Raw genomic sequence first — 72,089 nt, forward strand, 5'->3', positions numbered from 1 at the left:
TGAAAGGCTCAGACGCTCAGATTGTTAGGAAACAGATGCAGATTCCATTAAAAGAGGGCTACTGTACTACTGCTTCTACTGGAGGCGTGTGTCTCCTCTCACTTTCCAAATTCCTACCTGCCCTGCCCTCTTGCCCTGGGTTCTGCCTCCCAGGCCACATACATGCTTATCTCTACACCCTCTGATTGGTGGAGGTTGTTGGAGCTTGAGAGACAAAACCCAGGGCGAAAAAAATATAGATAAAATACTTTTTTGTGAAACCTGCAGATGTTACAGTGGTTACGGCTAAAATAAAAATATACTATGAGCTCCTCAGACAAAAAAAAGTTTTACCTCTCAGGCTACATACATGCTAAGTCTATATCTCTATATATGTTTTCCAGGTAAAATTAAACAAAACATTTTCGAAAAAGGCAATAAAAGACTATAATTGTATCTATAAGAAAGTACATGGGAAGTACTGTTTGTGTATTAATGAAACATCATAGCACGTCCAATGTTTCTGTAATACAACCCTTAATCTGAAAAGCATGACGGCCACTTTTATAACAATTGTTAGTTGCTAGGATATGGCATTCTTTCTTGTTTTCTATTTTTATTTCTTCTTCTTCTTGTTGTTGATGAAAGTTGGACGTATTATTATTGGACATTTTGGACGTCATACTGTGTTGGAAGAATGGGGATATACAAATCTAATTTTGTGCATCAAAAGGGAGAACATAAGAACGGTACACAAAGCTACTTAACAACAACCCACTGATCCTCTGTTTATTAAACTGAAGGCTGTAAAATCCCACGACGAAATGCAGAGACTCGAGGGTTTTAGTGACAGAGGGTACAAATCATGTTTGTAGTGAAAAATAAATATCTGAAAGTGTCCGTATGTTGTTGAAAATTAAGATAATACGACTGAAGAGTCACATGGGAATTTCAAGATGAACGTCACATAAAATAACAGCAGGTGAATAACCACACATACTGTGTGGTTATACATGAATCAGGATCCAGACTCCTTTATCACATCATAAAGTTTTAGCACCCCCCCCCCCCCCAACTGTGAATAAGCTGGAAATTATCTTCTGTAGCACTGAACTGAACTCCGGCACGAAAAATAAAAACAGACCTCTACCATTCACTCGCCACCATTAGCTCTGACATCCACGGCGAAGAACAATGTTAAGAGCCTTAGTTAATACTCAAATAAATAAAACAGGCCTTTTTAAGCACTCCACACTGACCCATTAAAGAAAGCAACTCGTGGTGGAATGGAAACGATTAGTACTTAACGAGAATTATTAGTAATTTTGTGGCTTTCAGTGGCGGTTTCAGCGTCATTACTCAATTAAAAAAGGACATTAACAAATCCCTATAGCACTGAAAGAATTAAACTTTGGGGATTCTTATTTTGTCAATTGTGAAAAGATTATCTCGGAAATAAAAAGCATTTGTTATCACTCGATTAAATTTAATGTTGCAATGAATAAGTAAACAAGTATAAGTAAATGTCCAGATTTATTTTTCCGATTCAATTGTGCAGTTTTGCACCAGTACAAGAGCGCGACACATTTCCTGATGATAAAATCTGGGAAAGATTAAAATCCTCTTCTCCATCCTTTTCTCTTTAAAAAGTCTCAGTAATTTAGTTTTAGTTAGGAGGAAATAGTGCAATGGTCGGGGGACTATTTTCAGTGGCAGATTAATCCACATTCGGTGCTCAAACGTGTTAGTAGTATTGCTGGTGTTGTTCTTTCCGTGGATCACCAGATGTGCCCTTCATTTAGATTTGAAAATAATGGTTCCTTGTCAATATGATGTTTTCCATGTGAAGTGCACCTCGCCACAGCACATGGTTCCACTGATGCTGATTCAGGTTTAGTCCGTCATTTCAAACCACTTTGTTCATGTAAGGGAGTATAAACCAAACCTCCTTATCTTATCTGTCCGAGCAGGTGAGGAGACCTCCTATCCTCCACATGTAGATAGAAAACAAGGGAAACTCATCTGACAGCAGAAAGACGCGCTGCTCCAAGTGACTCAGGAAGCCCGTCTGCTCCGACTCCACCTCCACCCTGCACGGTACCTTTGATTTCTGCAGGAGCTCCTCCACGATCCAGAACAGGTAGCACGAGTTCTGATACTGGTCCACAGGAAACGTGTCGAGCCCGGAGTCCTCCTGGCCCTGGAGAGTAAGACCTACATTAGAGAATGACTCACTGACGACCACCTTCAAGACACAACACTGTCATACGATGTGAATCATCGTTTAATCATAACATTTCAGTGTGATATATCTAAGCCTGTTTACACAAAGACTTCTCTAGACTTATAAAAACTCTGAGCCGAGATGTATCCAAACTTAAAAGGTCTCCTTCTTCAACTTGACAGCTTCCTTCATCTCTCGTGTCGACTAGCAAGATCTTGGCCTAATATCAGAGCAGCCACCTCTGCGCTGGCAGCTCTGAACTCTCAAATGTTGGAAATGTCAGAGCTTCCTACCACGTCCTGGACGCCAACCAGCTCAATTACTTCTCTACTTGTGAGAAACACAAGCCAAGATGTAGCCAAGTAAGTCCTTCAACTACATGACCTCCTTGCTCCTGCTGATTCAACAGAAAGTGCAGAGAGATGTAATTCAAGAGAGCGACAGTGGTAAGAAAGCAGCTGAAAAGGTGAATCATTATTCCAATCACCTCACACCAGAATAATGGATCGATAGATGATGCTGCAAGTAAACACTTACTACACAAACTACGACGAAACGTGAGGTACAAGTGTGATTGTTTTCAGTGCAACACACCAAGTCAAACTCAAGGCAAAGAAAATACACAGAACACTGCAAACCTCATTTTAATTATTCAAATACAGGGAAGCTGCTGGATTTCTTCCAGGCTGTATCTCAGTATGCCTCTGCAAGTGTGTGTGTGTGTGTGTGTGTGTGTGTGTGTGTGTGTGTGTGAGATGTCACGAAGGAAAACAACAGCCAGATGGCTGTCAGGTATTCCTCCAGGCTAAAACCCTCACAGAGCTGACAGAAACCTTAACCCCCCCACAAACACACAAACACACACACACACACACACACACACACACACACACACACACACACACACACACACACACACACACACACACACACACACAGACCCCATCAGAACTGGGTCGCTCAGCACTTGAACACTGCTGAAGCATCTCTTAGCTAATGGCTAAAAGCAATGTGTCCCCCCCAATGGGACCCCCTGCCCACTCACACAACCAAAGAAAAAAAACATTAAAAAACCTAAAATTTTGAAAAACAAAAAACTTGATTCATGTTATTGACCTAATCTATGTGCATTTGTTCAGTGAGACAGTCTCCTGCTTTTTGCTGTCATTCACTGTGGCGTTTCTCTCCTGTCTTCTGCTTCCTGTTTCACTGTGTTGTCTTGCCCCCCCAACACACGGACCGGAGGAGAGACAGTCTGACAACTCATTAAGTTAAGTGCAATAAAAGCTCTGAATGTTCAAAATCCCCCTAAAACCCAACATGGACAGACATTGACCCCTGAAATTTTCACACCTGTGCAATCTGGCGACAACGCTGAGGACGCCTGCAGCTCTCCTGCTGCTACAGCTAACAAACAGAAATCTCATCGTAACAAAGCTGCTGTCCACTTCCTGTTCAGCAGCGGACAGCAGACACACGCAGTCAGAGAGCAGCTGGTGAACATAATGGAGCATTTAGCAGCTAAAGAGACAGATTTCCCTCAGGAGCTGGTGGAGACCAAACATGGAGCTAAAAGAAAGCGAGGGAACACTGGACTGAGATTCATTAAGACGACGCTAACATGACTCCAGTGGGATGATGGGATGTGTCTGTGCAAGTAAGCCAAACACATTTGCCATATTAACTTAATTAGGTCATAATATGTAATTCTGTGTTGACAGCTTGTTGCACAGGTGTCAGTTCATACGAGAATGAAATGCAGAAATGAAACTTTATCTTTTACTCCCAGCATGAGCTGTGTGCCAAAACTCATATATACATACTTGGCAATCTTAATTTAGTATCTTTATGAAAATGTCTGCACAGTTTATGGCACTGCTGAGCAGAAACTTGGCTTAGGATCAAATCTCTGCTTTGCAATTCAACTTTGCGCCTCAGAATATTGATTCAAAGACCCAATCTGTGCTTCTCAGGACGTAACTCTCAGGTCAAACTGACATAATGTACATACATAGTGAGTTACAGATGGAAAATTACCATATTAGGTTTCTCAAATGATTATGATTCAAAACTTGGGCCTTAGTTACTGTTGATAACTTATACAAATATGTATTTAGCAGACTTGTGTAACTGTCTAGCGTTAGCACATGTATTTAAAGACCCGTCCATCAATGTGAGGGTGATAACAGCCTCCAATCGTTTGTTTTTGAGCTGTGAGTTGAGTGGCTATACATGCTGCATATACATATACTTGGTGAAACGCTGCCATTAGGAAACCGTGCCAGGCAGCTTGACACAGAGGTCTCGGATATTCACACTGTCTGCTGCAGCAACTGTCAACAAGATGGAAAGGACATATTTGATTTGGATGAACACGGGGAGAGGAGACTGCAGTGTGATGTGGCTCTGCAAATCATCGTCTCTCATCTCATCATCTCTGTCCATGCACAGATTCTGGATCCACCAGATTATTCGGATGCATAGTCTAAGTGATTTCTTGGCATCCTTCAGTGCTCCACCAGTGTTATTTGAATGATCCGTTTAAAACCTAACAAAGTGATGAAAGCATGAAATGAAACGAGGCTGCGAGGGAGGGACTGAAAGCTCAGTGAAACTATTTAATCAAGGATTCACTGTGTCAAGCATGTCATGATTTATTTTAAACATGGTTTCAGCTTCACTGACTAAACACTGCATATTCCTATTTACAGCTCAGGCATTAATTAATGTTCTCTGTGTTACAGCAGAAAAACAACTCAAGCAGACACACACACACACACACACACACACACACACACACACACACACACACACACACACACACACACACACACACACACACACACACACACACACACACACACACACACACACACACACACACACACAGGTTTTCAGCTTGCAAGGCTCGACAGTAATAAGATTTGAGCCAACATAAAACATTTCCTGCAGTCTGTTTGCTGCTAATAGCAATGATGTAAGGTGTACGGAAGATTTTTAATGACTTCATAAACTGTTCTCTCTATAAATCAACTAACTTACTTTATGAATTTAATAAAGAAAAATGCTCGTCACACTTTCCCACGACTTAAAAAGTCAAACGTCTTGTTTTGTCTGACCCTCAGACCAGAACACAAAGATCCAGTTCACAATGAAACAAAACAAAGAAAACCAGCAAAAGGTCACATTTTTGTCTGATTAAATCATTTATTCATTAATTTTATTAATCAAATTAATAATAATATTTAATAATAATCTATCAAAACTGTTTATTTTCTATCAAGCTAATTAACATTTCAACACTAATAATGACACAAAAAACTAAATGATAAACAAGTTTGGATACTGAGAAAAAACAAAATCCAGACAAAAGAAGCAAAATACATTTGTTCTAATGACCTTTAGATTTTGAATTCTTAGTTTCTAGCCTAATAAACATTTCTTTAATTTGTTTATTAAAAGGTTGTAACCAAGATATTCCTGTTTCTTAACAGCCGCCTTATATACCAACACCAATATAAACTGTCATAATCTAATATCAGCTGACATATCAGAGACAGGAAACATCGACGTGAATGACATGAAGCTCGGCTCCAACATCAACACACAGTTAGTCTGTCACCAGGACGTCAAAAAGTTGAGACTCTGTCAAAACTTCGATGGTAAAGTATCCTGTCATTTTTGAAAACATCAGCATTAAACTTCAAACCCTGAACACTAAAGGCAGCAATCAGGAGGAAACAAGTTTGTTCTCTCATCACTAAGAGCCACTGAGCCGGATAAACACTGTAATTCAAAGAGGAAAGCATGAGAGCATCTTTAAAAAAAAACAAAACGTATGAGCAGTCCTTGAAAAAGTTTTCACCACCTTTTACTGCAGTACAAATAAAGATCTCATTGTATCTTAAAATTGCTTCCTGCTTCTACAGCTCAAACTAGTCTGGTCCAACTAGCTTTGAAACAACATACATCTTAAGCATTTTTCATTGTGCTTATTTGTTTCGTATATAATAATAATACCTGGTGCAATGACGCAGAAATCTGCACAGAGTGTGGGACGATTATTTACATTTACCTGCGAGTTCTACAGATCTCTCTGATCCCTCAACAAAGCTCTACCATCAGTTTTATTTCACAATACAAACACTGAGAAGCAGAGGTGGTTTATGTCAGTTAGGGCGGTTAGAGGGAGCTCAAGATGTTCTACTTTAATCTGAAACCTGTCGAGAGCTCACACGGCCAAAGGATTTATGAGGCCATGACGCAGGATTCGATGGACAGCAAAAATCGATAACTGGAATTAAAATCTAGCGGGAGACGTTATGGAGCATCTCTGAATAACATACACAAACGCCACAACTTCCCGTGACAGAAATGGCGGTCTCTTGAAACCACAGAGGACCTGCGGGGTCTTACTGCCTCACTAATGGCTGAAGATGGTTTTATCAATACCCAGTTTTTTTTCCCCAAATTCAAAACCTGCAAACTTCACTGCATAGAGCTGATTCGAATCATTTTCACCAAAGGTCAGGCTGACTTCAACCTGTGCCTTCCTCTAATTCATAAAGAATAAATCAGTTTTAATGCATATATGTGAGAGTTGTATCAATCTTCTCATTTAACTCTCAGCAAAAAAAGCCGATTCGGTTATACGCCGATTTGAGATCAACTGTTACAGCTTGGCTAAAAAAAATGGGGTTCGAGGAAAGCTCTGACAAGTCATTTAATACGTGCTGTATTCTTATTGTATCTCCGTCTATTCTGTTCCATTTCCGTGCCGCTGGAAATCGATGTTCCTGGCATGAAGGAAATAAGGGAACACAATGCTGACTGACAGATTCATCAAGCAAGAGCAAAAGAACAAAAATCACCAGATCTCAGACTGATTCCTGAGGAAAAGAGATGTCAGAGAGACAGCCAACTAATCAGTGGGTGGCTTTTCTCTCGACTGTGGGTTCAAGATAAAAATCCCCGCAGGCCATATTCCTCGTTACAGTCCCCCGGGAAATTTAATGAGCAGAGCGAACCCATGTTTCAGTAAAAACTGCAATAAGTATGTTGAGTAGACAAAGTAGAAACAAAACTCTAATCACAGTTTATTCAGTACAATGAAATATTAAATTATTATTATTATTATTATTATTATTATTATTATTAAATAAATGAAATACTGTTGTATTTGTGAGTGACATTTGATTATAACCTTGTGGCTGGATTCCTCCACCAACCAGTCAAGTTGTGGTTTACATCCATGTCTGTCCACACTGATATATGTAGTGGAGACTTTGATGAAGTTTAATAAAAAAAGGTATTAAGTGTATGTTATCATTATTGGCATATGAATTTTTGGAGTAATGGCCAAAAAAATGTGTAGTCACAATGACCTTGACCTTTGACCTTTGAACACCAAACTCTAATTCAGTTCATTGCCAGAATTCCCTCAAGGTTTTTCTGAGATATCACGTTCACAAGAATGGCATGAACGGACGAAATGAAAGACTGGGCAACAATAATTAATAAAGTCAGAAATAAAAAGGACAAAGGTTTGAAGAACATTAGATGAGGTGACAGAACGCCCATCTGCATGTATCCCAACCAGAGTCCTGCTCTAAGTGAGAGGATGAAAACAGCAGGACGGGCTGATTGAGTTGTTTGTTGGCTCGTTAGCACTCCTCAGGGATCCACCGGGCCGCAGCCTGACAGTGGCCGCCTTTTAATAATCCAGATAAACTACCCTCTCACTCCGTGTCAGTTACAGGACGGCTTTTCACTTCCAGGCGAAACAGCAAAGTCAAAATGGCTTTATCTTTCATTTTAATCTTTAATATCTTTGATCCCGCGCGGTGAACTGAGCTCAAGGTCGGACGTGAGGGCCCAGAGGAAGCTGGGGTTAAGTGGAAGGTCGTTTCATGATCGACTTTCCAGGTAAACATGATGATGGCTTCTGGCTTTGAAGCCTGGCAACAGGATACTGCAGAGTGTCTTTGAATATCTGCAGGAGGCTGCGCTGTAACACCGAGGCTCTGGAAAGGTGATAATTACCTACCCTGAGAATCAGCTCATCAAAACAGGAGATAGGAGAGTGAGTATTGAACTTATTCAACTCCAATTGGATGCTAATGCTAGGGTCGCACAAGTGTTGTATATTTTGGTCTTTGATTGTTCCTGATGATGTCCTCTCCTGATTGTGGTGGTACTGACTTTTCTTCTGGATCCAAAATAAGGTTGACATTTGTGATTTGGAGTGAAATGTCTTCACTATTGGAAGGGATTGAAAGTCTGAAAACAGAAATCAGGTTCAGACATTCATGTTCCCCCTCAGGATGAACTGCACTACCTTCGGTGATCCTCTTGACTTTTATCCAGCAACGTCACGGTCATCATCTTCAAAATTATGAATGACTTCTAAATTGTCCAGGTTCAAGATTCGCTTCCTAGATTATTCCAGATCTCCAGCAGCACACACTCTTCATCCATCATAATTGTATGTTTTTATTTTAACACAGAGCATGAATGTAGAACCTCAAAAATTAGTTGATTTATCAAGTGACAGAAAATTAATCAGCAGCTGTTGCAGTAATTAATCGTTTTGTGATGTTGTTTGCAAAAATGTAAAACATCTGTTGTTTCTAGCTTCAAATGAAAGTGATTTCCTGCTTTTCTTTGTCATACGTGATAGTGAACTGCAAACTTCTCATCTGAAGAAGTCACCTTGGTGTGTAGGAAAATTATATTCATTTCATAGACAAAACAGTTAATCGCAAAAATGATCTGAAGATTAATCATTAGCTGCAGCCCTACATGAAAGTTCAATCTTGGCAAAAGGAGTCTGACAAAACCTTAAAGTGCTACTAGGCCGTGGATGTAAACAGATCCATCCATGTCAACTGAGCAATCTGATGAAAACCATGAGATGTACATGAAAGAAAAACTAGTATTTTGATGAATTCAGTTTAACACTCGTAACCGTTTGCTCTGAATCCTGAAAAACAAGCCAGAGCTTGTTGTACACACATTAATTATTAAAGACGATACATTAACATGAGGCTAAATGAGGTTGAATTACAGTGACAGAGTGAATGGCTGACTCACAGTTTGATGCTCTAACATCTGACAGAATTTGGTATGAAACAATGAGCAGGGTCAGACGGGTCATGTGAAATTCTGTCATCACTTTCTACAGCACTACAAAGTCAATCATATTTAACTCTCATCACTCCAGCTCTTATTACTGTGGGCTGAAGGCAGAATAAGAAATAATATGCAGCTGAATATTTCATAGTTTGGGGGCTCCAAGAGATATTTGAAAACGGTGAGTCCAGAGGAATTCACTGAGGTGGATGAGGTCGTCGATTGTGGAAGCGAGAAAACTTTTGGATCTGTATGCAGCGAGGGAGCCTGAAGCACCATGACCCAGATAACATCAGCTGCCCTGAGATTATAAAGCCGTGCCCTCAATGGGATTTAATTGTCCATTTGATTAGACCTGGAGCTCGTTACTGTTCTGAGTGAGCCGCAGGCGAGTCGACAGCCTTCAACCGTTGGCTTGGAAGTGAGATTGAAAGTTTCTCAAGTGGAAGAAAACACAAGAGTGAAGACAGATAAGAGGATAGATACAAGGGGCTGACAAAAACACTTCATGAAAAGAATTTAAACTGTGAATCAACTATACTGAAAATGACTGCAACCAAAGATTATTGTCATTATCAGCTATTGTGCTGATTATTGTCCAATTAATTCCTTAATTGTTTAGTCTGTAAGATGTAAGAAAATAGATCTCCACCACTATTCCAAGAGACAAAGGTGATGTCTTCAAATGTGACTAATGGCCAATAATCCAAAGACATTCAATTTGCAATGATATAAAAGAGAGAAAAGTAAGAAATCCTCACAATCCTTGTGTCCATCTGCTGAATCGAAGTCTAATATTCCCTCTCTTCTAGCTCTGGTTTTGGTCTCCACCAGCTCCTGAGGGGAATATCTGACTCTTCAGCTGCTAAATGCTCCGCTGTGTCTGTAAATGAATCTGTCTACTGGTTGGTGCTGGGCGGATAGTGGAGAGGGAGTTTATCACAGCTTGTTGTGATGAAGGCACTGACACTGAACCAAAACACGTACATGTGCAGTCAAAACAAAACTATGAGATAAAAGCTTCAGGTTCTCTCTCTGTGACATTAAATATTCATAACTAACAATCAAAATGTTTAATTATCATTCATGAAGAGACTAAAAGCAACTACACAATAGGCCTGCAATGATTATCAATTAATCTGCTGATTATTTTCATAATTGTTCTTTAAAAAGGTCAGAAAAATTCACAATAATGTTTTTACTAAATCTCATCCTGACACTTTAAAATTGGTTGTTCCAAGAAATTTAAAGTATTGTTGCAGTTTATAGTGTTGTTGCTAAAGCTTGTGTTTCTGTCAATTGGTCAATAATTTTTGGACGTTTTGTTTTTGGGATTCACACCTGCAGTCTGGCCACAGATGATTTGACCTCTTCAGCTCTGAGAGATGCTTCATGTTGCTTTAAACATTCACATATAAAAGTGATCATTTTCAGAACTCTGTTGTAGCTCATAAATGCTGCTAATTAGCTTTCAACCGTCCATGGCCCAGCGCTTTTACACCTGTTTGTAATTCTGATGAAATTACTGGAGCGTTTACATCAACACCTTTTTCTATGAGGTGTCACTTTGTTTTATTTACACTGTTTACCTGCATAGTTATAGGGAATAAGACAGAGATAGAAAGTATAGAGAAAAAGGTAAAACAAGGTAGAGAGGAAGGAAAAAGATTACGAAAGAACAAAGAGGTAGAAAATGAAAGAGAAAAAGATCAGAAAAGATAGACAGGAGGAGTGATAGAAAAGACTGAAAGAGTGAGGCAGTGAAAGTGGAGAGAGTGAGGGAGAAGCTGACAAAGAGTACATAATGAAGCTCTACTCGGCTGGGAGTGTGAAGGGCAGTAATTTACTGATCAAGGACAGAGATTGATTTGTCACCAGAGTGGAAAAGAAAGCCCACAGCGTGAGCGAGAAGCTTCAGCCTCCTTTTTCCACAACAATACTGTCGAGTTCGCCACTACCGTGTTACTATGTGAATGCACAGAAGCTTGGCCTGCACTGACACCGACTTCACCCAGGTATGTCCACAACAACGGCTTGGTCCAGTTCGATCAACAAAGGAGAGAAAGTCAACAACAAACATCAGGGTTCAGAGGAGAAAATAAAATCATTCAGCACCTCTATGCTGTGACCTGACCCGATTCAAGCTGCTCAGAGTGTCATTTTTTCTGATGTATTTCAAGTTTCTAAATGTCCAGGCTTGTCCGCTGGAAAACCATTCTCACCTTTCCTTATTTTCTCTTGCTGACGAAAACAGTGATTGTTTCTCTTCATAATAAAGCCAATACTGACTACATGAAGATTTCACAGCATCTATTACAAGCTACAAACCTAAAACTCAATTACAACTGAGGCATATAAATAAGAGAAATCACTGATAAACCGTCTTTACTTCCTGTTTCACTTACAAGTCAGAATGGTTGATATGAAAATAAGGGGTGGGTGACCTGGAAAAAGATCATATGACAATCTTTTTGGGTGGAATCGCAATCCACGATCTGGTTTCTGTTTCCGCTCTGATTTGATTGTGAAAGTCCTGACCGGAACTTGTGATTCGTATCTTTCTGAGGCTTTGATGCTTTTTTCAGATGTTTGTCTGCTTGCCAAGATTCTTCACTCACAATGATGCCTTCTGTTTACAAATTGTGTCACAACCAATATCACTTTTTGCTCTGTTCATATGGAGTATTTGTTTGTACAGTGCTGTTAATTAATTAATGACGTACTGTATGTAAGTGTTTTGCTGCTACGCCAAACTCGCCGAGGGCGGCAGAGCAGAACAAGGACTACCAGATCACCAGCTGCAGTTAGCTATGGGCTGGTTAGCAGTGATTGAACTTTTAAAATTTGATATCTAAATACAGCAACATTTTATAACGCAATCTATATGATTCATTCAGTCAGACTGTCTACGATATAGGTTCGTCAGATGGTCCGCCCCTATATGATAATATCAACAAGTAATGACTTTGATCTGGTGATCCCAACTTTTCTTCCAGCGCCAACTATTCTCAAGAGAAATATCTCCAACAATTGGATGCATTCCCACATTCATAACCTCCTCAAGATGAATTGTAATAACATGTAAATGTGATAATACAAACATCTACCAGTAAATAAAAGCGAACTCACTTAAGCAATGCAATCAGAAATCAATCAATTTTCATTTTCTGTTGTTAGGTTATTACGATTTGTTGTGTTTTGATAATTGCTTTGTGGCTGTAGTAAATGACACTGAGGTAAATGCACCCACAGTCTTCAGGCTTACATGCAACATGATCACACACGGCCCTCTCCTCCCGTCAGCCCACAGCAACTCCAAGGAATTGATTTTTTCCTCTCTTATTTTCTTTTTGCCTCTGTCTTGCAGACGCATCCTCTTGCAGTGTTTTATTTTCTCCCCTGACCATCTCCTTCAAGGCAGTCCACTAGCAATCCAGTGATTCAACCGACAGAAAATCGATCCAATCTCATCCAAGTTGGCGTTCTATGAGCTCATATCTTGACATCTCGACTGCCCGGGGAGGTGGATGAACACCGGTTTGTCTGGTTCACACACACACACACACACAAAGAACTACTGTATCGCCTTGTTTTCTTATCTCACCATCAGCAGCCCAGGAAAGGTCCACCACGTTGGATGATTATTTTTCTTTTTTGTTAAATGGTCTCATGAGGTTGTGACAGTTGCAAACAGGAGATCTGCTCTGTCACATCTGTCGGCTGGAGACAGCTGATATGACAGCGGCAGTTTCCCCAAAGACCAAACCACCATATTTACGGTGTTCAGCCACTTGGAGAGACTTGATGGAACAGAAATGCCAAAGCTCAAAGTCCTTATCTCTCAACAAGCTGTCCTTACTTCCTGCCTACCTAAAATCAGCTCCTCTATCGTCACTGAAGGTGGGTGGATCAGTTACACTTAGGATTCCTCCAACTGACATTCCTTCTTTTGCTGTTTTACTCACTAAATTTCATACAACTTGGGTCTTATTCTGGTAGTTTTGGTTGTCATACTTATCACTAACAACACTGTTATCACACAAGTTAATATCTGAGATCTGGGAACAAAGTGAAACCACTGAAAAGAAGTCGAACAAGTCAAGAAATGAGCAGCTGAGCATCAGAGATGACCTTAAGAATTTACAATTAAGATTAAAGTGGTAGATCTGCCACTATTATCACTGTAAACTGTATGAGTGCTGTGCAAGAACAGAAAGCTTGGCAGGCATAGCAACAGCAACCTTAGTGTCAATTAAATCTGCAGATATATTTATAAGGGATGTCATGAATCAAGGTTTTTTTTATCCCCAATCTGACTCCTGTAATAGCTGATATCTGCATTAGAGAATGTAAAGGTATGTCCTGCCATGTGGCACGGGGGACGAATGTTGGGATGAGGGCGCCATATTGTGAGGAACACACTGTTTACCTGTGCCTGCAACTGTGGCTACCTGCAAACCTTTTCGTTTTGTTTGGCTGTTAAATTTGTTCAAGTCTGATGGGCAAGGGAAGACAGACGGAGATGTGGAATGGGAAAGAAAAAGGGACTCAACTGGGAGAAATTAAATAGCAATGCCAGGCAACGGTATTTGGACCAATAACAATGAATAAACAAAGATCCATATGACTTGGCAGCCCAAGACTGGATTACCGACCCTGATGGACATTGTGAATTATCTTGTTCTTGGACTGAATGCATAGACTTTGCGTGAGTTTAGAAGTTTTAAATCCTTAGAAGTTTGTGACTAGTTTTGCTGTGGTTGCATGCAACATCTGTTAATTCACAAGCTATCATTCAGCTATGTGATTATTTTATTGAGTCACAGACGGTGGATTTCAGCAGTCGCATAATTAAATTAATAGACCTCATTAAAACACAGGTTTTTCTCGTTGCACTTGGCAGATATGTTTAATATTTGGTTGTCAGTGTTGGGTAGAAATGGGCAGAGACATGATTTTACAGAGTGTGTCCTTTAGATTTGTTTGCAGAAAAGCAGCAGGATGTCAGTTACCCCAAATTCAACAAGGCACAATGTCAACTTCACATTCCCTCTACGGCGTCCTATCAGACGACTTTTTACATAGCAACAGAGAACATGCAGTGTTGATTAAATATGTATCTGGCACATTGAACTCAACTCAACTGAATTCAACTGGAGAATGAGACTCCTGAAACTGATGTGACGCGATCCACTGGAGAGAGGAGGTATCACTCTGCTGGAGTCGCTGCTACAACAGAAACACTCTCTCCACTCATAGTTGTACAGTGGTGTCACTGAGTGGAGGCTCTTCCCTCACAAACAATCTTTGCTTAAGTACAGGAAGCAGCTGCAGAGAGCACTTTAACCAACAACAACAACAACAACAACAACAACAACAACAACAACAACAACAACAACAACAACAGGAAAAGACATGTTTAACGTAGAATTTAGAGATACTAAGTCATAGATTCAGGTAGTGAAGTCATTCACCTAAATGAATAGAGAGAATGATAAAAACCTGTTTTGTATGTCTATGGTGTGTTTGTGAATTATACACGACTGATTGAAGCATGTGAGTTTGATAGTAACTCTACAGAGGCTTCCAGGTTTAGTTTTATTAAAGTGACTTTGATCAACCAGTCTCATTTTCCTTCCTGGTCCGACTGCTAATGAGAGCGGTACACTTTGAGGATAGACGGCGGCTTTGATCCTCAGCTAATTTGTCCATCTTTTTCTTTCCCTTTTCCCTTTAATTTGATCGTTCGTCAAATCTGTCACACGGGCGGCGGTAGACGGGGACGGGCTCACCGCACAGAGAGCGGGTCGCCTCACTGAGAACACGTCTGTCATCAAGCCATTTGTTCAGGAGGGTAACCGACTGTGACCGTGCAGCTACAAACATGGGATTTGAAAACCACAAATTTGTAATGGTCAGTGGGTTTTGCAAAATAGTCCTCTATTAAACACTTACCTAAGTGTGTCAAGAAGCATAGAAAGTATTTCGGTGCATTTTCTTTTTTTACTTTTTAAGCTTTGCTGAATTAACACAGGATCAAGATTCAACCATAATAATGAACCCACAGAGAATTATAACCAACTCTGCCACTTTATGGAGCTTTTTAGCCTCTTTTAGCTCATGTTGTGGTACATTCACTGCATGCTTCAGTCTAGCGTTTAAAGCAATTAATCGACTAATTGATTAATTAAGTGATTGTTTAAGTCGTTTATCAAGAAATATGTAATGTATTCTCTAGTTTTGGGACTGTTGGTCGGACAAAACAACATTTAACTACTATCATACAGCTGTGTGTAAGATTTAGTGCATTCTAGTGGTGTGGGAGAACCTACGGTGGCCTTCAGGTAACATAAAAACATGAAAAGCACTGTAGAGCCAGTGTGGGCTCATTCTAAGCTAACGAAAATACAATTCTTAGATTCAGATGGTTATATACTAATGAAAAAATAATTATGAATATCATATCCCCCTTAATCCTACATCTGTCCTTTCAAAACCGCACTTTGGGCTTTTCCTCATTTTCTGACATTTTATAGACTAAACAATTAATGAAAAAAAAAATCTACACATTGATCAATAATAATTATAATTTAATTGTTAGTTGCCACCTGGGTGCAGTCACTGTTACATTTAGCAGCTAAAGAGCGAGATACGTCCCTCAGGTGCTGGTGGAGACCAGAAACAGAGCTAAAGGGAGAGTGAATATTGGACTAAGTTTCTTCAGGGGGACATAAACACCACTCAATATAAATGATCATGTTGCAAAAAAAGGTAATAATAATGTATGTCAGTGGTGGAGTTTTTCAGATCGCTCCCCAGTGACGCAGAACTTTTCAGTGTGAAATATATATTTTTTGAAATAACATTGACTGAGAGAAAAATTGGAACTGGACTTCAATGTTTTACATTAAAGTAACACTATAAATATGGCAATCCAAAAGTGCAGCATCTACAGATGTTGCTTTACAATTTGGCTAAATGGCTACACATGTTGTATAATTAATCTTACTGAGCTGAGACCAAACACACATTGATGTCTTTAATTCTCCTTCACTAAAGTTGAGAAAGTCAGACACATCGGTGGATTTAGGACTTAACTGATGGACATTCCCCATCGCTTATTAGTCACAGTTTTGGATTCCAGTGCAGGAGGCTTTGGCAATTCTACCTAAATTAATTTTGTTCTGGGCTGAATTCCTGCTCTTTTAATGTACTTGGCAATGATGCCGATTGGTCCAAATATTGGCTAAATTAAATTTACATTTTGTCCAGCAATGACAGCCAAAGTTTAGCCACTTTGCAAACTTAATATAGCTGACAAACCACAGCGTGTACACGTCTCTACAGAGAGCTCAGAATGATAGAAGTTCGTTCTTAACTGATTTGTAGGTCAAACAGATTGTAGCTCAACCTAAAATGCCAAAGCCATTAGGACTATGGCTGCGAAGTGCCAGTAGCCATTACTCAAATTGCCTGGGAACGCTATAGCTTGCATTCATGTGGGGCACAATCATTGGATAGAGAATGACATTAAATAATGATTCTGTCCATTAAAAATGCCAGTGAGGAGAGAGAAGAAAAGATTATATTCCTACCGCCTGACGTCTTGTCTGCAGAAACAAATTCATCACGTAACAAGAGAGCCGTGATGAGGAAACCATATATTTCCGACCTGTAGGTGCATTGTAATTGAGTTCAACCAGCACTGCTCTGCCACGTATTTATCTATTTATCTACAGAAATCCAGCGGACATGTGACACCACATATTAAGCAGAGGAGTAGAGTAATGGATGCAGTGGGTTATTCTAACGAACGCTGAGACAGACGAGCTCTGTGGGAGGAAGATGACAGATAGAGACAAAGACAACGGGCAACTGGAGAGCCAAAGAATGCTAATTAATTAAGCCATCACCACAGATGCCACCAGAGCTTCCACACAAAAGATGCAAAACACACCATCCTCCTTAAGTCCCTGAAAAATATGAACGTGAGAAGCGCGACGAGATAATAGCAAAGCAGTCTTTCTTTAGGTTTTACATGCTTCACTTTTCTGCTACATAGATTTTAAAGCCAATAATACACCTGCTGCGAGCTGACGAGAAACAACAGTCATCATTTCAAAGGGCATCTTGATTTGCGAGCCTCAACGATGAGTATAAGTATAAGCACAGTTCGTCTTCCATGTCCCGCTGCAGAGGTCACCACATCAAGTGAAATGCCACCGCTACAATAGAAAATGAGATACAGACACACACTCCAGGTGTGAAGTCAGTTTTGCAATGATTAAAAACGCACAGAATGAGAGGGTGATGTGCTTCTCTGTGGTTTTTCTATCCATCTGCATTTGCCCCGTGACGGGCAGATGACATTACCAGTTACCTCATTTCCCCAATGATGTCCGACAGGCAGAAAGCAAGTGTGGAGAATGAATGAACCACAACGGTTTTCCTAACGTTTGCTTTGGTCCTGAATATAGGCTGGATATACAGTTCTGTTTACACTACATCAAAGGCAAAGGCGTGTTATGTGGCATGTGTTAACCAATGTGCAGTCGTGCATACAGTCCGTGCTGTAGTAAAGTCTGGGCTGTCCAACCTTTGCAGGCTCTTGTCACATTGATCTTTGCAACTATGTGGCTGCAGAAGATGATGGTTACAGGTTTGGGTTTGATGGTCTACATGTAGCCCACATGTCACACACCCTCCACCTCCTCCTGCAACCCCGCCTCCTAGAGGTTATGGTCATGAACGACTAAACTGTTTTCCACTGTAATCGCCGGCTGTATTGCGTCTAAAGGCAACTGTTTTTTTAAAATCAGAATCAGGTTTATTGCCAAGTGGGTTTTCAACCTACAAGGAATTGGCCTTTTTTATTATTTGGTGCACATCAATAGACAGAAAGAAGATAAGAAACAAAAAAGAAAAAGAAACAAGCAAGTACTGCAGGTCAGACATCTTAGATACAAATAGAAACATTTAACAATAAGATAAAATATATTAAACAAAATGTGAAGAAATGAAGCCCTGTATTTATTAATGGCTGCAGAGTTGGCAGGAGACGGTTTGGGTGGATGGTGGACACATAAAGCACATGACTGTCGGACGAGAGACTGGAGGTTTCTAATCTAGTGTCTTCCGTGTTTTACCTAAGACTTTGGTTACGGTCAGGGAACGATGGTGGTTTTGGTTCACTGTAAATAAACACCTTATGTCTAAACTCACTGTGAACTTTGTATTAAACCAGACCAGGATCTATCTCTCACCTTAACCAAGTGCTGTGAGAGTCCAAAGAGACCCATTAAACAGTTTAATAATGCTGAAGCCACTACAAGTAAATCTGTGACTTAACAACATATCCTCATTATGTTATTAGAAAATGTAATCAAGTCGGAATTAAGTTTCCTCCAAAACCCATTTGCAGTCGTCGTTTAGTTGCATAGAAACATAATTTTTAGGCAACACGGATGCATTGTTATATCTGCTCACTGCTTCTTCTACTGGAGGCCACAGTATATTAGATATTTGAGGCCGAGACAAACAGAAACATGTAAGTTATAAAAATCTGATGATGAAATATGGCTTAAGTACTTTAAATTAGTTTTTTTTAAGGCAGTATGAAAAGCCTATGTGCTGGGCAGGACATTTTATCATCAGTGCCTTATGGTATCACTGAGCAGAGAGAACCTCCTCACATGGTATCTTTCTGAGCACCTGGACGAGGCTCTGACTGTTACCAGAAAATGGTTTTATTCTTCCTGCATCAGGACAAACGATCACTTCTCACTTTACTGCTGACTCAACTCGACATGCCAGCGCCCTCCCCACCATCCGGCCATGAGCTTCATACAAAAGCTGTACAGCCGAAAGAAAACGGTTACACTGTGGTCATCATTTGTTTTCCTGCAAAAGGTGTGTTATTGGTTTTCTTTCCCCCTGAGGAACGGAGCAGAGGTGATGAGCAAGGATAAAAAGAAGCAGACGTACTGACAAAGCTCTTTGTGGCAACTCGAGCCAAGAGAGGGGCTGTTTGTAATTCTCATGGCAAGTCTGTGTGAACATTATAGAGCACTATTTCCTGAACCGGAACTGCACACAAGTTAAACGTTGGTAGTAAAAAGTACAATTTGCTTTGTGTATCAACTCAAAATATTTATTTTGCCTCACGTGGTTCTGGCCACTTTGAGTTGTTGAGTTCTTGGTAAGACGAGTAAGTAAAACTATTTCATTCAATTATCAAAATATTTTCTGTCGACCCACTGAGGGATTAATCGAATAGTTGCTGCAGCTCCATTCAAATTTTACAAGCTCAAAAGTATTTATTGATGTAGTTCTTTGACCAACAAGGTCTTCATCAGGCAGTAAAATTGCAGAGGTTATAGTGAGAGACATTTCCTGTTTTATCATTTATCAAAGACTCTCATCCCAAAATGTTCGTCTGTTCTCTCAGTCCCTTCACTTCAGTGTTCCTGCACCACAAACAGCAACGACTGAAAGTCTGTGGAAGATGTGGCTGATATGTCATAGTGTGACATCACACCTTATTCCCCTCGACTCTTATGTAATTATGGTCTTTAAAGACAGACTCACATTTTCAGCAAGTCCCACGACTAAAGGTTTTTGGATTTCTCTCAGATTTCTTTCTCTCTGCGCCGACTGATGCCGAAACCTTTACACCGTCACGAGAAGAGGAACAAATGAGCTTCAAGCCACATGAAGCCAGTTTCTTGGAAATGTCATCCATGTGCACACGAGCACATCTCTCGTGTCCTTAAGGCTTTCTCCTTCCAAACACTACTGCTACTCACAAAGACAAAAGCAGTTCCATTAAACTCAGATTTTGAGAATGAATTCAAGAAGAATGTGGGAGTAGGAATATATGAAACTCAGGAATCAGCCCCCATGCTGATATTTAAATATGAAATGGGATGCACTGAGCAAAAAATATTCCCCGAGCATCCACTGAGAGCTGCGGAGCCAAAGAGTGCAAATTGAGCTGGCACTGGACTTTAGAGGCATCAGCTGCGATGCTCATTTCCTCTGGCTTCGCCACCGTCACTGAACCCTGCACGTCTGAAGAGTAATTCATCACCCCAAAGCCAAATTTAATATCCCAGAGCCAAACTTAATATCATTAAGGGCAATCATCCCAGACGCTGGCTGGCTCTGAAACCCACTGGATCATTCTAATGAGACAATAACAAACACAAGTTTCATGGGATCTCACGCCAAATGAAGCTCAAGTGGAAAGTTATCCACAGAGGCCACGTCAGACAGAACCTCCACACGGACAGTGTGGGGTTATTTGTTCATTATTTCTTCAATTAAGCAGATGTTTAATTTATGATATCATTATAAAATAAGCACTGACGCAGATCCAAGTTCCCAGAGCTCAAACTGTAATCTCTGAACAGCAGTGATTGAGATAAGAGGTAGAGCTGAAACGATCTGCAGATTAATTGATAATTAATTGGTAAGTATTCTGATCATAAATAAAACTGATCCGGTCCCTTTTGTTCCATACTCCTTCACACAGTTGATTCCAAATCAGTCAGTTCTTTTTGTCAGTTTAAAACCTACATAGTTAATTTGAGTTAATGCCAAGTTTACATCAAATTATGCTGTAAATATGTAATTTAACTGTATGTGTATATGTAAATTAAAAATTAATAATCTGTTTTGTGTTTTCTATGATCGATCCACCGAAAATCTTTTACAGTAAATTAGTGATAAAAGTGGAGATGAGACAGCTAACCATGTTGGGACAGGGACAACTGAAGGTGTGTAGTCATCAGATCAGAGAGGCATTTCTTCTGCCCAGAGGTTTAGTGCTCTTGCTGGGTTTCATGGTGGCTTCGTCCTGAGGGGCTGAGGCCGTTTGGTGTGTGCCACTGACTGTCACGCCCTCTGACAGAACAACACGGCGCCCAGATGGCACAGCTGATCTGTATGCTGCGCCGCTGCTCCAAGGACAGAGGCAGCGGGCTGAAGCATCTCTGAGGATGCATGTCAGACAGGAAACACTGGCCTCCTCCACCGCCCGGCTCCTGACAGGATACTCATGAATACTACTCACTACTACCGACGCCCTTGAAACCGTGAACCCTAAACCACTCATTCTTCAGCTGATGCCTGCAACAGCGCTGAAACTCAACAGCCTAAAGTAATACTTGACTTCTGAGGCAGAGTGTGTTACATCATATAAACATTTACATAATATATATCGACCGCACTGCTTTACTTTGCTGGAGTCATTGTTCTACATAGAGACAAAACAATTACTTTATTAATCAGGCAAACACTGAGTCATTGTTGAAATCAATGGTTCACTAACGTCTACCAGACGGTCTCGTCATCTTCCTGTTTACATTTTCATTTAGACACAGAGGTTTATGTGTCCTTTTGTTTTTTGTGCTTTGGATTTCAAACTCACATATTGTCCATTTATCATCTTTGTTTTATTAAAATATATATATCTTTGACAAACATTAGTATCTTCTAGAGCTGCAATGATTAATCGTGACATAAAATTAATTAATCAATCTTTTTTGTGTCATTTTTCTGGTTGTAACTTCTCAAATGTCAGGATTTGATGCATTTCTTTGTTGTGTTCCCTGTATGTAGAGGACTGAATATATTTGGGACTGTTGGGTTGTGGGTAATTTTATCATTTTTCTGACATTTTTTGGGCAAAATGATTCATTGAGAAAATAACGGGCAGATTAATCGATATGACTTTTTAGTTACAGTCCTACAAACGTCCCAATTAAAGTGTTGACTGTTGAATAACTGGAATGAGAAGTAATTGTTATATACACATTCTTTCTTTTCGTTCTTTCCATGCCTCAAAATGTTTATTGTGTACGTACAACCTAATCCTGTTTATCCCGAGTTTCTAGGTGAGGTCTTTGTTTATTTTAAATTCATATATATCTGAGAATATGTAGGTCTAATCATTATGTACTTATATATGTATGTGGATGTCTTTCTAATAGTTTTAATTATTAATGTGCAAAGACATAAATACAATAAGAAAAATACACATCATGTGTATTTTGATCCTCTTCAGTATTACTCTACGTGAGACAGTCCTCCATATGTGGCATCATGACGTGATGAATTCAGGTTCCTACATTAGCTCGTTGTCTTCACCGTGTGCTTCCAGACGAACGGCCACAGGGCCTGAGGAGGTCTCTCCCTCTATGATGTGAATGATAAGAAGGAAATTATGTTGATGGTGTGTGAGCATGACACGACGCCCTTCAGCCATCATCGCCTGTCCTCTGAACCTCTGGAGGATATACGGAGGCCTGAGTCAGCGAAGAGTCGTCAGACAGATGGGAACGATCTGCTCTGTTAAGCACCAGCTGGAAAAGGCCTGTCTGCTGTTCACTGGTGTGACAGGTGGTCGGCCGATGACCTGAGCTTTACATTTTTTAACTACGAGTTGGGAGTTAAATACTAACAACGGAGACAGCTCCTGGTCTGGAACAAAATCAGGATTGTTTTATCATTATTGATTAATCTGACAATCATCTGCTCTGAATACGACCATCACAAGGTGACCTCATCAAACGTCTTACTTATTCCAAACAAAAGTCCAAATATGATCAATTTACTATAACACAAGAAACAAAAGCAGCTCGTTCTCACATCGGAGAACAATGAACCATCAGATGTTTGGTATTCTTGCTTGAAAAATTAACAAAATTGATTTTGTTTTGATCAACTAATCTATTAATTACAAATAATCTTTGCAGTTATATATTGTTCAGGATATTCTAACAAACTGTAAAGACATGATTATTTATTCCCTCTTAGATATAAAATCTGCTTTCTTAGAGTAGTTAGCATGACAGCATGCGTACTTCAGGGAATTCACCATAACATTGGTGGATGTAATGTACTGTATTACTGTAGCAAAGCACCAAAAACAAAGAAATGAAAAGAGAAAATGCAAACTAAATTGCCCTTTAATGTATTTTTTAACTCTAAGAGATACAGGAACACTTTGGTGATAAAAAAGAATTGAAGGTAAAACAAAGAAATGACAGATTTCTGTTTTCTGGTAGAACTGTTGCAGTGCTTCCTTAAGGTCACTCCAATGTTAAAAAGAGATGTGTTAGCAGCACAGGGTGTAGATCTAAACAATCACAAGTGCAACATGCTGACCTTCAGCCTCAGCCCCCCCCCCCTGGTGTATTCTCTTTGGATCAGAGAGGTTATAAGGCAATATCTCAAGCTAGAGGATAAGATGCTCTCGTCAAGGGGCTGCTCTGAACTTCTATGTCATTTGGCAGCTATTCTTGACATTTGTAGAGAGAGATGGAGGCAGAGAATGTAATATTTACGTTTCTCCTCTCTGGCAGTCGTCGGGGGTGACTACCTCTTATTCTTTTGTTCTGTTTGTATTTGTATTTTTTTACACTGAAAATACTTTTAAATAGATTTTGATCAAAAAACAAAAACATGATGTGTTAAAATAAAAACTCAAAGGCTTCGGCAGGTTTGGTAAATAGACATGTTATCTACAAGCTGTAACAAACACCTGTGATTGGTTACACACTTTACCTGAGGATTTGTATTCCATCAGTTGCTGTAAGTGTCCAAACCTCTTCGAAGTTTCACTTTAGCAAATAACACTAAACTACATGGTCTCGGTTAGAAAGAGGCAGGAAAACAAGGCAGGGGTATTTTCACAGAAATATCCTCAATCTGCTGCCAGAGAAGTCTGTGACTCTTTATCCTGTGGGGGGGGGGGGGGGGCAAACCCCCTGCAGTGATGGGTGTACAAGAGGCCAGAGAGTCGAAGCATATGATTCTGTGTTCAGCAGGAGGGAAGGGTTAACCGAGTCTCAACACCCACACAAATCACTGACTGGCAGACACTAAAAATATACAGCGCAGCACCTGCCTGATGGAGCTGACGTTGGTGCAGGCAGACTGACACAAATCAAACACTCAGAGTTTACTTTAGGTGAAACTGAAGATGTAAGTCAGGCACTGATCTCCAGATTTAATCTTTATAAGAACCAATATTTAACCGTTCAGATAAAAATGGCGGTTAATGTGTTTGCTTTCACCTCAGAGTAGCAGGAAGTCGGTGCAGAGCTGAAGGATTCATAGATTTTATATCTAAATGCTTGAATTCCAAATGTCAGGAGCTGTGACTTAAATTATACCTCACATTATGAACACTGTCTGTTGAGGTGAGACCTTCTCCAGATAAACTGTCTACAGAAGCAATCATTTTCTGACAGGTAATGCTAGCTAGTGGCTAGGTGAGTAGCTGCAGACAACAGCCGGCAGGAAGTGAATCTGTAAAGATTCAGGTGATAAACCTCTGTAGGTTCATCACTGTTGTGATCTACCTACAAGAAATTAAATTATAGCCGATTCAAATAAGAAGATGTTTTAGGGCTTAATAGTTAATATATCTCTGTAACCCACACCCCCACCGTCTCGGGTTAAAATATTTTGTTACGCATCACCTCCGGCCTCTGTAAATACCGACCTCTGACAAACCTAACAGTCTGCCAGCGACGGCGGGGATTCAACAGTTGCGCTCATCATGATTCACTCTGTGTAACAGCATGAGCTAAGTGCATAAATTGTTAATGGAAATATAGATGTAGGCTCTTCTACAGCTTTTACATAATGGGAGGGCGCAGAGCCTCACAGATGTCACGCTGATGTCTGTCTGCGTGCTCCGAAATGTCAAACCACCGCATTAACGACGGTCTTCGTTTAACACGCTGGTTAATTTAAGTTTCCAATTACAGGCCTCCTGAATGCACAGAGGAAGACGTCGGTGCTCCACTTGTATGTGACAGGGGAGGACTGACACCTCAGATACAGATTAGCGCCGGTTTGCCGGAGACGACGGCTCCGCGGCGGCACGAGGCTGTTGTGTTTTGTCGATATCTCCAGTGAAGGGTGAGTTCAGCTTTTTCTTTCTTTAACTCTAAAAATGCAGTGTTGATAAAAAATTCTTGCTTTGGCATCGCCCCGAGTCGAGAGGGTCTCTCGAGGAGAAGGAGAAAAACCAGGCGCAAGTGAGCATGACCGACCCTGCTGAGTGGGAGGGAAGCTCAGCGGGAGGGGTGAAGGGTGGAAATCATCTGCATCCTTTCCCTTTTTTCTTTTTTTTTTTTCATATTTCCACTTCGAGGGCCCCCGCGGCTCGACACTTCACAGGGAGCAGGCCGGACGAATGCAGCTCTCGCCCGGCCTGTGACTCAGGCGGTGACCGAGGTCTGCCCAGAGACGTTTGAATGCACGGCAGGCAGGAAGCTGGTGGGACGCAGTATTGATTATGGCGGTTCAGCAGCGACCGTGGCACCGAGTCAATAGAGAAAAAATGTCGCGCACCTGAAGCCTCGAACAAAGGCCGACACACAAAGAGCAAAATGTTCAATAAAGTAAGAGTATGAGACAGAGAGCGAGAATCTGCGGAGGAAGAAATAAACAAAGAGATTCATGATCTCAGCGTGGTTTGAATATATAAAACTCCTCTTTATATCAAGTGTATACAAGACACAACTGCAGCTCGACATGAGGCAGTGGAGGGAAAAGAGAAACAGCAAAGCATCGATGCTGTCACCGAGCAAAAAGAGAAAGAAGAAACAAGAAGAAGAAGAAGAAGAAGGATGGGGAACGCAGGAGCAGGTGTGCTGAAGAGGCGGGGGTGTTTACCTGGAAGGCCTGCCAGAGCTGATCGGCCAGAGCGCTGATCTGAGCGAGGATGTGACGAATGAGAAAGGACTTTGACATGCTGCTGCTTCCCAGTGTGATCAGGTACTCCATCAGCTTCTCTGCAGCCTGGAGCTGAGGGTTGCAAAAACAAGATTTTTACTGACGTCGTTTCCTTAAAGCTTTTTTGTTGTTGTTTTAACTGAATACCATTAAGAATATAAAATCTGAAGATCGACTGATTCCAATTCTACCATCCATGAACTGGCTACTATAAATATGTGTTGACACTTTCTACTGACAAAGCTTTGTCTTTATTTAAAATCTGAATTCGTGGCTATTCTAAATGCCCTGATTAAACTTGATTCTTTAAGACTAACTGCATTCTTTTCTCCGGATCAAAAAATCAATTGAGTTTTATTATTAGTAAAATATTTGGAGCACCAATTTAGAAAAGTCACATGTTACAGGTTCCTGAGTGTCCTGGTTCGATGAAAAATTATCTTTTAATTTCACAGCATTTTCATCGGCACTTGACTATGCAGCTGTAATTTACACTCACGCTGCTGCCCACACTCCCGAGCCCCTTGATGCTGTGTATCACGGCTCTTAGATATATCACAGGTGACAGTTTAGAGGCCATCATTGTGTCCTCTATGAGAAAGCGGACATCACTTACCACGCAAAGGGGAACAACACTTGTCTTCTTTTAATTTAAAAAGCCATCCTAAATAAGCTACCACTTTATTTCTCATCACTTTTTAAGACTCAGCGATACGGTACTTGCTGACAGGAACGTATCACCCTGGACGTCCTGTTTATGAATACAAATCTGGGAATAACTTCCCCTCACCTATTACTGTATGTTCCTCAAGGTGGAGTACGCTTCAGGACTCTGGCAAATGTTTATCCCGAGAGGAGATTAAATATCTGCTTTATCTGCTGCTGTTATTCCTAATCCGTCTGTTTTATCACTGTGTACTGAATTTATATTACTGTCTTTGTTTCCTTCTTTATTCCTGTAACTCATTTGTCTTGTGTCTGCACTTTATTTCATGTTTACACTTTGCTTTCTGTTATATGGCTTGTTTTGTTTTTCTATTTGTAGCCATTGTGAATCAATTGGCATTTCCTGAATAAGTAATAAAGAAAGAAAGAAATCATTTGTCTTGGCTGCCACAGGCCTTTTAAATAACTGGAGGTGATTACCAGATAGTGCTTTCACCTTGTGAGTGTGTCTGTGTGCGATCATGGAGACACCTTGTGTAGCGAGAACTACCACAGAGGTGGTTGTCAGAACTGTACAGGTGTGTAGTTGGAATCAAAATGGAGATTGTTGTGGTCCAATCCATGAAAACTGAGTACTGCTGTAATAACGTAGTTATAACTACTCAAGGGTTTGAATGTCAGCATGTTGAAGGGCGACGCGGCTTGTTCGGTCCCATCACAAGATGTCCATTTATTATCGTCATTTATTGTCTGATGAAGGTGTATTGCCGCTTTTATTTTTCAGATTAATGGAATTCACCTTAACGATTATTGACTATTTGTTTGCATTCAATAAATGGATTTGTGACAGACGTGTAACCGTAATTACTAATTCAGCCTGACCTGGGCATAACAGTTACTCCAACCTCAAAACAGGGTTAGGGTCTTCACCTTAACATTTAACGATTTACATTATGGAAACTTGCTCTTTGTCCCCATAAGGAAGACAAGTCCCTATAAGGTCCCCACAACGTGAGTAACACCTGGACCTCTCACACACACTCTGCTCCCCCCGAGCCCCACACTCAGAGGAGACGAGGAAATAATGTCTAAAGCTCGTTATTAAGAAACTCTACAATTATTTCTGCAGCTGTTATAATAACACACACGTCTCGCACAGGGAATATCTCATTTCATTCAGAATGTAGCTTCGAGATGAAAAACTTTCTAGACGTTGAGACAATACGAAAAAGAAGTAGCAAAATATGTTTAGCCTTCAAAACCACTCACACTTTGATTAATATTAGCAATCTCAATATTTGGCACAAAATTATTGTAGCAAAACCACCCAGTGTTATAAATCTGAGTCGAGGCTGAGTTGACAACGTTGGTAAAAGTCCAACACCCGTGGAGAAGGCGCTCAATTTGCATACTCACAAGAACACAAGGACAACTTTCAGTCCAGTTATACAAGAACCAGACAGCTCACATCAACAGCCCCGGAACTGCATATTCCCAAAGCACCTACCAACGAGATTAGTCCGCTTCCAGACCTCTGAATCACTGCCCACATCCACAGATTTGTTCACTGATTCAAACAGGTCTGGTAGAGTATTTTTAGGATAGATTCGGGCAAGGAACAGCAACAGTGAGCACGGCCATAAAAAAAAGAAAAAGCATTGGTTTCTTGCAGGAAGAGCAACTCTTGAATAGTATTTCTTCAACATTAAAGGTCCAATATCGTAGAAAGTGAGATCTCAATGTCTTTTTTTGATTATAACGCAGGTCTACGTTCTATATCAATACTAAATGCACACAGACCAGACTCAGAACCTGAGCCTTAAAAAGAGCCGTAGGTCTTGTGTAACTTTGTGATGTCACAACAAAGCAGTCACCGCCGGTCAGGGAATATGGGACCTTTAACAGATAGATAGACAGATACGCCACTCATTACTGATTGTTTAGGGCAAAACAAATAAAAACAACTTCTCTCCAAAAGAGAAATCGGATAACATGAACGCAATATCAAAGCAATTCTATCTGATTATCATGTTACCACAAGACCCCCCCCCTTCAAGAAACATGATCACAAGTTTTCTCCACGTCCACAAAGCAGATGGGAAAACTCTGAAATCAACAAAACTCAAAACATGGGTTTCTATAAGTTGTACTTAAGAGTTTTAAAGTCACTTTTCATACCTCACAGAGTGCAATTTAATATCCACTTCACAGTCATACCCCCCACAGTATGAATGAAAACCAGCAGGGATAATAAGGCTGAACGTTATTTACCACGTCCATGAACATCACATTTTTGTCAGTACTTCCCATCAATATGTAACAACACTCCCTAATTATATAATTTCCAACATCCTGAGTCTGAATAAGCAGCAGGGGAGATTAAACAATTAAAATAAATAACTAATTTAAGACTAACGTATCGATTTGTCAGGGGTCTGAAACAAGAGCACTGGAGATTTTCCAGCCACTTTCTGCCAAAATCACAAACAAAAACATTTTACAATCAACGTTACTCCCCAAAACAGGCCAGAAATAATATTTGACATTTGTATATTTTGAAACAAAGTACGTAGAACCCCTGCAGCAAACAGACATTTAGTAAATGTTAATTCACACAATTGTTGACAAGAAGAACAACAGAGACCTTTTTAGTTGCTACACCCTGATGCCAAACACATGAGGCACACAGTTAGCTGCTGCTACAGGTTTTCATTTCGTCTGCCCCTGGAGGGGTGGGGGGTGGGGGGTGGGGGGGGGGGGGTGCTTAGCATGCATGCTCACACTCAGCAACAGCCTAATTCACAATCACTCCATTTTTCATATATTTAACTTGGAGCAGGCAAATGCATCAACACTGTCCTCTGTTGTTGTGCCAGTAGGCAGATCCGCAGCAGCGGCAGCGGCAGCTGGGGATAAATTGTTTGGCTCAAGGGCATCGTGGCCATTGAGTTCAACTAGTGACCTTGAACAACTTTGAAAAGCTTGAGTTTAAACTGCTCTTCAAACAGAGAGAGTGAGAGAGAGAGAGACAACAATAAAAGACAAACTTGAGATTCAATTTGCTTTGCCTCTGCTGCTGATCGCCCCTGAGTGCCGATTGATACGAGGACATCATGTGAAACTGTCTGGAATAATGATCCCATCAAGACATTAATTCATAATTTGAGACGACTGAGGGCGGCAGATTGTTATTCAGTTATCCTGAACAGATTTTCTCAGGCTGTAGACAGACGACGCTTTCCCTCTCTCCATATTACCACGTTTGACCTTTTTCGATTGCGCGGGCTTGATCAGACTGGTTTGGTTGTTTACCTGGACGCAGATACAACGGAAAGGGAAAAAGAAAACCGTTGAAGCGACGCTGTCTCTAAGGTGTTGGTTTTGATATTAGCGTTCTACCTGCTGATTCATCACCTGTTTTGTAAACATCTATCTGCAGGACCGTCCTCCAATCAATGCTTCCTCATTCCTTGACCTGTTGCGTGTGAACCTGGTGGCCGCAGCGTCACGCTCCACAAAATAAGACCAACAGATCTAGTTATCTGAGCCTCAGTTACACCTTTCTTCCAATGACGAGGCAATAATAAGAGATAAAGGAAAACAGGGCTGCAACTGACATTTATTTTCAATTAATTCTCTGATTATTTCTGTGATTTATTGATTTATTGAAGGCCGTGTGAAGTAATTCTTTTTTTTCATGATGAAAATCAATAATTTATTCAACAAAACATCTATTCAAACAGTGAATCTTTGAAGCTTGAAAACAAAATTAATTAATTAATTAATTGTGGGTATTGTTTTGGGCTGTGTCAACAAGCCAAAAATGAGACTGTCAGAAAACAGTGGAAAATGTCCATTAAAATGTCTTTGTTCTCTGATGATCAATCCAAAACCCAAAGATCTTACGTTTACACTGATGTGAAACAGAGAAGCAGAAAATTGTCAAATTCTTTAAGACAAAGAAGAAACCAAAGACTATTTGGTATTTTTCCTGGATTTACTGACTTCATGCACTAAAACAGTTGATAAATAATGTTCCATGAATTGTTGTATTTAGATATGATTATGTCTATATTAAGCTATCTAAATTTTGCATCCACATTTGCATTTCTAGATCATTTAGAAAACAAAATGAAAATAGCGAAATTTCTTCTTCTACACACTTTTATCAGCAACCTGTCAGGACACTGTCTCATAAAATCAGCATAAATACAGGTTAATGATAACGGCTCTGCTGTGTATTCGGCTGTATTGACATTTAAAATGAAGGGTCACAGCGGAAGTTTGAGACAACTAAAGGTCGTCCTCTTAACTTTTCTCCCACCCACCCACCCAGCCCGTCCCACCCTGAGAAGACTTTTGCCATCGTTTCGTAAAAGCTAAGTTTACACACTGGACCTCACAATCCTCCACCAGTCATCAAGACGAAGTTTTCTAATTGAGACTGTCCCGTACTTCGTTCGTGCAGCAGGTTGTTAGGACCAAAAGTTATGTTTTGTTGCTAGGCGACATCTAGTGGTCGTACTAATGATGACAGCATCAAAGGGAAAAGTGTTGGTGACAGAGTATAAAGAGAGACAAAGTCCACGTCAGGAGGAGGTGGCGGTGGACGGATGAATGTGACACAGGAGAGCGGTGAGTTCGATTCCCATGTGAAACCAGCAGTTTATGTTGTTTCTATTATCCATGACCGTTCGACAAATTTAACGACATTGTTGTTATTGTAACCATGACAACAACGTTGAGGAATATCTTATTTTAACCCAAAATCAAGATCTTTTCCTAACCTAACCAAGCCATGGCCGGTTTTATGGTGACCATGGCGACAGAGGAAGGTATGCCGCTTGCTGCATTTTCTTGTACTTAAATCTTGTACTTCTTCTGTGTGTGACTTGCCCTTTAAAAGCAACATGTGACTGAGAATGACCAAGGGCTGTCCGTATATAACCATCTCCAGCGCTGTAACCTGAAGCACGCTGAAGCAGAAAGTGACAAATATCCTCTCCTCACTAAGCGGGTAATGTCCAGATCTTCTCACAGCAACAAAAAAAAGGCCTAACAAAGCTTTATGTTTAAGAAAAAAACACTTCACATTATTCATGTTTACAGGCAAATCCTGTAGCCACACCACTGACAGGATGTTTTGTCTGAAAACTTAATAGAGCGATAAAAGGCGTACTTGAGAGCGTTCTGTTTGGGGCCGAACACATGAGGCGAGCTGGATCCAATATAGCAGAAGGTAATAAAAGTCTTTCCAGTAGACAAAAGGATGGCATGATAAAACGAGGGGGGTGTCAAACTATATGAGCCCAGTAACTGTTCTCCTCTCTGAAAGGTTATTACATGAAATATGTCTGAACACAGCAGAAGAGTGACATTTGAATGACGCCACTCGGGAGTCGGGATCTGCAATTTCATCGGCTGGGCTCTTCGTCTTGTCCAATCTCCGTCCTCCTAGACCGTAACAACTCCTCCAGGTGTGTCGGACGAGATGAGGCAGAAATAAGAGCTCTCTCTCCTCGTGGACGTGAGCAGCTCTGGAGGCAGGACCTGCAGCTGGGTAAATTGCAGCTGCTCGCGGCATTACTCCTCAAGAAGGAACAGGCTCCGGCGTGTAAGCTGACACTTCCAGAGGTCTCTCACTCTGCTGTTTTTATTGTTGGACTACAGAGCGGAGGTTTTTAGAAAAGGGCTGAAAATAATGGTGGATTCCCTGCAGTAACAAAATGTCTGGAAGAGCGAAACTAACAGAGCACATCCCTGTCTGTCGCTAACACTCAGCAAATGGTTTCCCATTATGCTACTTCCAACTGTAAGTGATGTTTGGATCCATTCGCTCATTTAAATCTTGTATGTAAATTAATTTTGGGACGAATTTGACACGAGAGTTGAAAAGAAAAAAAAAAAATCCCTAATAACGTTACAATGAACGGCAATGAAATTTTTGGGGCACCACTTCCCACTATGTGGAAGAGCTTTGATAAATTACTTGATTGATTGATATGATCTGTCTAATACCAGAAGTCGTGTCGTCTCCAGTCTCTACTTCAAAGTACCACAACAGGACAACGACCGAGTTTAAATAGAGAAACATTTTAACTACACTACTAACTAATACAGGATGAATGCAATGTCTAATAATCAGCAAGATGAAAATCATAAGTAAGTGTTTAGCCACTACTGTAGTTCGTCCTTGTGAAGGGAGTTACATTTGTTTTTTTTTTAATCATAGTTTAACTTCACAGACCAAACAGTAAAGTAACAGTAAATAATGGCACCTTATCTTTTCATATCATCAGATGCAGGGAAATCCACCTGCAATCCATTCACTGGTTCACAAGGACACTGTATCCCAGACAATCTTGTCCCACTACAAATATAAAATTGTTTTTGAACAGCGTGTTTAATGGATTAGTCTGGTGTCAGAATGTTTTAGCGTCATATCCCAGTGGTGGGGTTTTCCTTTGCGGGTACGCGTTGATCTTGTCAGGAGTCTTTCCAGTGTTATAATTACCCCTGCCCTTCATCTCTGACCTCCCCCTCCATGTCTGAACGGTCTCAAACAATCAGTTTGACTGGCAGAGCGATGGAGCGTTCGCTGAACCTCAGAAATACAAAGACTTCATTAACGCATATCCTCAAAGTCGATTGCAACGTCCTCATTGAGGAAGTTAGAAAGGATGAGAATTTTTATGGAAATTATGAGAAGGTTATCTACTGGACAAGGAAAATGATTAGTGTGGTGGAGAACATCAAACTCTGTGGTCAAAGTCAGAGCTTCGACTCGTACACAATGTTCTCCATGAGATCCATGTACACTGTACTGTATACAGACAGTGCACGGTGATATGTGCTTGGTTTGGCACATTTTAAATATAAAATTAGAGAGGCACAAACTTCCTGGAGAAAATGTGAAAAAGACTCTGATGTAAACACTGCAGAAAGGTTCAAACGTCTTAAAATATTAATTTCAGTCTAACTTGAAGCTGAACCACTGAAAGGGTTTAAAATGTAGTGACTGAAAGTCTTTTAAGGTTTAAGTTCAAGTTCAAATCCTGAAAGCAGTTGAACTGTCCGTTGACGTATGAAAGCAGTTGAGATGTCAATAAATGAGGAAAGCAACTGAAGGTTGAGATGAGTTGTTCATTTGACAGCAGTTGAAGTGTTGGGAGTATTGAAGGTGTCAGTTGCGGAGGCTGAAAGCAGTTGAAATGTCAGTTTGTTTCAGGTGTTTTCAGCTAACTTCTGACTGCAAAAAGAAAAAAGAAAACAGGAAACTGCCCAGGACCCACAGACCAGATCTGAGTCTGTGTGTCCTGTCCAGAGAGACAACATCAGCTGCATGTTCAAACACTGTTTATGTTTAGGCAACAAGGACCCGTGGTGGCTGTGTGAGCAATGACTCATGTTGGTCAAGACAAAAACATGATGGTAGCATGACGTTCGACAGTCCACTTTGTTTTCGCCATGACAACCAAGAAATGTTTTTCTACCTAAACTCAACCAAACCTTAACCATAATGGTTAATAATGGTTTAGTTTGGAGGACTTGTTCATTTATGGGTTTCCCTGGAGGAACAGGAAAGAGATTTAGCTACCAGTCGGCTGTAGGGGTGGAAATACACTGCTGCTAAAAAGATTGTTGATACCTCCATTAGTCAGTAGAAAATGAATCAACAACAATTCTGTCATTTGTCTAACACTGATTCCACACCCTGATGGTGGCAACAAATAACAACAGGAGAAACTGTTACAGCCCAAATGAAAATATTATACTGGAGCATCATGGGCCGACTGAACCACTACATCATAAGAGTATTAGCTGCTCAGTACATTGTGTTCATTGTGTGTACGTTTTTTTTTTTGTAAAAATGGATAAGTAATGTCAAACATAGAAAAGTGATACCGCAGCAGCAGCTAATCAGCAGTGTGGCTCAAAAACATCAGCTTTCAGTGCCAGCTCCTCAGAATCAATTTGCAAAGGCTGCTTTCCAAGGCTGCCTTCTTGGATCGTAGTGCACCCATCATACAATGGGGCATCATTAATAGAAAAGGCAGAGAACCAATTTCTCCAGGCACAGCGGCCTCTCTATATTAGAATATGATGCAGCCACAAGGTGCTGCATCTGAGCAACAGGCGCAGCTGAGATCAGTGACCTGTATCACCCACAGCTGAATGATCACATTTCAAAAGCTAGTCCTCTGCCCGTTTACGCCCACATTTTAGTCAAGGCAACGAGTTCACGCCCCTTCACTGAGGCCTCAGCCAAATACATTCTGTGAGAAAATAAAATGAAACTCGTTAAAATGAAAAGACGAGGCAAGCTGAAGGAGAGCACATCAAAAGAGCACATCAGAGACTTTAATTACACATGCACTGAGCCTCGTGGATTTGTGATATAAAACAGAAGTAGTATCAAAGAGGCGATTTTTACTTTAAACAGTGTAATCTCTCTCCAAACACAGCTCCCTATGTGAGGTGCCATGATGACGAGGCGAGAGAGTCTGCATAAATTTAGAGACAAATCTCACGGGAGTGTCGGGTTGTCACAAAGCTCTCATCATACAGGTGCTCACACTATCAGGAACCTGCTGGAAGGGGACTGTCTGTTTACATCATGAGGGATGGAATTAACCAGGTGGGAAAGATTCCCATTTTTACGATTCAAGATGGCGGCTGACAGACCAGAGGCCTGAACTACGAAGCAGGATTTGGGGTTAGCAAGATAACTTCAGAGTTAAATCTGGGTTTTCAGGGGCGAGCCGACGTGCGAGTGGTCGAGCCCTGAGCAGCACGTCCCCGATTTGACTCCCAGCAGGACAGAGCCTTTACTGCATGTCTCTACCCCTCTTTCTCTTCACTTTCGCTTTCTTTTTTTAATTTTTGATGGTGCTGTATAAATATGACCCGTTCTTCTTTGTATTGTAGTACTTTACCGCCCATTTCCTGATAGAGGTGAAGCCACGTTTCCATCTCTATGGACGGATTCTTTCGTATTCTAGTTTAAATAACAAACACGAGAATCCCTGAAGCTGCTCCACATCACTAACATAATGGTTGGCTTCATTGTTTAACTTGAACGGTTCACATATTTTATTCATCGCTTCTGCATCTATGACTACCACACGCTCCCTTTAATAAAGCTGATTCCACCATCAGAATTAATTTCTATCCTTCCAACTTAAGTCCAACTGATTCCTGTTTTTCTAATTGACTCTACATTACTGTGATTGGTTGTCTGACTCTAAGTAACCTGTCCTATAAGACTGTAAGACAACCTGTCTCTGTGGGGGCATTAAAGTTTCTCCAAGACAAAGCAGCGCTCTGCAAATGAAAGTCCTCATTAAATCCAAATTATTTTACACCCTCCTCATCACCATCATCAGTTTTCACCGATAACTGCTAAACATCTCTGCGTCGCTTCAGAAGAAAACTCCACTTTCTTCACCATTAGTCACGACAAACAGAGACGGAGGGAAATGGCTGTAAAGAGGAAACTGCCTGCAGCACTCTGCGCTGGGCGAGCCGTTCTCTGAGCGTTTAGCAAAGAGCCAGATGGGAGAACTTCATCCTCGTCAACTCAGGCTCACTTTCATCTGAATTTCCCAGCTGCCAGGCGCTGTCATGACAGTAACGTGTGCAAGGCGGGGACTTTTAAGATCCACTGTGAAGGCAATTTTACCCCTTTATGGAGCCAGTGAGCTTTGAATGAAGGTTAAAGCTGGTGATGGAGGATACTGCAGCTCACTGTGACGAAAACATTCTCAATGTCATTTCAAGGGTTTTAAAGGATTAAAGCTGAAGGTGTGCTGTTAAATACCGCTGTGGTGTCTCACTCCGACATAATGACAAGCTGCTGTTTCTTTATAAATAAAAAATACACCATCAGCTATTAATACATTTGTTGTTACTGTTTCTACACCTGTCTGCCGTTTACAGTAAGAAACACTGGGCCTCATGCACGAATATTCTTATCCTAAATCCTATTGGTTCCCAATTGCACTGTTAACTCTCTTAACTGCACAAACTTGACATTAAAGCTGAAACAATTATTCGATAAATCGATTCGCTATCAACAAAAAAATATTGGGCAACTATTTTGATACCTGATTAATCGTTTCAGTCTTTTTTTACTTGAAAAAAATGCAAATATTGTGAGCCCAGCTTCTCAGATGAGAAGTTTTTATCATTGTAAACTGAAGATTTTTGGGTATTTAAATTTGATCAAAACACACTTAATCAAAAAAATTAATCAGCGGATAAATCAACAATTGAAATAACGACATGATTTCATATATTATGATATTTCTTTTTGTACAATGAATCATGTTTACCTTCCCCTGAGGACATTCTGTGTAACTGGACCACTTTGAATAAACTGGACACCAAGAATCTGTTACTACAGACGCCTGCACGTTACATCGGCGTGTTGAGAACCAGGAACCTTGACAGACCTGCTGCCAAACGCTCTCTGGTTCCTTCACTGTACTGAGTCTCTTCGGGGTTTGGACTCCTGGTTTTTTGTTTAAATCAGCACTTTAAACTCAGCTTCAGAGTTTTTCACTACGTTCTGTCTTTTTAAAGAGAAACAATAAAGAAAATAATCATTAGTTGCAGCACCAGCATTTTTATTCTCAATTTTGCAGCTGCTTCATCTCTATCAGGAATGTTTTTTGTATTTGGGCCATTTCACTCTAATCACACTACTTGGTTTTCAGTCGACTAATGATCAAGTTTTACATTTGCCTACAAGCTGTAGGCTGCTGCTGCTGAATACATTAAGCTGAGTCAACACATATTGTTACAGAAACACCAATAATCCTGTCCAAAACAAAGTATTATGAAACTTTAATGATGCTCCTGGGAAATTAGGTTGCACTGAAACATGTTTCGGGTAAAGTTAATGTAGCAATCCCCAGTTTTACCCAAGGGATGTCCGGTGGTGTCCAGAACTAATTGTGACCAATATGGGTTTTTAATCCTGTAGAAATCTGCTGCTTCTTTAACTTGGACAGTAAAAGTCGGTGAAGACAGAGGTTCCCTGATCAAACTGTTCCCACCTGAATCAGACTGGAGTCAGAATGTGATGTACATTTTTTTTCTTTAATTCTCTGTATCTACTTATGTCAGGTTTATCTGAATGTTTAATGTAATTTTCTTGCAGGTTTTACCTTGAATATTTATTTTTCTCTATTACATGTGACAGTAAGTGGAAAAGTTGGATTTTTGTGTTAATACTTGTCATGAATTCACGCAGAACAGCCGACTCTACAAATGACAAGAAATGACTGAGGTTTATGACATGGAAACAAAGGAAAGCTTTTAGGTTGGCGTCTCCGGTTAATTACTGCAGGAAAACAATGAAGAAACTGGATAATAAAACTATACATACACTGACATCTAGGAAACTGGGTGCTGTATAACATGAGAGAGATGTCCAAGCAAGGTCAAGTTTAACAGCTACAAATATGAACCTTAATGTAAATTTTGACACTAATAAAGTTGGTTAGGTTAGGTTTGGTTTTATGTGGGGCTGATGCTCTGCAGCTGCACTGAACTGTACTGCAACTGGACAGAGGTCATGAATAATACATGCCTCATAGCAACAGTTTAGTTGTATAAAAGAAGAAATAAGAGCAATCATGTTGAGTATTTGTAAAAAAGAAAAACATTATATAAGCACACAAAAGCTCAATTTTTGCAATTTCTGTTGGGACGACTGTGAACTCAATGTCCTGAAAGTCAGGAAAAACATGACATAAAATAAAAAAACCTACTTTTTATTTGAATTTGTGTTAAAACTGTTAAAAGCATAATTTACATGAAATGTAAAAATAAATTTGCTTTTTTACAGTACGTTCACACATTAATATGACACACATGCAAATGTAGCTTTAGACCAGGTGTGTTGATTAGTATTTAATAATGCAACACTTGCGCAATATCCATATTGTCCTTCTCTTTTATCACATAAACACACGCGTGTGATTTCAGTCAGTTTGGACGATTCTGATGCGACATGTTGGTTTGTTTGATGAATTTTCCCTTTAATTGAGATTCTCTAATTGTGGGAGTCATTTAGCAGCTGTGGTTGACCACCGTGGTCAGATTAATTAATTAAAATATTGTGCGCATGCAAACATCCCGTCCCTGTGGACCCCATTACTCACCCTGCTGGGCTGATTACTGTGGTGAAGCAGCATCCCAGTCAGCTCCCTCAGCGACTCCCCCACACGTCTCACGAACTCCGCCGACGGCAGCCTCTGAGAGCAGAACAGGTCCATCGCTCGGGCCGCGACCTGGCAGGCCTGCAGGACCAGGTCGCGAGGACCCAGCGGAGGGGGGTCCCTGCACGCCGCCACCACCGAGTCGAGGAGCTGGCACACAGAGTCCGTCAACACCGACCCTGTGTCCTCGTCGGGGCTGAACCACAGAGACTCCAGGCCTCTGCTGTTGCCTTCTACTCGGTGCAGGGCGCACAGCGACTGGAGGAACTGCACATGGGGGTGCAACACTGTCTCCTGAGGAGTTCCGTGGTGCTGAGGGACAGAGGCGGCGGGCTGGGGGTCTAGTTGCAGGAGTTCAGGAGTCTCAGAGTCACAGCCGGGACCAAAGAGATCCTGTGAAACCTCTTCCACTGCACCGTCATGACCTGGAGGATTTTACACAAACACAGTGAAAAGATTTAGATCCTTCTACAACTACACACACCCAAATACATGTGGACACACTGTTATATTTAAAAACATCCACTTCCTCAATGCAACACTCAGTTGTGTTGCATTGAGGTTTTTCATTATACTTTGGATCAATTACCCTACAATTATTGTAAGATGATACCATTTTGAATCATTTAATATTTTAATGATACAGCAGCTGACATCTCCTTCAAGTCAGACCCTTGGTGAAGGTCAGTGAAACCACATCACTGGAGACCCCACTCATAAAGGGGCTGTGTGACAAGAGGCCCAGTCTGTGGGTGGCAAACTGACAATACACTCAATATTAGCAGGGGACATACAATTAAATTGTCTTATAAAATAATAATAATAATCATTCATAATGATGATCATATAATTATATCATAATTACAGTCAATTATTTCCAGTATTATCCCTGTGATCACAAGGGCTCACAGTACTGAGGGGCCATGTTTAACCTTGAAGTTACAATCATGATCTGGTTTCCAAACACTGAGTTTATATTTTAGACTCCTGCTCTGGCTGTATTCTTAAAAAAAAAAAAAAAACACAGTAACATGAACATCAAAACATTAGGACCACACGTCTTATTTTAGCCAGAAATAGTGTGAAATTATGCTCTCACATTTTCTCTGTAAGTGCATTGTTTTAGCTGCAGTGACACGATCCTGCTGAAGAAATATAAAGTGAAAACACTAATGCGAAACCCAAAACAGAGGCGCACAAACAAGGTTTGTCAAGCTGACAGTCGTTTCCTGCATTTCCACACAAATACGTATTTAACTAAATCAGTGCAAACGCATTTCAGAGAAGAAGATAAAGACATATTTTTTTACTTATTATAAAGAGAGTCCAGACCTGCTATTTGGAAAGTGCATTGAGAGAACTTGTGAATTGTGAACATGTTGTGAATTGGCGCTGTACAAATAAAAATTGACTTGACTCCCATTTTTAAGGAATGTTTCATATTATAATGGTTGCAGCTCATGATTCTGAGAACAGGTGGGCCTTGGTTATCATTTCCGCAGGCTGTACTCCTGAATGTCTCCCCTTGGCCCTTGGGTTTTATATTTAGGAGGACACGTGTTTTCCTTGGAACAAATTCTGTCATAAAGGCAGCAATATTCATGTGTGTGTGTGTGTGTGTGTGTGTGTGTGTGTGTGTGTGTGTGTTGTTTCAAGAAAAACATATCCTCTGCCTGCAGTGCCAACTACTCCTGAGAAATGAACGATAAGATCATTTAAATCAGTCATGATACTTTGCGAGTAAGTGGAGTATGAAGTCACTTCAAGTGTTTCACTGGCAACGGGAAAAATGAACACTCTGCTCTAAATACTAGAAATATGGAACGATGCAAGTGCAAATACAAAGTGTGTGTTGTTCAGTTTGCAAGTGAACAGAGTTTCTGCAGAGTTCACCAAGTTAAATTTAAGACTTTATAATATTTTTTTTACACCATTTATGCAGCAGTATGTGGCAATAATTCATAACAATATAACTAATAAATCATGAAACATGAGCTGGACCTGGATAAGTAGCAGGAAATTAAAGAAAAATTAAAGACTCAGCTAATAGAGCTCAGTTTCAAGGCAGGTTTCATTTGAATCACAAACAAAAACATTTAATTAAAAAAATAGAAAAAATATTTAAGACTTTTGTAAATGAAATTAAAGACTTTTTCATACTTACATATAAACAACATACTTAATAACATTTTTTTTGTTTGTTTAGGAAACTGGAATCAACGCTCTCTGTAAGACTTTTCTAGACCTGTAGCTCATCCTGATAAAATATCTGTGAAGACACAATATTTCGGCTCCCTTGCATGAGAAATGATGCTAACCTTTGACTGAGAAATGTTGGTCTCATAAGTCAAAGTCAGACTGAGGGACTTTGTCTTCAGAAACTAAAATCTTTAGTAAATTTAAGATGTGATTCTTCAGTGCTCACTGCAGTGACTTCTCAGGGTTTGGGAAATAAAGACTACAAACATGTCCGTCAATAGCAGGCCTCTATGGCTGAATCAGTAAGTTTAGGTTCTGTAAAACTGTGATGTGCATTTTCTGACATTTTACAGACTAAAAAAATGAAAATAATTATTAGTGGCAGGTCTAAAATGCAGCAGAAGTGAAGCCTCTTCTTGGCCACAACTTTCAAAAAAGCTTCCAAACTCCACTGATGTGTTTAAGAACCAGTCGATAAAATTTGCATATCATCAATATTGTTTTTACATAATCAAAATTCATACCTTGAAATATAGTTATATATATTACACCAGTCTGGAGAGAAGAAACAGAAACTTTCCTTTTTGTAAAACACACACTGACCTTGTCAAAAGGAGGAAGGAGCAGACTCAGCTCTACACCTGACAAATCAACATTCAGGAGCGTTATGTGTGGAATCATTAGCAGCCTGGTGTGATAACCTCAGGACAGCGGGCTCAGTGTCTGAGCTCCTCTGAGGACTCATGTCAGATTGTGCCTGTTCCTGAGATATCCTCTCCTCCGAACCAAAGGCATCAGCACAGATACACACTGGGCTTGTATATCTACATAAACTGCCTGCACTTTTTTTGGGCATGAGCTCACCTTTCACTGGCTCCTCTGCAGGCCACTGAATAAATGATTCGTAAAGTCGACTTTTCAAGGATGAAACTCCTGCTAAACTAAAACGTTTTCTATCACTGGGGTAAAGGACTAATATTCATCTTATTTTTAGTAACCGACGTACATGGAGGAAGGCCCACCTGTCGTCTCCGTGGCGCTCTTTGTGTCTGATGTCACCCTGCCGATCAGCATCTCCTGTCGCAGCCTCAGTACCTCCTCCTGCAGCCCCTGGGCTTTTCTCTTCCAGCTTTCATCCTGGCTCCTCAGCTTGCAGGCCAGAGACTCAGCATTCTCTCGGCCACTCATGCCCACAGGCGTGTTCTTTATTATGGCCACTGCCACGGCGACTTTGGCTTTCGTAGAAAACCACTGCGCCTGACTCGCTCCTGCCGAGAGGACAGATTCTGAGGATGGTGGGTGGGTACATTCAGGTTAACTCCAGCAAAGTGTCAGTTCAGTAATACAGTTATCACATATGCAATCTCTACCACACCTCATTTCTAAATGTACTTAATACAAGTTCACAAAAGGGCTGAAACTAATAATTACTTTCATTATTTATTAATCTGCTGATTATTTTCTTAATCTGTGTCTATGTCTAAACGTCAAAAAATAGTCAAAGATACTTGTTATAATTCCCCTCTGTCTTGTGTGGCAAAGAAAAAATAAAAAAAAAGATCAAATCTTCACATTTGAAAAGCTGGAACCATTAAATCAAATATAGTTACTGATTAATTCTCTGACAATTAACTAATCAATAAACCGACTCACTGTTGCAGCTCTACTTGAGTCTTATTTTCAGCAGGTTCACAACATACTGTGCATCATTTATATTAGTCACAAAACTGCTGAAACAATTAGTCAACTAATTTATTAATTAGATTAACAAATATTTTTGATAATCACTTAAATGTTTAAATCAAGCCTCGAGCAAAAACACCAAACAATCCGCAGTTTGATCTTGTTGATTTTTTAGGATTTAATGATTTTCTTCGTCCTATGTAATGTTACATAAAATATAGGACTGTTGTTTGGACAAAAACTTCCTGAAAACACCAATTCTTTGATAATTTCTGACAATAAATAGACCAGTAAAATTAGTGAATCATGAAAAAAATCAGAAGAATAAAAGATGATTAAAATAATCATTAGTTGCTCCCACATAGTATGTTTGTGTAAGATTTAACACGTCCTTGTTCTTTAAAAGCTTCCCATCACAGCCAGCCTACTCCCAGAACAACTGCTCATTTATATAAAGTTCATTTTATGACTTTAACTTTCATCTTAACAAACTCTATATATGAAGCCACACAAGTACGGGAAAGATCATTTGAGCAAACCAGCAATCAGGGCTCCAAGTAATGATTATTGCCATTATCAATTATTCTGTTCAATATTTTCTCATGTTAATGATTTAGTTAGCTGTTGCTAATCATTATCCCCGGCCTTAAGTTAGGTTAATGAAGCTCATCTAAAGAAAACCATCTTAGTTAAATTAAATCACTAGCTAGCTCCATGCGTCCATTATCGGACAGCCAGCAAAGCCAGATCAATTAGACATTCAACTTTTTATCTTGGTTCGTAACCTTCACCGGGATCTTAAGCTAAGACTTAAGGTTAAGTCTTGTCCTCAATATGTGTGTAATGTTATCCTAAATTAACCTGTATTTTCTACAATTCAACTGAAGAAAACACTCAGCTTCACATTTAAACTGCAGTTATAGCCTGTAGCTAACTTTACACGGCTAGCTAAAACACGTAACAACACAACTGATGCTCCAGTATAAACGGGATTACACAACTCTGCCACTTCGCATTATTAACGTTAACGGTAAAACTAAATATTTACCTTTTACGTTGCCTTCGTCGCTCTCCATTTCCCGCCGTCCGTCCTCCTCAACTCCCCCCAATGAAAGTTTACTCGCCGACGTTCACGATGCTAATTTAGCTCGAGCCGCAGCGCCGGTCTCAAACAAGGGGGCAAACGGCCGTGACGTCACCCACTGGTTTTTGAAGCCTGTTGAAGTTACAGTCATGAGGCAGATGGAAAATATGAGAAAAAACATACTCGGTACAATTTAATCACAGAATGTTTATTTATTAAAAAACACCTTTACGATGACAATAATTAAGTTATGAATAAATCTAATGTACATGAGCTGTACTACACTGACAACTTCTTCTACAGCTCAGGAGACAAAACTGATTCTCATTTCAGCTTCATTTTAGCTTCTGTTTTGTTTGAAATGCTGTTTTTTTATATTTTCTTCCTAAAATTCACAAGGAGAAATAGGTGAGACAGACGACTTGAGACTTAAGGAGATACACTGCTGAACTGGATTCAGTGTTTTTAATGGCTCCTTTTATTCTCCTTTGTAAATGAAACTGAGTGATACTAGAACTGCTATGGAGCAACATGTGAGGCTACATGGGAAAGTGGTCTCTCAAAAAAAAATCTATTTTACCACCAGTTTTCAATGCAAAACAACATTTTTTCCTGTATTTTTCCAAAATCTACAAGTTGAATCTAATATTCAATCGAATATTATCATTAATACAATAATTTCAGTTCGTTTAAAAAAGAAAAGAAACAAGAGCTACACTCTATCTGGTCACATGTGAATGGGCTGCTGTAAATACATAACACCACACAAGTAATTTAAGCTTTTTTTGCTGCTAAAACAGCAACTACTACTACTGTAGGTCCTGGAGAGAAGGTAGGCCACACATACCTTTACACGTGGAGGTAAAACTCAAAACATTTCTGTACTTTTACTGATGTAAATGATGCTAATACTTAGTGCCTTAATGTGCAATAGCACCGAGGTTCCGCTGGGGGCGGGCTCCAAAAAACTCTGGTTCCAACACACACTCATTATAAAAACACCAACTTCTCTCATGAAATACTCAGTCGATTAATTTTTTCCGGAACTCATTACGGTGTGATGGGCTAAATTCACACTTCTTGTTCAGTGTTCTGGTGGTCCATCTGAAAATAATCACCGAATTAATTAAATATTAGGCCTTAAAAACAGGTAGTTTTGGGGCGTGGTTGTTTGATTGATATACCTGGTCTGCAATGATTGATCAGATGACGCGGCAGGCCGGGAGGTCGATCACCGGAGGATCAGTCACCGGAGGAGAGCTTGTGTCGTGAGCGTTTCGTATTGAATCAGTTGTGTTGAATATTATTTTTCTCTTTTTGTCCGTGGAAGAATAATTTATCACTGACAGTTTTGCTGTTAATTATTTAGTTTTAATGCGTTTCCGGTTCACAGTAATTATGGCTCATTCTTCGTCACTAACAAACTGGAGAGATGATGATGACGATATACAGTTTTTTTCGGTAAGTAATTAATTAAAAAAGACGTATTTTCTGAACGTCCTACAGTTTTAATGTGTATGATGCTAGTTAAAAAGGTAGTTCGTTTTTTCCCTACGTGCTTTGACCGGAGAACAGGAGACAGTTAACACTTTGCTAACCTAGCTAGCTAGCTAGCGGGTAACTTAGTGTTTGTTATGCTAACCGTACCTATGCTAACCGTATGCTACCCGTACCAGGACAAGGATAAATATAGTTTAACTTCTCTCACTCTCATGTTATTAGAAAAAGTCAGTCGCTGATAGAATTTTCCTACATGCAGCAAAACATTCAGGTTTATCTCATTAACTTATTTTCTGTCTCCTCTTCACGCTGGTATCTTGTTGTATTGAGTACAATACACAATGTATACTAGAACATTATCTTGTGGGGGTTTGTCATTTAATACTGTAATTTCATACACAGGAGTCCTCAACTGAAGCAGGTATTCATGCACCTGTCCTGACAGCTGGTATATGTGTGTGATTAACTGTGGTTAGCTTCTTATGTCCTTATTTTTCCTTTTGTGTCATAGGTATGGCAGAATCCACCTGGGGCCAGAACCACACCTTGCCCAGTACGAAACGGTAGGTCATGCACATCATACTCCACCCCATACATTTAGGCTCAAATCACTCAATGAATTTCTGTTAAAAGCACCACTGCTTCTTCCACTGCTTGTTTTCAAGGGGCAACGGTGGGGTAAAAGCCTTACATTAATGATATGTCATTAATTGAACTGCCCACCAGAGGTTTACGGCTGCGCAGTTCTACTTCACGAATTTTCTCAGTTTAGCAAATTAGAAGTTTCCCGCTTTTGAAACTACCAGTAACTTCTCACTGGATGAAGTTGGACTGCGGCGAAGCTTCCATCTGGAGAAATATCCTCGCAGCACATTTCAAGTATTTCAAGGTGTCTGCTGAAACAACCCAACCTGCTCCTCTTCATTTGTAGAAGCAGCAGCTCGATACAGAGTTCCTGCTGGATCACTGAGCCCCTCACCCTCTACCTCGGCCTCTCCCCAAGACCGAGGCCAGCCACCCTCCAGACGAATCAGATTTCAGCCGAGTGTGTCGGTGACGTGATTGGCGGAGTCTACAGACATGCAGGCGAAGGTCAGCAGAAGCTCAGCCGGAGAATTGGGGGCATGGGGTGGAGGGGTTCTTTGCTCAGTGACTCAGCTCTCTGCTCACCAATACGATCAATACAAAGGCCGCCAGAGCTACATAATGTGGACCTGATGTGCAGCGTGGATGTTGTGAAATGAAGCCTGATAAATGATTTATGTGTGAAATCTCACTCTGACTGTCCTTGAAAATGAATATTGTTTGCTGAAAGGAATGAAGTCCCCGACTGATTCTTCAGCTACGGTTAAAGAAAAAAAAAAAAACACTTTTCAAGTTTGACTTACCTAAAAGAAAAAAGATGCCTCCATTGGCTCCCATTACTTTCTCATTACAGCTCATTCATAGTCTTTCTCCATCTTACATCGGAGACCTCATGACCTTATATGTACCTGTTCACAAGCTGCATTCATGTGATGTCGGAATAATCTGAAAAAATGTGTTCATTATACACTAATTAAAGAAATGAGGATGAACAAGGTTCTCTGAGACTAACAAATAAAGCATAACAAACTTCTTACCAGAAACTGCCGCCCTAATGTGAAGGTGAAAAATGAGTGACTGAATGGAGTGAAGCCCTTAAATAACCTTGTAGTGTAGTCTATATCTTTTGATCTAAATGTTCACTGTTCACTTTGATTTTCTTCTACTTTAAGTTATTTTTTGTGAAACACAGTTTTTTTTATGATGCTGTATCAATAAACTTTTACCATTAAATCAATACCGCTGAACGGGGAATTAATCTCCTATAATAGCGACAGTTTCAGTCGTTGTTTATGGCGACAGATGCGATTTAAAGAGCTCTTTGTTGGACTTCTTTGAAGGACACAGGAGAGCTGATCCACCAGAGAAGCCGACTGGTTCAGAGACTTGAACGATATCATCAGCTGATTTTATCTCAGCTCTGATAAGCTACGATTCAGGACACGTGAGGTCGAGTCCTCTGTTTCTTTTCCTCTGGGAGTTCAGGGTCATTAGCAGCCTGGGGGTAGTTTACATTCTCAATTTAAAAAGATGAAATCTTAACTCAAGGTTCACTTACTAGCTTTTTTCTGCGGCTTTCAACTGCACTTTGTGGTCTTCATCAGCACATAGAGTAAACGAACGACCCGAGTGTCTGATAAAGGGCTGTTTAAAATGTATTACCTCTCTCTGTGTGAAATCATGGTCGTGTGTTATGATGGGAATGTTTTGTCAAATGCTGCGTTCAAGGTTGAACATTTTTTACACGTAAAATGTTCATTTATTGGTCACAGTTGTTCAATAACCAAAGTTATTGTGGCCAAAGGAATTCACAGTAATGATATTATTGTGATATCTTTATTGATAACACTAATAATGATAATAACGATAATAATAATATTATTAATAATAATAATAATAATGGTGCTATCGGTCACATTCATCTTTAACTTTGTTTATTGTGTGTTTTGTCTCTTTTTGGGCAAATATAGACTCAGATGTGTGTGGAGGAGGTGGAGGGAGAGTCTGTTACCATAACAACAAAAAGAACAATTACACTTAATGGACAGTGAAAAGGCAACAAGATGAACTGAGGACTAACATATTATCATGTGTAGTATTAACACATATCAGTGTATATCGGTATTTCACAACAGTCTGAACCAAAGTGAAGGAATCCTAAAAAAAAAAAAAAAAAAAAAAATGTGCCCAGTATTTTGTCAATAATCAATATAAGTATTGGCCTGAAAAATACCAGTATCAGTCTGGTCTTCAATAGAGAGCATGATTGGGAAATTGTTACAAAAAAATTACAAATCAAGAATCCCTTCAGCATTGGAGAGAGAGAGAGAGAGAAGGGGGGAGAGTATGGGAGGGACAGTGGGTGAGAGAGAGGGAGAGAGAGGGAGAGAGAGAGAGAGAGAGAGATAACTGGCAGTATAAAACCAGGAGTCAGACTTGAGCAGCTCTGAACTTGTGAGCAGACACAGAGCGGATTAACAACCTGCAGGTGTAGATATTATATTTAAATGATTAGATTTTAACACTGGATGTTGGTTTGATCTGGAAACTGATTCTAACGTCACAGACACTGATTTGTGGATGATGAAAAGCTGCTTTACGCACCGTCTCGTTTTTATTTCTTGGATATTTAAGTTGATAAAACAGTGAAGAAAAAAAAAAGAAGAAGAAAATGCAGTGAAAATAAAAAGATGAAGAAGAGGAGGCAGAAATGCGTCTTTATGGAAACACCTGTCGTCTGATTGTTGGATACCTGCCGGAGATGGAGCCGCTTTTATTCTGCGTTTACAGAAGACGAGGAGCGCGAGCGGTGGATGAATATTTGAGTGATTTCAGAGTGATCTCCAGGCTTTCCTTTGAGCTCCATGACGGGGGGATCTGACGAGGGAAGGTGGAGGGATGGAGAATGCCAGTCAGCTCAAACCAACGCCTGTCATCTACGGAGAGCTGTTGAACATCTCCACCAACGACACCCATGCCAATTTCACGTCGAAAGCGGAGGAGAAGGACACTAACCTGGCTTTCCAGGCGGGTCTAGGGGTGACCTTAGCCCTCATAACTTTCGCTACGACGCTCTCAAACGCGTTCGTCATCGCCACCATTTACCAATCCCGAAAATTACACACCCCGGCAAACTTTCTGATCGCCTCCCTGGCGGTCACGGACCTCCTGGTGTCCATTTTGGTGATGCCCATCAGCGCGCTGTACACCGTGAGCCAAACCTGGACTCTAGGGCAGGTAGTGTGTGACATCTGGCTCTCTTCGGATATAACGTGTTGCACCGCGTCCATCCTCCACCTGTGCGTAATTGCGCTGGACCGGTACTGGGCCATCACGGACGCGGTGGAGTACTCCAAGAAGCGCACGCCGGGGCGCGCGGCCGGGATGATCGCCACCGCCTGGGTGATCGCCATCTCCATCTCCCTGCCGCCTTTCTTCTGGCGCCAGGTGAAAGCGGAGGAGGTGACGAGCTGCAACGTGAACACCGACCACATTTTCTACACCATCTACTCCACCTTCGGCGCTTTCTACATCCCCACGCTGCTGCTCATCGCCCTGTACGGGAGGATTTACGTGGAAGCCCGGAAGCGCATCCTGAAGCAGTCGCACAACAAGCCGGGGAAGAGGCTCACCTCGGCGCACCTGATCACCAACTCCCCCGGCTCGGTGGCGTCCACCACCTCCCTGAACTACGGGACGAACGACAGCTCCTCCTGTGACACTACCTCGTCCGCGAACGTGAGCCAAGTCAAAGTCACTGTGTCCGACGCGCTGCTGGAGAAGAAGCGGATCTCCGCCGCCAGGGAGAAGAAGGCGACCAAAACTTTGGGAATAATCCTCGGAGCCTACATCATATGCTGGCTCCCGTTTTTCATTTACACTCTTCTAGTGCCTGTGTGTGAGTCCTGCTTCCACCCGGAGTTATTTGACATTTTCACCTGGCTGGGTTACCTCAACTCCTTAATCAACCCCATCATTTACACCATGTCCAACGAGGACTTCAAGCAGGCTTTCCACAAACTAATACGGTTTAGATGCTGCAGGGCATGAACGATGATTACCAGCCATAATTACCCCCCCCCCCCAAACCCTCCTCATTTCCAATCATCTGTACAATACCAGAAATTGAATCAAACCCACCATCACCCACAAATATGTCACTCCCTGTGTTTTTCCTTGAGGCCCACACATTCACCAACATCCAGATTGTTCATGATAATGTGGCTGCAGAATGAGCTTCCACCTGATGGATGGTGCAGGGGACTGTGGAGATGTATCGACCTGCCATCCATCCAGTCTGCATTGTGTGATCTGATGGCACTGCTCAGTGGTAAATGGCTGTCATCTCCTGACCGGTGGAATTTCTGCTCATAAATATCCAGCTGCCGTCGCTGCAGAAGAGAGAGATCAGTGGATGTTGTGATGTGGAAGCTCTGTGACTGGTTTGCAGTTGATAGCGTTTATTATAATGACTTGGAGAAAGCCCATAGCCCCTGACGCAGGGGCCCACCCCTCACCCACCCGCACCCCTCCTGTACGTGCTGCACTGGACTGTAGCCTACAGACTCACTTTTGCCATATGAGTTTGACAGTCAACATCAGTTGGCTTGTAAGCACAAACAGCTTAGCACTAAGCTACCGTGAGCCCCAAGGGCAAAAAATAAGATTTGTGTTTCATTTTCCTGACTCAATAAGGGGAAATACTGGTGCCTACAACAAGTTTAGTTTAGTTCCTCAGATGTGCCTGGCCCAGATGGAGATATATAAAAAAAAAAGAGCATGATTTCAGTTTGAGAAAAAGATCAAAGTTTGGTTTATTCTCGTGGCCAGCGTTGTGTGTTTTCTTTTCTCTTCTGGCTGTGGCTGACGTTCACTTTAAACAAGGCTCCGAAATGAGTGTAAATGTACGAATCTGTATTCATCCGTGTGATTTTTACCTTCATTTGAGTCTGGGTTTCGCTCAGTGGAATGGGATACTGTAAAAAAAAAAAATAATAATGTGCAATGATCAACTCTGAATGACAGAAGAGCCACTAGTCTATCTATCTCTTGATTGTTAATATTAGCTTTGATGTACCATACAAATCCAGAACCATCTCCAAATCCAGTTGAACAGGGGGCTGATAAAACAGGGTTCCTACAGTCGTCTGTTGGAATTTGACATTTTGTCTCTTCCCCAATCGGAAAAAGTTGCGGAAGATGATCATTTCTCTTTAAATACTTCTTCTTTTTTTTTAAACGCTTCAAAATGTCACGGTATTCTGATCACAATCACTCTCTTTCCTCCGCCAAGCCGTCACATGTTAAATGTCAAGCTTTAGCTGCAGCTCAGAAGAACATTTCTGGGAACTGAAAGAGACTGTTTGCCGACATCTTGAGAGGAAAAGATACGAAAACAACAACAGTGTGATGGAAGTAAGTGGAAATCATGCTCCACACGTCCAGGGCTGTAGCTGTATGGTTGAGGACTCTGAGGTCAGGGACTTCACAACCTGAGGTCACGTTCTACAAATTACACAAGGTGAGTCTTTTTAAAGGTTCTGAGTCAAATTAAAGGGATTTTCAACAGAAAATTTGACCTCAGTATTTCTAAACTGTGAGCTACAGCCCTGCACATGTCGTACAGTAATTCAGGGTGTGACGTCCACAGTGTGTAGGAACCCAGGTTTATAAATGTTTAAAGGAATAATTCTGACAAATACACAGCTTTTTGTTCTGTTACTGAGAGTTAGACGCGACAGTCGATGCCACTCTCATGTCTGTGTGTTAAATCAGCGTCGTTGGACTCTTCATGGGCACTCACTATTGTCAGCTACACTACCCACAATGCACCTCGACTGCCACCAGTCTGGTTGGAGATTCCGGAATGTTATGCTAGTAGAAGCTAACGTAGCCTACAGCAACAAGTACATTTACTAACACCTCTGAAGCTCAACATTTAAAGCTAAAATATACAATTTTTCTACATTAAAATGTCAAAATAAACAACTATAACTATGTTACATATTTTGTTGAGTTACATTATCCTAAATGTTTCCAGCAAATTTTAAAACAAAGAGAAATCTTTAGTTTTAATCACGGTGACGTACGTTTGATGTGGTCGCCTGTCATATCCCTTATGTGCATTAGCATTGCGTTTTCTTGTCGGAAGCGACAAAATTGACAGTTTAAAGGTGGTTTTTAACCATATGTTTGAAATGAATGTCGGATTCTAGTCATTGGACGTCAAGATCTTAAGTTATCAGAGAAAAAAGCTGTGCAAGCTCAGTTCCCGGCCCCTCTGAGACGTCCTCTGTCTGTTGTACATCACTGGAGAAACACTGATTTTAAAAGTGAAACTGTTTAATTCAGTGGTTCCTCTGGTTATAATCGCCTGGTATGTTTGTTTTGAAGAGGAGACCTCTCGCTAAAAAGCTCCTGTACAATTGACACTAGGAATCCGGAGGAAGCTGATGGCAGTAGTGGTAGAGACAACAAGTCCCATGATGCTTCACTATGTCATGACATCACCAAACTCTTATCAAACTGTTATTGTTTTGATTGGGAGACCCCTAGTGCCATAAAATTACATATTGTGAAATTAACACTTTACATGTTATTTGCTTAATCACAAACTAAAATGTAAAAGTTTGTGGGGACCAGGCTATTTCTTGGCAAACAACAGAAAATAGTTACAGATTATAATTGTTGTTTTTTACATTACATTGTGCATATGAATTTAACAGATGTGATATATGTTAATTAGTGAGCTTTGGAGGCGGTGGTAGCTGTGTTTTTAAATGATTAGCTAGGCTAGGCTAGGCTAGGCTATTTGGCTCTAGGTTGATATTTAACACACAGACATGAGAGTGGTGTCAGTGTTTTCATCTAAGTCTCAGTAAGAAATCCAAAATTAATCTATTCATTCAATAAGGCTTTCATGAAGTGTAAAAAAAAAATAATGCTGCCAGAGATTCTGGTTCCCATCTCGTCATGTAAATGAACGTCTTTTTCGGCGGCCATGTTGGGTGTTTGAGCCAAGTTACACTGCAGCCGCCCTGCTCTAATCCAGCTCTGTGATGAATAGCCTCTTTGTGTACAGTATTGATCAGCTCAGTGTGAAACTCATCTGGTGGCTCTGTCAATCCAATGGAAGTTGCATTTCATCCAGGTTAGCTTCTGCTGTACAACGCTTCTGCACACATAGGCGATGCACACATGTAACTGCTCTGCTCTGGAGGATGAAATCCAACCCACTTGGAGCACAAAAAATGAAAAATAAAAACCAATGCTGCTGTTGTGAAAACTGAAAAAAATATCAATAAAAAAAGGTCTATGGCATCATGGGGTTATGATAGTTTGCCCACATGTTCTTGTTTTTCTAATTAAACATCTGCTTTAATGTGTCTCTGTAAAACACTGGGACAAAGGAAAAGCTGACATTTCTGTTATCGCTGTCAGAATCTGCTGTGGTAATTCGCTTGGTGGTGATGAAACATTTCACAGATGTGAGCTGATGGATATGTCGTGTGACAATGTCAATGCTTTGTAACTTCATTAATCAGCTGAGAAAAAGAAAAAAAATATATAACTATGAAGAAAATGTAAGTTATGAATGTGAAATGAAAAACTTCCCACGTGGATTTTTCTGCTGCGTATCTGAATCTATGCATTCTTCACCATAAGGGGGATTATACTGTATACTGATGTGCACAGCTCAGAATACACACAGTATAATGAGGGCTTCTTCACTGTGTGTGTGTGGATTTATTGCAGTTTTTGCATTTGGGATCTTCATGTGATGTACCGTGTTTTAATCAGTTACAATAACAAACACTAAAAAAAACTAGAATAACCGCCGTTATGATGTCACAGTGAAGTTGACATCACACGTTAAATCCTGTCATAATTAGAATTTGAATTTGTGATGAGTGGCCAAAAATGTGTTTTGTGAGGTCACAGTGACCTTTGACCTTTGACCATCAAAATCTCACCAGTTCATCCTTGAGTCGAAATGATTCTGTTATATTTGAAGAAATTTCCTTGAGGTTACTGAGATATCGCGTTCACAAGAAAAGGACGGACGGACAACCTCACAAATATACAATTTCATTTTTAAAAAACATTGTAGTTTTTATCAAACATTACTCAAACAGGAGGAAATAGTGAATTACTGGGGACTATTTTCAGCGGCGGATTAATCCACATTTGCTAGCGAGTATGTGGGGCAGCAGGACGGTGTAGTTTGTAGAGCAGTAGAGCACAGACGAATAAGATAGATCAGGCTTTGATACACACACAATGTGTGTTAGTAAATCATAGCTGGTTTTCTGGTTTGGGGTTTTTTCATGAGATTTGATGACAATAAGAAAAATACAGAACGACGATCATCTTCACTGTTGCACGCTGGCACAAGAAAAAGAGAAACAAGCTCTTCTCAGCCATGACTGAGAAACGTCATTCTGGTCTCTGGTCAGAAATTAATATTTTCAGCTCCCTTTGAAATCGATCAGACCGCCATGGCCCCCTGATTACTGTTTCCATGGTTTGATGTGATGCTCAGCTGAACCATGGCAACACAGGCTCCGCTGGAAATGTGTCACGCTGCAGAAGCCAAATAAACAAATTGACTGGGTCATAGATGAAAGCAGAGAGGTGACGTCACGTCGCTGTACCTGTTTCTCAAATCAACAAGAGGTTCATTTAAAAAACGAGTTGCTTCACGTGTCATTATCGTCCAGGAAATGAACAGAGACTGATGGTGATTATTTCTCCTGCTGTCGAGGAGAAATAAATGTACGAGACACATTTATGATATTTTATTAAATATATTTCAATAATTTTCCAGTTTGCTTTTTAAAAAAGGGCAAAACAAAACGCCTGTTTGGGTTTCCACATGCACATGAGCTTTGTGTCGTGGTGGAAATGTCAATCCTGAAGCAGAAAATCTCCCCTTCTTTAAAAACAGCCTCCCTCTCTCAGCGTTACCGTTCTTCACAGCTGAGCATCTGCAGATCAGCGAAGGTGTCAGACATTTCAATTTGTGTTGTCTGCTGTTTCAACCTTGAAAGACACTTTATTGTTTTATCTACATGCTACAAAAAGTCTTTTCTGACAAAATAATCTCTGCCAAAGGTTTACTCAGCAGCTGCCTCTGCTGCTTTTAAAGAAACCAACAATAAGTGCCAAAAACTGCAGTTCCTCGAATGGCCACTCGAGGCTCCAACAGTGAGTCAATCCCTGTAGACTTTCCAGCTTGGTACAAAAACAATTTCGCTCTCTAGAGGTAATATTAAAAAGGTATGCTTAGAATATAAAACACAATCATAGTTTCTTTTATACTGATATTTAATTTGTAATGTACAAACTGCCTGTTTTCCTCTCTGGCCAGTATGTGTCCCACTGTGAACCTGAAGTATCTGCTTTGCTGGAATGGTTCAGCGCTTCATGACGCTTCGTCTCAACATTACTAACCTACATCTGATTACTCTGGCAAAGACTCGGCGAGTCTGGTGCGGTCCGACTTCAGCACGATCACATAGCAATATATATCCGGTCCATACTTGGCCCACATACTTGTATTCTTCTGGCCCAGTATACGCACGGTTTCACGGCCCGAATCCGGCCCATTTATGGCAGCAGATTGTCAGATGCTACTACTTCCACATCTGGACCAATTCTGGCGCACACAGGAAAAATCTCAGCCAATACTGGAGGATAACAACTGGAATCTGCCCAGATGTGGAAGTATATGGGCCAGACTCGGGCCGAGGATCCCTCAGACTTTTATGAGCAGTTGATGCCGGATCAAACCCGGGACCTTTGTTGCACATCCTGCCTCTCTGTTTTCACATGCTTCCTGTTGCTCCTTTCAAGCTAAAAGTCTGAGACAAATTGCAAAAAAAAAACCCAAAAACAATCAACAAAAAGTATTGCATTAAAAAATAAACATATATTTGATATAGATGGATAAAAGTGAAATAACAAAACTCAGGAAGTAGAGGAGAGAAGAATCTGCAATGATACGTGTAGGCGAAGTAAAGCTCAGAGGAAAAACCCAAAAACTCACAAAAAATCTGAACAGAATCTCTTTGACACAAGTTCGATGCACAGGAAACAACAACGACAACAAGAAATGAATTCACACACAGAAGGTGAAGACAGGAGTGTGTGTGTGTGTGTGTGTGTGTGTGTGTGTGTGTGTGTGTGTGTGTGTGTGTGTGTGTGTGTGTTAGTGCGTGGGTGGATGTGTGTGTTCAGTCAGAGAAACACACTTCAGCTCCTCCAAACCGCCTGAACATCAGTTAGCATTACCTCATCACGGCTAACACATGTCCTGCTCCTTGAATTTTGCATGAGTGTTTTTATGTGATGAACCGCTGGTGAAAACGCCATCGTGATGAATAATTTACCGGGGGAACGTACAGTATCTCCCCCTCCTGCAGCACGACCAACATCAGCCCCATTGACACACAAAGATGGTGATGAGCTGCTGCGAGTGACTTCAGCTCTGCTCGGCTGAGACGATCCCAATCGTTCAAACGTGTCTGTGATGAGCAGAGACGGAGGTGGGTTAAGATTTAAAAGGTGTAATACGTAACTTTTCCTCATTAAAATGTCTAAAAACAACTAAACCTATGATATATATTTTCTTGAGTTGTATTCTTACATTATTCCAAATGTTTCCAGCATTTTTCAAACCTAGAAAAATCTGTGATTTCAATCAAAGTAACGCTCCGTGTCATTTAGTCGCCTGTCGATGATGTCATATCCCCGCTGCGCATGTGTTATCCTTGTGTCAAAATTTACTTTTTTATCCAGTTTTAAGCCACGTTTTACAATAAACTTTTAAAATCTCGGTTGTTCAACTGGATGAAGGATTTTAGTGATCGGACGTCTGGATCTTCAGACGTTAGACCAACAACCAAACATCTCGGTGTCTGTCGAACAGCATCGGAGAAGCACTGATTTTATTTTAACATTTTAAGGTTCTCCCTTTGGTTTCTTACTTTAGAGGAGAGAGCTGCATGTTCACAAATATTCACCAGTTTGTTCTGGGGCTCAGGAATAACAAATGTGAATTCTTAAAAAGGGTTGGATTCTCCTTTAAATGCACCATCCATGATTATGATTGTTCCATCCTCAAAGCATCTGGGAAAATAACAGGCTAAAAGTATAAATATTATAGTCATTATAGAAGGCTGTAATTTTTCACAAGTGTTCTAGGATTACACTGGACTTGACTCGATTGACAATTTTTTTTCTCTTTTTATGTGGCAGAAGTGAAAAATGAGTTACTGACAAAAGGTTTTAAAAGGATGGAGACAAAGAACAATTAGATTCAAATGTCTTGATACATACATATAAATAAACAGTTGGTATTTTGTATCTTAAATACTTACTATTCAAAATCTGTTAAACTTTGCCTTTGTCAAAGCAGTAAAAATGTATTTATTATTATAATATTTGAATATTTATCCCACAGCTTCAAAGATGTCACGGGTGCAAAGAGGTGAATTATTGGCTAAATCAAGAGGAGCTTACTGTAGCTGCGCTGCCAGAATAATAAACAGCTCTAATAGTTCCTCCCATTGTATGCCATTACTTCACATGACAGCCGACACGTTGTAAAGGCGAGAACGGCCGTGATTAAAATAATAATTCAGATTGTGGACGAGGCAGGAAGCCTGGTCTCCCTGAGGCCCAGGACGGAGGTCAGAGGTCAGAGAATTTACTTCAAATCAGATCCCATGAAACAGGAAATCAGATCTACAAAGACAAAGAGCAGGGAAAGCATCATCCTCCAAATGTTAAATGATTAAAAAGATATCAGACTGATTACAGCTGCTGCCTGATGCAGATTTATAAAGAAAAAAAATGAAATATTCAGTTTAAAACCTTAAACGACGTAATTTGTAACGATAATGAGAATTAAAAGCTCAGAAAGCAAAGAAAAAGAAAAAGGGACAGAGATGTCTGAGAGGACACACCACACATACATGTTTAATATGAGTTTTGTCTTTTCGCCTCAGAAAGCTCTGAGAGAACATGATAAATGCATCATGGCGATAAATTCTTTACAGCGCACATGTCTGCACCTGTTCCTCCAAACACAGCGCTGTTTGTGATGTGACCATGGTCCCGTTGGAAAAATCATCGCCACATGAGCAGAACATCAAACCTACAGGACTCCATGTTGGATTTGATCACATCATTGTGTTTGTTGGCAATAAAAAAAAAAGTACAATAGAATAATGTGATTGAATTTTCTTCCATTTACTCTCCACACGACTTGTTTATCTCCAGCACAGCTACATCAGCAGTAGCCATGGCAACCAGGGTTGTGGTTGGGGGCCCCTCAGAAGAGAAGAGCAGCTGTGATAAGCAATAGTCTTCACACCTGGATACAGGTGAGGTGGTCAGGTGTGAATGACCCTTTTTGTAACGCCATGAGTGTAACGCCATGCTCACAAGATTTCCACCACAAACACAACAAAACCTTTTTAAAGATGAACTATCTGAGAGACGTTCAGACTCTTCGCTGAAAACTTCCCTGAAAGTTTTTTTATTTTTTATTTTTCCAGGTTTTTATTTTGGGAACGAGGGACGATCCGACCTTCAGCTGAAGATGATTCAGAGACAAACAGGCAGCGAACCTGTTTGTGTATCAGTCTCTGCTCTATCGCTTCTTGACGGGGGAGACCGGGGCTGATGAGCGGCGACCGGATCACTTCTCCGACTCCTCGCTCTCTCTCCAGAACCGCTGCTTCAAAGCCGGGCTGCTGAGTGGGAGTGATGATATACCCTCGTCCTCATCTGAGGAAAACATGTCCTCCTGGCAAACAGAGCTGGAGCTGCTGTCAGCGGACGGAGCCGGAGACTGACTGAGACGTTGCCAGATCAAATTTAGGACCAGCGGGGGAAAGATCTGGGCAGAGAGAGAGAGCGGAGGAGGAACAGGGTCAACTCTAAAGACACCTGAGACCGTTTTGGTTTAGATCATCCAGCAAAGTCTCAGCTCCAAACGCGCCCCTCCTCTTTTTCTTTAGTTGGATTAGCTGGGAGTTAGGGGCGGAGTCAGGCACTGCCAAGGTGGCAACGGTGGAGCAGCTCTTCAGAAACCTGCAGGTGACATCACAGAGGTTACGTACAACTTTATTTACAGTTTTTGGTACAAACCTGTTTAGTCTACTCGACTCGACTCGACTCAGGGCTGGATTCATTCATATACCACAGTCCGACAGTTAGCTTGTTAGCCTGTTAGCTTGTTAGCCTGTTAGCTTGCTGCCTGTGGTCTTTGGAGAGATGCTGCTCTGTGGTTGAGTTTTGTTTATTTACTGTAAAAATACACATGTAGCATCAACTCAATTATCACAGTAAGTTCTTTAAAAACACGTCTTGATTTCATGAGTTATCGGCTTTCTGTAGCCTGATGCTTCATATTTTGGGAGGATAATGATAAAAACTGCTTTAATACCTGACCTTTGCACATAAATGCAGTGGTTTCCTATAAGCAGCTCAGCACTGTTTAAATAACAACATGTGTGAACACAACAGGGTGAGTCAAGGATGACTAAAAGAAAAACCGGAGTACAGATGGACAGAGGCGATGATAAACATCACACTGACAAACACTGGATTCACCCTGATGAGCTTTTCTCATAGAGAGTCACACAAAGGTTTCGTTTGTCCGTCTGTTACTCGGTAACAAGGATCATGATACAGTGAAGAGAAATGTACTGACGCAGCGGGATGATTAATACCGCAGATCCTGAACGCATCATCGCCCTGAAGCACAGAGCAGCTGAACACAGGCTGAGTGTAAATATTTATTGGGAATCTGAGGGTAATAAAGTGAACTTCTCGCTCTCTCTCTCTGGTTGGCTTTTCTTTTCTTATGATACATTATCTTTAAAAAAAAAAAGAGACGTAGGACGACGTTCTGACCTCCGACCCCTGACTTTCTTCAAATTGTTTGTCTTTCCTCGACCGAGGGTCTGAAGCTTCCTCGCTCTGGATAAGTGAGTCAGTTAACCACCTAGAAGGTCAGTTTTAATGTGTGGTTGTGCGTCGACATCACTCTGCGATGTTTTGCACAGCAACTCCCACACTGAGAAGCCTCAACACACACACACACACACACACACACACACACACACACACACACACAAAACGTCAGGTCGGGAATGTAAACGATTGGCTGGTAAATTACAGATGTCTGAAGGTGCAGGTGATACTTTCTCTTAAAGCTTTTCAGACTTCACTTTCACATGCGACTTCAGCGGCTGATCCGTGCGGCGTGTCGTTCCCCACAGCTGCACGTGGTCAAAGGATAAACACATTTACATTATCCCTGCAAACTGCATGTGACAAGAGGCCGTGGTGCACGAGTCCGAGCTGAATCCTGACGGGTCAGAGCTGTGAATTTCAACTCTTACAGGAACTAGACTTCACTTGTGGTTCTGCATGTGAAGGCCGCACAGATAAACTGAGGTTAAGGTTATAGGCGACTAAAACACTCAAGCAAGCAAAGTTTATTTATTTAAAGTACTCGGCAATCAAATGAGTAAAATCACGTAACTAATCAACGTAATTCCTCAGATATAAAAAACTGAAAATGTTGCTCATAATATATAAGAACACATGACACAGACAGAAAAGAGCAACACAACTTTATGAAAGAGATGCAGAAACAAAAACAGAATAAAATACAGACATTCGACAATAAATATTCCTTCACACACGCTCAGACTCAGTTTTAAAGCAGACGCCACGTCTAATAATACCAAAGCAAAAATAGAAAAATAGAAACAAAAAAAACCCATTTTCTGCCTCCGTCCCACGGCGGCTGTCAAAACCTTTTCTGTTCTCTGTCAGTAACAGCAGCAGCTCCGTCTCGTCCTCTGGCTCTGTGTAATATTCAGGTGTCATGAAATCGAGATTTAAAAAGAAAAAACATTTCTCATATAAGAGCTGTTTTTAAAAGTTACACATGTATTTGAATGAAGTGAAGAGTCCGTTTCCTTTGGAAAAACAGGAAATTGGATGCCGTCCTCTGCAGCTGCCTCTTGTGAGAGAAGCTACTTTCCCACAAAAATCTTGAGTTTTAAGTCAGACCTTCGAACGTCCACAAGTGTTATCAACTTCTCCAATCCCTCCTCCTTCAAAGAGATGGACGCATCAAGCTCCGGATCGACCGCTGAACCGTCTCAGACATTTTATTTATCGGGTATCAGTCTCATCTTCGGCTCGTCAGCTCGGTCTGAGATGAAAGAGCCGGCACTTGTCCGCAGGATGTTACACGACCGGCGTTCCTACAAGAGGTCCTTTAAAGTGTCGGTCACAAATCCCATCTATTCTCCCGCTGAGACACAAACTGGGATTTCAGCTTCAGCAGCTGCTGCAGGTTCATTACCTGTGAAATCTGTGCTGATTATTTACTATATAAAATGTGCAGTGCATATGTTTTATGTTTGGTTCTCACAGTAAAAGCTCATGTTTAGTTTGATGTAGTTTTTAAGTTGCTTCTCTGCAGAGATGGAGATGGATATTTAACCTTGTTCACGTGTCCGTCACTACTTTTATTGTTACTTTCACAGAACGTGTGAGAGAAAAGATTAATATTAATATTAATATTATTAGACTGTGACTGAACGGTTTCATTAGTGTCTCATGTTTATTCCATTCTCGTGGACACGATATCTCAGGATCGCCTCAATGGAACTTCTTCAAACATGGCACAGACATTCACTAGGACTCGTGCATGACCTGATTAGATTTTGGGGGGTCAGAGGTCAAAGGTCAAGGTCAAGGTGACCTCATAAAAAACGGTTTTTGGCCTCGCAGTATCTCCGTAACGCCTTGAGGGAGTTTCTTCAAATTTGGTAAAAACGTTCACCTGGACTCAAGGACGTTAGTGGTCAAAGGTCAAAGGTCAAGGTCACAGTGACCTCAGAAAACATTTTTTTAGCCATTAATCAAGACTTCATGCTCCAATTATGACCAAATTTCAGACACATGGTTCACATGTTCTGTGACTGGATAAATGTGACCTGGAACTAGTCTGAGCGGCGGAGGGATACGACCACGAGGAGCTGGTTCTAGTTTATCAATGTTTCATTCTCTGTGTGACTGTGCTGTGTTTGGTGACTGACTGACAGTACATTACTTTGTGGTTATAAAAAGAAATAGAAATATTCTAGCTGTTAGCGTTTCCTGTCTGAACAAGGGTAAAAACAGAAATAAAGTCAACTTAGAGAAATTTAGCTCGTGTGTTTTTCCCCCCTTCCTTGCTTCATCTCTTTATCTATTCCTGCTCAGCCCTAACTCAACGTGAGAGCGCCCATTTAGCACATCAAATAAGGCCGCCCCCGAGATAAAAGTTGCTCAGACGAGGCCTGTTCTCAGACAGAGGCTCCCTGCAATATCTTGACATTTACTGTCCAGAATCTGAGGCGCGCTGCAATCACACAGGAGCCCTGCTCCTGAGTGGAGCGGCTCAGATAAGCTGGCGGAGACGCATCGGCTGAGCTGAGCGTCTTTATCCCCGGCCAAGAGCTGTGAAGGACTGGGCTGCTGCCATTGTGGAGCTGTGCTGAATCACCCGTGAGATATCTGAACCTCAGACAGTTGAGGAAATTGCTCTCTGAAGCTGTTTCTTTAAAAAAAAAAGAAAAGAAAAGAAAAGGCACATTTTAAAGAGCCAATATGCAATTGATTTTTTTTCCCTGACTCCTCCATGCGATGACAGAATTTAAGTTCTGGGGTGGATGCATGAGGCTAAAACACTCACAATCACGGATATGTGGCACAGCAAATGTTTTCTCATTCTGCAGCGAGGTGCAGTAACTCAGCATGTTGGCAAAACTCCAATCAGATGTGGAGATCAGAGGTGGAGCTGTGTGTGTTTTTCTTCAGGCGGTTGAAACCCACTGTGTGATGATGTTTCAGTGCATCTTATCAAACAGAGCGGACTGATTTGGGCGTGGGCGACGTGGATACGATCATATATCTAATATTTCTGTGTGTTTAATTCCCTGGTATGGAATTTAGCAAGTTTTGCTTTTGCCTCATCTATTATATTAAAGGTTCCCTATAGTTTAAAGGTCTGTGTCCATGTGTAGTGTGACTATAGATCAGCTCTAGCTTCTATATTAATACTGTGAAAGTATCAAAGCCTCAGTCCACAGAGAAATGCACACAGCCTGTATTCACAAACTGAGCCTTAAAACCAGCCGTCAGGACTTCTGGAACTTTGTGATGTCACAACAAAGCAGACACCAAGCCCCGCCCACCTGGACCCACCATCCAAACCTTGCAGGATTTGGTTTCTCTGAGTGTTTTTACCTGAAATCTGCTTTATTTTTATTGGATCACTCAGTAAACAGACAGCATGTCTTCCCCTGCTCTGTCTCTACAGCTTCTTTTACTGGACAAATAAAGGTTAAAATAATGAATCCAAACACTATGATGATAAATATCCTGGTACAATGAGCTCAGTAGGAGATGAAGCTAAAACAAGCCATGGGGCCTGACCCTCAGCTCTCTCAGTGTAAACACAGTGAGGTCCTGCTGAAGTGAAATGTCAAGACCAATTTTGTGATTTTAATTTTTGAAACATGATCATAATTTCCCTGCTGCAGCTGCAGATCTCCCATCAGCCCACAGTTCACTTCATATCCATATTCTACACACCACAATCACAGAGTTAGAGGAAATGACATGTAAAGTCACTGACATGTTGTGAGGAGAGTTTATAAGACGTAACTCTCCCTCACTGACCTGAACCGGTGCGGTGGAAGAAAAACTTCCCAGAGGTCACTGTGGTTAAATCAGGGGAACACTGAGCGCACAGGATCTCTGCATCTCAGGGCTGGAAAAGCACAAATTGCAATACGATCAATAACAAGGACACTCGGTATAAAATGATAAGAGCTGACAGGAAGTCAATAGCTCGATGGAGCGTGAAGTTACTCATCAGCTGAAAATCTCACACATCTTGTACAGGCACGTTGTTTTATTTCAAGAGGAAATTAAATCATGTAAAACAGCGGTTTTAATTATTACCTCCTCAGAGGAGGTTGAGCAGGTGAGCGCAAAAACTTGTAACCACATTACAGTGACGTTTGGCGCTGAGTCACTGGGCGACATGAAAGAATCACCCTCTGTATGAGCAGATAGTTTTTAATTTGTACAGTGATCCACACCTGTCCAACAGATCCTGTACAGACAGTATCACCTCTCTGCAGCAGACAAACCAGATCAATTATTCATCTGAATGAATCTGGATCTTATCAAGTAAAATAAAATATATGACTAAAACAAAAATAACACTCCTCACCATATTCACCAAACCCAGTTTCAGGTTACACCTCTGTTTATCCAGAGACATATAAAATATAATCCATTTGTGTGAAGTCTTTTGTAATGGCTAAAAAGTGTCAGACTGACCTTGACCTTTGACCTTTAACCAGAAAAATCTAATCAGTTCATCCATGAGTCCAAATGAACGTTTGTACCAAATTTGAAGAAGTTCCGTCAAGGTCTTAGTGAGATATCGCTTCCACGAGAATGAGACAGACGGACGGACGACCTGAAAACAATATAAATATAGATTTATCTCCTGTGTATCTCTGTCATCAATATCAACTGACAACCAGCCAATCAGTTTGATCTATGATGCCGATCAAAGATATCTGATTAATTGATTTAAAGCTCTGTGCAGCCGGTGGAGGTTTTATTTTAACTTCACTTACTCTGAGGCTGAGACTGCATCGCCACGGACGAGTCACACCGTTCACTTCCTGCCTCACACCAGTGACCTCACCGGCTTCCAGCGCCGTGGAGCCACAGTCTTTTATTGATTCGGCTCGAGGGGCAAAAACAACCTCTTCAAACGGATTCAGCAGCGAACACATGAAGATCAAGATTCGTTATTTCATGTTACTGGAGCAAAACTCTCTTTTTAACTTTCATTTTTTGTGAACACTTTTGTGCTTTTCATGAGGTTTTCATTCCTCCCGTCGCCCCGGCAACAGTCAGAGCGGCAGCCGTATTGTTTTCAGGTCGTCCGTCCGTCCGTCCCATTCTCATGGACACGGTATCTCAGTAACGCCTTGATGGAACTTCTTCAAATTTGGCACAAACATTCACTTAGACTCAAGGATGAAATGATTAGATTTTGGTGGCCAAAGGTCAAAGGTCAAAGGTCAGGTGACCTCATAAAATGTGGTTTTGGCCTTGTGAACGCAATATCTCTGTAACGCCTTGAGAGAATTTCTTCAAATTTGGTAAAAATGTTCACCTGGACTGAAGGATGAACTGATTGTATTTTGGTGGCTAAAGATCAAAGATCAAAGGTCAAAGGTTAAGGTTGTGGCGACCTGACAAAACATGATTTTGGCCTTGTGAACGCGATATCTCCAGAACTGCTCGAGGGAATCCCTTCAAATTCTGCATAAACATTCACTTGGACTCAAGGACAAACTTATTAGACTTTGGTGGTCAAAGGTCAAAGGTCAAGGTCACGGTGACCTCACAAAACACTTTAGCCATAACTAAAGAAATTATGACAAAATGTCACACAAATGGTTCATATTTAATATGAGTCTGGATAAACAGGGATGAGTGGAGGAGGCAGACGACAACCAGGATTCAATTTTTTACTGCAGAGTTTCAGAAATGACAGTAAAAGTAGTTTGGTGCCTCCACCCTCGTTACAGACTGTGATAAAATAATTCAGTAAGATCTGGTGGTTCAAACTGAAAATTGAGTTCCTCAGTGACTAACAGAGCCCCCCTGGGGTGAGATGAAAATTATGAATTCGAGGGAGGCTGGGGGGTGTGGGGGGGTTGGGGGAGGGTTGTGGGGGGTGTGGGGGGTGTGGGGGGGGGGGCTCTGTAGACTACAGTAGAAAAAGAGTCCTAATGACTGTAAGAGAATCCAGAATGAACAGCTTGTGAATAAATAATGGACGCAGGAAAAATGAATTGGCATCCACAGAAATATTTCTCGCTCTTGTGGATAATTTTGTGCAGATTTAAGTCTTTTAATAATCTTAAAATTTTCTTCTACAAAGTCATCCGTCTCCTAAATGAGCAGTAAAAGAACTCAAACTGTCTCTTCTCTATCGGTTTGATTTTGTTCTTCTATGTTCTGTCAATGCTGCGCAGACAAACCCACTTGATTAAGCCTTTACACTCGGGGAAAGCCTCTTCGACGGCTCCTCTGCAAACCTTCACATCAATACGACGCTTTAAAGCTGCCGAGTAATTGTGACGAATGAAGTGTGTTTGGATCAGAGTGGGCCGAGGGGGGGGGGGTTGAAATCAAGTTCAACCTAACAAGTGAAGATGTGTCAGAACTAGATTCTGCTGAAAACGTGGCCAAAAAAAATTAGTTATTGCAGTTTTTTAAGGTCGTCATCACGTCATCTGATTTTATTTTACACATATTCCAGAAGTTGTAATTTATCAAATTAGCACAAAACCAATTGCCACACAGAGAACTCGAGGACTTCAGGAGTCCCTGTAGGTCTAGGGTCCTAGAGCAGATCTCTATGTTTGCAGGCTTGTAATTAAAACTTGTCTTTATTATAATATTTCTCTTGTGCAAGTGGAAATATTAGCCCAAGGGTTGAAGCAGAGTCACCAGAATCATTAGAAAGGAGCTTCCGGGGAGGATGAATACTAATAGCTATGGAAAAGTCAATTTGACCAGCAGTTGATGGATGAAATCCTTCACTGGTCCGAGGTTCTGGATGGACTTTGGATGGATCAGCTTCATGCCCAGTTTCAGTCACACATTCTCCATGTTTACTCATCTGTTACGGCTTTTAACGAGGCTACAGTTTAGGATTGCTGGAGCGAAACGCAGACGAGCCGAGACAAAGACAGGAAGTAAAACTAACACGAGACACACAAGGGAAGCGATTACAAAATAAACCAGGAAAGGAACAAATGTCCAAACACAAAGAGTCAAAGTCCAAAAAGTTCAAACTGAGAGTCAACATAAACCGTCCTGTGAGGACAAACCGTGACAACATTAGACGGACTGAGAACAGATATTCACCTGCCTCTGTGAGTGTTGACAGCACAGCGACGCCTCAGGCTGCTCCGCTTTGCAGGATCACACCAGAATAGAGAGAGCAGCTTCATCGCTTCATCCTCTTCATTCCTGTGTGACTGGAAGCAGCTGTTTCCGTTTTGTTGTGTGATGTGTGTGTTTTTTCTTTTTGTTTTGTTTCTTTCCATCAATAACCAGCCACATGCTGATGACCTGACCCGATCACGTAACTGATACTTCTAGCAGCTGATCTCAGAGAGTGTTTCTAAAATTATCGACTGTGATCGTCAGATTTTTTGAGTCAACACTTCAGGATCAAAGTTTGATCTCGGGAGCCTCGGTTTGGTCCCGGCGTTCTGCACTCATCCCCGTATGACTCCACCACAGAGGAGGAAACACAGAAGCCAATTTCTACACCCACAGGAGCAGGAAATAGGGCAAAATGCAATTCAGCTGCAAGACAGTTAGAAGAAGGGAGGCATTGTGGGAGACAGGAAATCACTGAGGCAGATGAGACAGGCTGAGAAAATGAGTACACCGAAGAAGTAAATTACAACGTTTTATCTCAAAATTACCAAACCAGAGAGCGGCCCGTCCCCCGTCCTCTGGTGATGACGACCTTTAGTCAAACTTTAAAGAGCCTTCAAATAAGAAAGGAATTCTTTCAAGATTAAGGTGGTTTCAGTGTTTTATCAGATTTAACTGTCAACATATTAATGGCTGCTAAGGTCACCTTATGTCTGTAACTCAACCACCTTGAAGGAGTTAGCACATTACATTTGAGGGATTTAACACCTCGTAGGATATTGTATTTTTAGGTTTTTGTTCCTTCAAAATAAGGGCCTTAATCATGACGGTAATTAATGAATGATAAAAAATTCATCAATGAAATGTCAAAAAGGATCAATTCTCAAAAGCAAATAATATCCTGAATTACTTTATACAATCTGATTTAATACGTTTCCTGAATAAACTGTTATTCTTCTGTTAGCAACCGAGCTAAAGAGCTTGCTAACTTTTGCTAGCTCTTTCCCCTTCACCTCTTTCCCTCACTTCAAATATCTGCTCAAACTACATTATAGTGTGTTTTTAACTATTTAATAAATGTTTATATATTGTTTACAAATGCTGAATAGTTGAACATAAAGTGTTGCTGAAATACGTCTCTTGAATAAACTGATATTCTTCTGTTAACGAGCTAAAGAGTTTGCTAACTTTTGCTAGCTTCTTCCCCTCTTCGTTAGTGAGAACAAAACACTAGGGGGCGCTTCAATATTTCATCATCTCCACATAGAAAAATGTGTGATGCTGTGGTCACCACTTAATTCGCTCATATCTCCAGATTACAAATGAGGCTCGGATACATTTTCCATTATCTTACAAAGATGATTTAATTCTAATGTTATTGGACTATCAAACTTTTTTGTCTCCGTGTTTGTTAAAGGCACAACTTAAACGTTTCATCTGAGGCTTTTTGTCCGTCACAGTCCATCAAAGTCGCTTTCATCATGAAATCACAACAGCAGTTATTCAGAAAAGTGGATAATGAAGTCGTAACAACAAGGAAACGGTTTCTGATCTGGAAGTAAGAAGATAATTAGGTCTTGATCTCGCGGTGACAGGCGTACAAAACACATTAGCGATCGTGGCCGCTCTCAGCTGCCGGACAGCATGAAGGCGGGAGTGGACTCAAGTTTGTAAAAAGAAGACGTCAAATAGTTTTTAAGGGTGAATTTATTTATTGCAAAAGTACAGAAAAGAACACGCCAGGTATGATCTGCACTTTCCTCCTTCATGAACTCATCCATCTGGCAGCTAATGAGGTTAAAAGAAATCGTAAAATAAAATAAAGTTTTCTTTATTAGGAGGAGGGAGCTCATTCAATTTAATTTCCCCTGGCTCTGTCTGTCTGTTGTGTTACAACATCAACGTGTACATGAGGTCTCCCATTAGAGCCACTTTTTCAGTATTTATGAAAATGATAATTAAAAAAAGTTTCTTAATAATTAGCTCTCCATGGTCTGTTTGTAAAAAGTTATGATGCTTAAGATCTCAGTTGCTAATTTCCTGTGGCTTTTTCAAAATAAAAGTCCCCACTAACCGAACACATTTAATGTCAAGCAGTTATTTATTATTATTATTTTTTCAACTCAATAAACTTAAACTTGCACATCTTCTCTGTAACTGCATTGTTTGGTGTCATGAAATGTTTCACTGTCTTTTGTTGTATAAAGAGAATTTACAGAACAATGATTATAGAATGTAAACATGCCAAATAACGATCACTAACGAGTTAGTTTAATAGTTTTAATAGTATTTAATAATTTCAATGACCTTGACCTTTGACGTTTGACCTTTAGCCATTAAATTCTAGAACATTTTTACCAAGTTTGAAGAAATTCCCTCACGGCGTTACGGAGATATTGTGTCCACAAGGCCAAAACCACGTTTTGTGAGGTCACAGTGACCTTGACCTTTTACCTTTGATCTTTGAACAACAAATTCTAATCAGTTCATCCTCAAGTCCAAATTGATGTTTGTGCCAGGTTTGAAGAAGTTCCGTCAAGGAATCACGGAGATATTGTGTCCACGAGAACGGGACAGACGTATGGACAACCTGAAAACAACATGGCCTCCGGCTCTGACTGTCGCCGCCGCGGAGGAAGAAGAAGAGAGAGGAAGTAGATCAGCTGTTTGCTTCTCATTTCCCACCAAGAAAAACTGTTGATCTTCAACCTTAATGAAAACATGAGCAAACAGGAGCTGTGACAGACACATCACGTCCTGTCACACTAAATAAGAGAGAGTTATGTTTATGTGTGGGGTCGATCCGGCCAATCAGAGCTCCTCTTTGGTTTTATAACTTTATTAATTGATTATGAATAAAGCCCTGAGGGAGATAATGATCCAGGTGGCACAGAGTCTCCATGCTCATCACGTAAACCTTCAGCTGGAATAAGAGGCCAGACTCGAGTTCTCCTCGCTCCTGTTTCACCGCTGTAATAATACGCCTGCTGCCACCGGTGCAGCCGCTGTTTGTCTGCAGACTAATGGTGTTTACAAGCCCCTGATGCACACTTAAATAGTTTTTTTTTTTTTTTGTTAAATCATTTTTTAATTGGCCTGTTTTTGGTCTTTGCCAGTTTGGCACATTATTATGTTTCCTCTGTCTCACTGTCTCCACAGGGATTTGATGTACGGAGCTATTTCTTCCAAATAACACAGGAGAGCTCTGCTATTAATAAAGAGCCTGTCTGTCTGTCTGTCTGTTTGTCTGTCTGTTTGTCTGGCTGTCTGTCTGGCTGTCTGTCTGTTTGTCTGTCTGTCTGTCTGTTTGTCTGTCTGTTTGTCTGGCTGTCTGTCTGTTTGTCTGTCTGTTTGTCTGTCTGTTTGTCTGTCTGTTTGTCTGTCTGTCTGTCTCTGTTTATCCTGTCTGTCTGTCTCTGTTTATCCTGTCTGTCTGTCTGACTGCCTGCCTGTCTGTCTGTCTGTCTGTCTGTCTGACTGCCTGCCTGCCTGCCTGCCTGCCTGTCTGTCTGTCTGCCTGCCTGTCTGCCTGTCTGCCTGCCTGCCTGCCTGTCTGTCTGTCTGCCTGCCTGTCTGCCTGTCTGCCTGCCTGTCTGTCTGTCTGTCTGTCTGCCTGCCTGTCTGCCTGCCTGCCTGCCTGCCTGTCTGTCTGTCTGCCTGCCTGTCTGCCTGCCTGTCTGTCTGTCTGCCTGTCTGTCTGTCTGTCTATCCTGTCTGTCTGTCTGCCTGCCTGTCTGTCTGCTGTCTGTCTGTCTGTCTGTCTGTCTGCCTGTCTGTCTGCCTGCCTGTCTGTCTGTCTGTCTGTCTGTCTGTCTGTCTGTCTGTTTGTCTGTCTGTCTGTCTATCCTGTCTGTCTGTCTGTCTGTCTGCCTGCCTGTCTGTCTATCCTGTCTGTCTGTCTGTCTGTCTGTCTGTCTGTCCTGCCTGTCTGTCTGTCTGTCTGTCTGTCTGTGAGTTCTGCAGCTGTCAGTCACAGCACAGTAAACTGCTTCATGTGAATTGCGTGTGCGTGGCGTGTCCTCAGCAGACGCCTCTCTCCTCTGCATGAACACAGACATTTAATGCGTCTCTCTAACGGCGGCTTCCCTCTGATCCATGTTACACATCTGTGGCGTTAACAGACCCACTTATCACCTGATGTGGTGATAATCTGAGCGGCTGCGTCACGTTATCGCCGTGATTTATCTTTGAGGAGCAGCAGGTCGAGTCTGATGGTGATGACACTGAACTTTAGCAGTGGCCTTGTTCCAGCGGATTAACCCTTCAACAACCGTTTAAATGAGCAATACTAACAACTTTTTGCTGAACAACTGATGAAACTGAATGAATCCTCCTTAATTAATAGTTAATTTATAAGTTCTTAAAAAAGGGAATCCAGTTATTTTTTAAAATGCATTTTTCAAATTCTATTATTTATTCAGTAATAAATAAATGTATTTACAAATTTAATGAGTGTTTAATGCTGTTTTTGTGAATCCATTTTTAAATACATTTATTGATGATTAACTTTTCATTTATAAATTCCTTTTACAATTCCTATTTTTAACGCCTATTAAAATGTGAAATTAAGGAAATACTTTATAACTTTTCCTGTGACATCACTGGCCTGTGTGCAGACATGAAACAGAGCCATATGAGGTTATTTAAAAATGGACGCCCAGTGACCCGGAGCTCATTTCTGATTCATGATCTTCATCTATTGAAATAAAAAATGAAAATCATTATCTATCGGTTTGATTGAATTTTCTCCCACAGCTGTCGTTAAGTCTCGAGTGATTCAGTCTGACAGAGAAATTAAGAGATGAAATCAAAGCTCTTCTGTTGGAGCTGAAATTATAACTCACTTTCATTTGCAGGATATTTGGATTGTTCACATCAATCACAATTATTGACATCATTCATAATTCCCAGCCTCGGAGTGATGCGGCTCATTTCCTCTGCTTCGTTCTGCAGACTCATGTTTGTTTACTAAATTCTTGTTGTGCGAAGA

At 40.9% G+C, this 72,089-nt stretch overlaps 2 protein-coding genes and 1 long non-coding RNA gene across 3 annotated transcripts; 2 read left to right on the plus strand and 1 right to left on the minus strand.

The window, feature by feature from the left end:
* Positions 1 to 1,493: 1,493 nt before the first annotated feature.
* mei4 (meiosis-specific, MEI4 homolog (S. cerevisiae)) lies at positions 1,494 to 44,068 on the minus strand. The gene is made up of 5 exons (XM_056405767.1): positions 43,910 to 44,068; positions 42,201 to 42,464; positions 38,923 to 39,404; positions 26,027 to 26,158; positions 1,494 to 2,179 (listed from the first exon to the last, which is right to left on the minus strand). Exons 1-5 carry the CDS (start codon positions 43,935 to 43,937, stop codon positions 1,934 to 1,936), a joined length of 1,152 nt encoding a protein of 383 aa, XP_056261742.1. The 5' UTR covers positions 43,938 to 44,068; the 3' UTR covers positions 1,494 to 1,933.
* Positions 44,069 to 45,236: 1,168 nt separating this feature from the next.
* Positions 45,237 to 47,267, plus strand: LOC130160591 (uncharacterized). The gene is made up of 3 exons (XR_008826027.1): positions 45,237 to 45,406; positions 45,957 to 46,008; positions 46,377 to 47,267. It is a non-coding gene; the product is annotated as an uncharacterized LOC130160591 (long non-coding RNA).
* Positions 47,268 to 48,421: 1,154 nt separating this feature from the next.
* LOC130187188 (5-hydroxytryptamine receptor 1B-like) lies at positions 48,422 to 53,752 on the plus strand. Its single transcript, XM_056404579.1, has one exon. It carries the CDS (start codon positions 48,929 to 48,931, stop codon positions 50,078 to 50,080), a length of 1,152 nt encoding a protein of 383 aa, XP_056260554.1. The 5' UTR covers positions 48,422 to 48,928; the 3' UTR covers positions 50,081 to 53,752.
* The last annotated feature ends 18,337 nt before the right edge of the window (positions 53,753 to 72,089 follow it).

This window comes from Seriola aureovittata, chromosome 19, assembly GCF_021018895.1.
Source record: "Seriola aureovittata isolate HTS-2021-v1 ecotype China chromosome 19, ASM2101889v1, whole genome shotgun sequence".
Taxonomy (NCBI): Eukaryota; Metazoa; Chordata; class Actinopteri; order Carangiformes; family Carangidae; genus Seriola; species Seriola aureovittata.

What these genes read in the sequence shown, in the direction of transcription:
- mei4 (XM_056405767.1), bottom strand. Translation starts at nt 43,937, where the DNA reads ATGGAGAGCGACGAAGGCAACGTAAAAG. An exon ending in ACAGTAATCAGCCCAGCAGG is followed by an intron (nt 26,159 to 38,922) that starts GTGAGTAATGGG and finishes TGCAACCCTCAG; the next exon opens with CTCCAGGCTGCAGAGAAGCT. An exon ending in AGCTCTGGCAGGCCTTCCAG is followed by an intron (nt 2,180 to 26,026) that starts GTAAACACCCCC and finishes CTTACTCTCCAG; the next exon opens with GGCCAGGAGGACTCCGGGCT.
- LOC130187188 (XM_056404579.1), top strand. Translation starts at nt 48,929, where the DNA reads ATGGAGAATGCCAGTCAGCTCAAACCAACGCCTGTCATCTACGGAGAG.